This window comes from Dendrobates tinctorius, unplaced genomic scaffold (assembly GCF_039654945.1).
Source record: "Dendrobates tinctorius isolate UK_male_01 unplaced genomic scaffold, ASM3965494v1 ptg000495l, whole genome shotgun sequence".
Lineage (NCBI taxonomy): Eukaryota > Metazoa > Chordata > Amphibia > Anura > Dendrobatidae > Dendrobates > Dendrobates tinctorius.
Genome location: NW_027362155.1, coordinates 482,976 through 555,064, shown reverse-complemented (window position 1 = coordinate 555,064; position 72,089 = coordinate 482,976). Strand labels below are relative to the sequence as shown.

The window sequence follows — 72,089 nt, the reverse complement described above, 5'->3', positions numbered from 1 at the left end:
GCAACCGGGGAGGACGGAGTTAGCGGTTCATGAGGTGGACACCGGGAATCACGCCCCGTTACGGCGAACACCTTATCGGATCTCTGAAACGGTGCAACAAGTCATGCGCCAACAGATCGATGAGATGTTAAGGCTGGGGGTGATTCGACGGTCAAAAAGCGCGTGGGCTTCACCTGTAGTCCTCGTACCTAAAAAGGATCGAACCACCCGGTTCTGCGTGGACTACAGGGGGCTCAACGCCATCACAACCTCTGATGCCCACCCAATGCCGCGCATCGAGGATCTGCTCGAGCGGTTGACAAACGCCAACTACATATCCATCATGGATTTGAGTCGGGGATACTGGCAGATTCCCCTGAGCCCTGAGGCGCAGGAGAAATCCGCCTTTATCACCCCCTTTGGACTGTACGAGTCCACGGTCATGCCCTTCGGCATGAAGAATGCCCCTGCCACTTTCCAGCGGATGGTCAACCACCTGCTTCGGGGACTGGAGGAGTACGCGGTGGCGTACTTAGACGATATTGCCGTCTTCAGTTCCACCTGGGAGGAACACCTTCAGCACCTCCAGGAGGTGCTCAAGCGTCTTCACCAGGCAGGCCTGACCATCAAGCCGGGGAAGTGCCAGATAGGCATGCGCAAGGTCCACTACCTGGGGCACCGGGTAGGCGGGGGTTCCATGAGTCCGGAGCCAGAAAAAGTGGACGCAATCGTGTCCTGGCCCACCCCCAGGACCAAGAAACAGGTGAAGTCCTTCTTGGGCACTGCAGGGTACTATAGGCGGTTCGTACAGGACTATAGCGCCCTTGCCAAACCCTTGACTGACCTCACCAAGCAGAGGCTACCCCAAACAGTCAACTGGACAGATGACTGTGAGGCGGCTTTCCAAGCTTTGAAAGCAGCCCTGTGCAACTCTCCAGTGTTGAGAGCAGTCGACAGCAGTCGCCCGTTTCTGGTACAGACCGACGCCAGCGAGTTTGGCCTCGGTGCTGTGCTTAGCCAGGTCGACTCGGGGGACCAAGAACACCCCGTGTTATACCTGAGCCGGAAACTTTTGCCGAGGGAAGTGGCATACTCGACCATCGAGAAGGAGTGTCTGGCCATGGTGTGGGCACTGCAACGTTTGCAGCCCTACCTGTACGGGCGCGCCTTCACGGTGGTAACTGACCACAACCCTCTGAGCTGGTTGCACACAGTGTCCGGAACCAATGGAAGGTTGCTCCGCTGGAGCCTTGCCCTTCAACAGTACGACTTCACTGTAAAACACAGGAAGGGCAGTGAAAACGGCAATGCCGATGGGTTGTCCCGCCGGGGCGAACCCGCTGAGGTGCGCATGGCCGATTACCGAGAGGTAATGCCTCCTTAGCGCCCTCTTAAGGGGGGAGGTGTGATGTACAATGTCTGTGAGGTATGGGGTTTTGTCCACAAAATATGATGTTTTCTGTTGTAACTTTCCAGAAAGATCCGGCAGATATGACAATCCAGGCTGCTAGCTCTGCAGCTTCATCCCTCCTCCCTTCACACACACACAGAGCAGTGCCACCCCCCCTCCTCTACAGCCTGTGTTCGCACTAGTAATAGGAGACCCCCCTGCTGTTACAACCATTTGTTTCCTTCTCTCCTCTTCAGAGCGGGAAAAACTTCTTTGTTTGAAATGAATAAAACTATGAGAGACTATACCATAAGAACCAAATACCCTAGAGATATGAAAATCACATTTTTGTAATCCGGGCGGTCACAGCGTCGCTGCCGTGGTTCTGGCGAAGCGTAATCCTTTCAGAACCTGAGATATGTGTTCCAGCTAAACGGTGTATCAGAACTACTGCATATTTGGTCTTGAATTATTGTACTCAACAAATCCCAACCAATGATGCCCTATATATGTCTGTGTGGGATGCCCCCACGGAGTTATGATTAGTATAAGTTTTCTAGTGTAATTCTAAATCCAAAAGGGAGAGGTGGTATTAACCCAGCATGCATCTCTCCGTGATGTCACATAGCAAGTCTATAAAGCATTTCCTGGACAAAACCAGGGCAGAACAGCTCAAGTCGTCGTGCTAGAAAGACCCAGATGAGCGGAGAAGTGCAGCTCCGCCTCCACCCACCTTAGCCGCATGGTCTGCCTAAGGAACAATATGGAACTGTGAGTGTACTCTCTTTGTTTTCTCCACTTTTATTTTATACCTGTACTGTACATATTTTATGTCTCAATTTTATAGAAACTTTTATCTGTAATCACTGTCCTCTTTCGGAAAATAAATGAAATAATTATTTAGATCTGTCTCTATGCTCTAAGACTCGAACTATACGCCTTTGATAGATAATCGCTACTAATTCAAGGGGTTTGCCACGGACCCTCTTAATTTAACACTGTGAATTAAGTAACCGTGGCTGGTGGCAGCACGTTGTGCACGGCTATTGCGGCTTGCTGGCAGTCTAGAAGGGTCTTATATAGCTGAATGAGGGGCTGCGACCACAGCTGATAATTCCCTTACTGCAGAAGCCTAATTGCCGGTTCACAACAGGCAGCCCGTCCGGCGACTAATTATCCTAGGTGCAGTTCCCTGACTGACCTGAGGGTAAGGGGGACGCCGGAGAGCTGCGAGTTCCAAAGTGGAACTGAGAAAGTGGGATATACATAAATCCCCGCAGTACTTGGAAGATTGATAGCAGTGGTGGGGCATCCAAATTAAACTCCCCCTGCGGCAAATTGTAGAGCGAGATTAGCTTGCTGGATATTTTTGTCACATGGTGCCAGTGGTGGGATAACTAAGATAAGCCCCACTGCGCCTGTGATAGCCGGCATTGTGTCTCGTCCCTCCGTCCGCTGATACACCCGTGTCAGTGGTGGGACTGTGACATAGTGGTGACACAGGGTCCGCTGTCCGTCGCGTTTTGGTGGCAGCGGGACCCCCGTTAGTCGCCTCCGTAAGTGGACGAACGGCCGTGGGCTGTTCGTCACACTGTGCAGTGTATATATATACACAGTAGGAGTGGTACTGTGCAGTGTATATATACAGGAGGAGTGGTACTGTGCAGTGTATATATACAGGAGTGGTACTGTGCAGTGTATATATACAGGAGGAGTGGTACTGTGCAGTGTATATAAACAGGAGGAGTGGTACTGTGCAGTGTATATATACAGGAGGAGTGGTACTGTGCAGTGTATATATACAGGAGGATTGGTACTGTGCAGTGTATATATATACAGGAGGAGTGGTACTGTGCAGTGTATATATACAGGAGGAGTGGTACTGTGCAGTGTATATATACAGGAGGAGTGGTACTGTGCAGTGTATATATACAGGAGTGGTACTGTGCAGTGTACATATACAGGAGGAGCGGTACTGTGCAGTGTATATATACAGGAGGAGTGGTACTGTACAGTGTATATATACAGGAGGAGTGGTACTGTGCAGTGTATATATACAGGAGTGGTACTGTGCCGTGTATATATACAGGAGCAGTGGTACTGTGCAGTGTATATATACACAGGAGGAGTTGTACTGTGCAGTATATATATACAGGAGGAGCGGTACTGTGCAGTGTATATATACAGGAGGAGCGGTACTGTGCAGTGTGTATATGCAGGAGGAGTGGTACTGTGCAGTGTATATATACAGGAGGAGTGGTGCTGTGCAGTGTATGTATACAGGAGGGGTGGTACTGTGCAGTGTATATACAGGAGGAGCAGTACTGTGCAGTGTATATATACAGGAGGAGCGGTACTGTGCAGTGTATATTTACAGGAGGAGCGGTACTGTGCAGTGTATACATACAGGAGGAGTTGTCCTGTGCAGTGTATATATAGAGGTGTGTTACTGTGCAGTGTATATATACAGGAGGAGTGGTACTGTGCAGTGTATATATAGAGTAGGAGTAGTACTGTGCAGTGTATATATACAGGCGTGGTACTGTGCAGTGTATATATACATGAGGAGTTGTACTGTGCAGTGTATATATACAGGAGGGGCGGTACTGTGCAGTGTATACACTCACTGGCCACTTTATTAGGTACACCATGCTAGTAAGGGGTTGGACCCCCTTTTGCCTTCAGAACTGCCTCAATTCTTCGTGGCAGAGATTCAACAAGGTGCTGGAAGCATTCCTCAGAGATTTTGGACCATATTGACATGATGGCATCACACAGTTGGCGCAGATTTGTCTGCTGCACATCCCTGATGCGAATCTCCCGTTCCACCACATCCCAAAGATGCTCTATTGGATTGAGATCTGGTGACTGAGGAGGCCATTTGAGTACAGTAAACTCATTGTCATGTTCAAGAAACCAATCTGAGATGATTCGAGCTTTATGACATGGCGCATTATCCTGCTGAAAGTAGCCATCAGATGTTGGGTACATTGTGGTCATAAAGGGATGGACATGGTCAGCAACAATACTCAGGTCGGCTGTGGCGTTGCAACGATGCTCAATTGGTACCAAGGGGCCCAAAGAGTGCCCAGAAAAAATTCCCCACACCATGACACCACCACCACCAGCCTGAACCGTTGATACAAGGCAGGATGGATCCATGCTTTCATGTTGTTTACGCCAAATTCTGACCCTACCATCCGAATGTCGCAGCAGAAATCGAGACTCATCAGACCAGGCAACGTTTTTCCAATCTTCTACTGTCCAATTTCGATGAGCTTGTGCAAATTGTAGCCTCAGTTTCCTGTTCTTAGCTGAGAGGAGTGGTACCCAGTGTGGTCTTCTGCTGCTGTAGCCCATCTGCCTCAAAGTTCGACGCACTGTGCGTTCAGAGATGCTCTTCTGCCTACCTTGGTTGTAACGGGTGGCAATTTGAGTCACTGTTGCCTTTCTATCAGCTCGAACCAGTCTGCCCATTCTCCTCTGACCTCTGGCATCAACATGGCATTTCCGGCCACAGAACTGCCGCTCACTGGATTTTTTTTCTTTTTCGGACCATTCTCTGTAAACCCTAGAGATGGTTGTGCGTGAAAATCCCAGTAGATCAGCAGTTTCTGAAATTCTCAGACCAGCCCTTCTGGCACCAACAATCATGCCACGTTCAAAGGCACTCAAATCACCTTTCTTCCCCATACTGATGCTCGGTTTGAACTGCAGGAGATTGTCTTGACCATGTCTACATGCCTAAATGCACTGAGTTGCCGCCATGTGATTGGCTGATTAGAAATTAAGTCTTAACACACAGTTGGACAGGTGTACCTAATAAAGTGGCCAGTGAGTGTATATACATGAGGAGTGGTACTGTGCAGTGTATATATACAGGAGGGGCGGTACTGTGCAGTGTATATATACATGAGGAGTGGTACTGTGCAGTGTATATATACAGGAGGGGCGGTACTGTGCAGTGTATATATACAGGAGGAGCGGTACTGTGCAGTGTATATATACAGGAGGAGTGGTACTGTGCTGTGTATATATACAGGAGGGGCGGTACTGTGCAGTGTATATAGACAGGACGACTGGTACTGTGCAGTGTATATATACAGGAGGGGCGGTACTGTGCAGTGTATATATACAGGAGGAGCAGTACTGTGCAGTGTATATAGACAGGAGTGGTACTGTGCAGTGTATATATACAGGAGGAGTGGTACTGTGCAATGTATATATACAGGAGGAGTGGTACTGTGCAGTGTATATATAGAGGAGGAGTGGTACTGTGCAGTGTGACTGCAGAGACCTGTGTGTCGTAAGCAGTGCCTTCCCATCTCCCACCAATCCCATAATAACATAACACCGACAAGCATGGATGGGTTGAACAGGTCGGTCACAGTTTATTAATAAGCAGAGAGAGGTGTTACGTGTTACAGAACCACTCAGCACCCAGAATATGTTGTGCAGATATATGTATGTATAATAGGTTCTATGTGAGATGCATGTCCCTAATGCATCAGCCCACAGGCTACGCCCCTGGGCAGAGGGGTACGATATTCTCCTTTTGTCCACCCTCCCCCCACCTTTTTAACTCCCACAGTAAACATCGGCTTTTGTAATGCATGTCTGGCCTGCCGCTTTTCTATTGGCCTGCCCTCTGTATCTGTGTGATATATTCTGTGTCCTGTGAGTAAAGTGTTGTCAGACTGGAAATACGTGGAGAAGCAGTGATCTTTTATATGCGCCCATGTAACCAAGGAATTTCAGCCAGCGTCATTCATTCAGACTCCAGCCAACGCAGAGCGGACCTCCGAAAACACGGGGTGGTACTGAAAGAGGTACCCCAGCTTGGTAGACCCCGTTACACTGGTGGCAGACAGCGGGATATGATACTCCTTCTACAGGAGGAAAGGAATGAATGGAAAATAACTACCAGAAGTTAAAGAGGACTACATTAAAAGATCTGGTGGAAGCCCAAGGGTTGATCGCCAGCAACAAAACAAAAGCGGATTTGATAGCAGCCATCATGGAAAACGACAGTGCAGCGCCCCCCAATGTGAACGTGGAGGAGACCGAATTCCAGAGGGAGGTAAAGAACAGATTGGCGTTCTATGGCCCAAACCCTGCGGTAGAGATCATACGAGAGGTGATGGCTGATGTGCGTTTTGATCTGAAGGAAAAGATGGCCGAGCGGACCAGGATAGAGCTAGCCAAAATGGAGATGGCAGAGCGGACCAAAGTGGAGCTGGCCAAGATGGAGATGGCAGAGCAGAGAGAGGAGAGTCAGCGAGCAAGGGGAGCTCTGGCCTTCGACCAGGTACCTTCAACAGTAAGCCACAAAAAGATCCAGTATAATGCCTTCCGACAGTTGGGGGAGGCAGAGGAAGACATTGATGGCTTTCTCCAGGACTTTGAGCGGCAGTGTGCCCTTCATGAAGTGAAGCCGGAGGAATGGGTTCAGATTCTGGCCAGCAAGCTGACAGGCCGGGCAGCGGACGCCTATCGCACGGTACCTGATGAGGACTGTATGGACTATGAGCAGATCAAAGAAGTGATCTTGGCCCGGTATGCACTGACACCAGAGGCCTACCGCCAAAAGTTCCGCGGACTTATGAAACGCGTAACCGATACCCACGCTGAATGGGCCTGTAAATTACGGCGGTCACTGCTACAGTGGGTACAAGGGAGCCAAGCAACCACTAAGGAGGACGTCTTCCAGCTCTTCTTGTTAGAACGATTCTTTAATGGACTAACCCCCGAGACACAGGAATGGCTTCGGGACAGGCGGCCAACGACTCTTGAGGAAGCCGCTCGTCTGGCCGATGAACATCATGATGCCAGGAGGCCGCAGTTGTCCGGATCAAAGATGGTCACTAGGGGCCCGCCCATGGACCTGGAGGGCCCCAAACCACCGAAGATTGTAGGGGGACCAGCTAGAAACCCGGCCTACCACAGTCCCCCTGGAGCGCGATGCCACACCTGCCGTCAGCTGCGCCACCTGCAAAGACAATGCCCCAACCGGACTCAGCATACCCAGTGTCCAAAGGCGTGAACAGCTACCTTCAGCCAGGCTGCTGTACACTGCTACCAAGGCGAAGCTGACCCGGCATTGGGGGCTACGACTAACCAAGGGGTGGAAGAGATGGAGGAAGTGCTGCATGAAGTAGACCCCGTGCAGGCAGCCCGGGCAGATAATCGACAACTGCATCGACAGGTCGTGTGGGTTAATGGGAAACATATGCAGGGATTAAGAGATTCCGGAGCAACTTTGACCCTTGTGAAGCCTCATCTTGTCCGGGACCAAGAGAAGACGGACCGGACAGTGGCAGTCCGTGTAGCTGGGGGAGCCCACTGCCAGGATTCACCTGAACTGGGGAGTCGGGGATGGCCTTGTTGAGGTCGGCTTGATGGAGGATTTGCCTGCAGACATCTTGCTGGGAAATGACTTGGGGCCCATGTTGTCTGCATTCTCGGTGGCCCCTCTGGCTGAGACATATCCTGTGACCACCCGGAGACAAGCTCGAGCTGCGGAGGCGGAATCACACTCAGAGGAGGCCCAGGTAAGACATCCCAGCCCTACAAGTATTCCCATAGCCAGACACATTTCTTGGGCCACCCCAGATGAATTTAAGAGGGAGTTACTTGAGGATACTTCATTAGAGGGATATCGTGGGAAGACACAGGAGGGGAGAGGGGTACTGGAAGGGGAACAGTTTGTATGGAAGCAGGGACTCCTCTACCGGATCACAGAGCAGCACCACACAGGGACGAGCCCCACTATAAAACAACAGCTGGCAGTTTGAAAAGAAGTATAGGCAGGAGTTACTGCGAATCTCTCATGATATACCCTTAGCCGGGCACTTCTGCGTCAGTCGCACCAGGCATCGTCTGACACAAAACTTCTTTTGGCCGGGGGTAACCTATGATGTTCGTCAGTACTGCCAGACCTGTGACAGTTGCCAGCACCTTGGCAAGAGGGGGGATCGATGCAAGGCCAAATTACGCCCCCTCCCCATTGTGGAGGAACCATTTAGCCGAGTAGCGGTCGATCTGATAGCGCCGTTAGCCAAACCCAGTCCGTCCGGGAAAAGGTATATATTGACAGTGGTAGATTATGCCACACGGTATCCAGAGCCGGTTGCGTTACCTAACATACTGGCAGAGACGGTGGCGGCCGCCCTGCTCCAGGTGTTCTCACGGGTTGGATTTCCCTGGGAGATTATCTCGGACCAGGGTACCCAGTTTACAGCAGAGGTGACCAACCAACTGTGGAAGCTGTGCAGCGTAAAGTCCGTTAGAAGCTCCCGTACCACCCGCAAACCAATGGGTTGTGTGAATGCTTTAACGGGACATTAAAACAGCTCATTGGGACTTTTACCAGGACATACAGGGACTGGGAGAAATTCTTGCCACACCTCCTGTTTGCCTATCGGGAGGTGCCCCAAGAATCCACGTTGTTCTCCCCGTTCGAGCTGGTATACGGGAAACGGGTAAGGGGACCCCTAGACTTAGTGCTGGAACACTGGGAAGGGGAGGGCCTCATAGAAGGGGTTCCTCTTGTACCCTATGTGCTGGAATTCCGGGACCGCCTACAGGAGCTGACTTAGGCTGTACGTGAGAACATGCAGGCGACCCAGCGGCGCCAGCGCATATGGTACGATCGGAGGGCCAGAGAGCGCACTTTGGAAATAGGACAGAAGGTCCTGGTGTTAGAGCCCACTAAGCAGAACAAGTTTCAAGCTGCATGGCAGGGGCCCTACCAGGTAGTGGGGAAAATAGCCGACACAACCTATAATGTCGCCGATTGTGACGACCCCAGGGTTATCCGCATGTTCCACGTGAAGATGCTGAAGCCCTACTGGGAGCGCCCTGAAGAGGTAGTGGCCATCTGTGCACCTGAAGCAGAGGATTTAGCCGGACTTCCCTTGCCGGATGTCTTAGGGGAAAGGACTCGGTCTAAAACATGGGACCAGGTACACTTGGGTGAAGACCTAGGCCCCCGGGAGAGACAGCAGGCGGAGGAGTTGTTGAGGCAGCGACAGAGGATGTTTTCGGGGAGACCAGGGTACACTCACCAGGCACAACACAAGGTTGAGACCCAGTATCAGACCCCCCTGCGACAAAACCCCTTCCGCGTCCCTGAGTCTGTACGAGAGGGGATGCGACAAGAGATACAAGAGATGCTGCGTTTAGGGGTCATTGAAGAGTCAGATAGTCCCTGGGCATCGCCCGTAGTGTTAGTGCCCAAGAAGGATGGGATTACACGGTTTTGTGTAGACTATCGTAAGCTCAATGAGAAAACAGTGACGGATGCATACCCCATGCCGCGTGTGGATGAGTTGTTAGACCGGCTGGCGGGGGCAAAGTATTTGACCACCATCGATCTATGCAAAGGCTACTGGCAGATTCCCCTTAGTCCTGACGCTATTCCCAAGTCGGCATTTGTCACCCCGTTCGGCTTATTCCAGTTTCGAGTTATGCCATTTGGGAAGAAGAATGCTCCGGCGACGTTCCAAAGGCTGGCTGACCGGCTTCTGGATGGTCTCCAGGACTATGCTTGTGCCTACCTGGACGACATTGCCATCTACAGTGCGACATGGGAAGAGCATCTAAATCACCTAGAGACAGTATTGGACAGGATCCACCAGGCCAGAATCACCCTGCACCCAAACAAGTGTCACGTGGGCAAAGCAGAGGTTCAGTATTTAGGGCATTGGGTGGGAAGTGGGAAACAGCGACCAGAACCAGCCAAGATTGAGGCCATAGCCAAATGGCCCATCCCACGCACTAAAACCCAGGTCATGGCGTTTCTAGGGACAGCGGGGTATTACAGGAAATTCGTTCCCAATTACAGCAGCATAACCAAGCCCCTCACTGATTTGACCCGTAAGAACCAACCCCGCCAGGTAACCTGGACCTTAGAGTGTGAGGAAGCCTTCCGCCAACTAAAGGACGCCCTCACCAATACCCCTGTATTGGACGCACCCGATCCAACTAAACGTTTCCTTGTTCACACAGACGCTTCTATGTTTGGATTGGGGGCAGTACTGAGCCAAGTCGGGCCGGACGGCCAAGAACACCCGGTAGCTTACCTCAGTCAAAACTACTGCCACGTGAAGCTATGCGGCCATCGAGAAGGAGTGCCTGGCTGTAGTATGGGCACTCAAGAAGTTGCAACCATATTTGTATGGACGACAGTTTTCCCTCCGAACGGACCATAATCCCCTAGTCTGGCTTAATCGAATCTCCGGAGACAACGCCAGATTGCTGCGGTGGAGTTTAGCCCTACAACCTCTGGACTTCACCATCCACCACAGACCCGGCAAACAAAACGGTAACGCCGATGGACTAAGTCGACAAGCGGAACTTGTACCAACCCAATAAACTTCGGTCATCCCCAAACCGATCCGTTGAGGATCAGACTGTGTATGCCGATCGTGTCGCTTAAAAGGGGAGCCGTGTTACAGAACCACTCAGCACCCAGAATATGTTGTGCAGTTATATGTATGTATAATAGGTTCCATGTGAGATGCATGTCCCTAATGCATCAGTTCACAGGCTGCGCCCCTGCGCAGATGGGACACGATATTCTCCTTTTGTCCACCCTCCCCCCACCTTTGTAATTCCCACAGTAAACATCGGCAGGCTCCGGCCACCTGCAACTTTTGTAATGCATGTCTGGCCTGCCGCTTTTCTATTGGCCTGCCCTCTGTATCTGTGTGATATATTCTGTGTCCTGTGAGTAAAGTGTTGTCAGACTGGAAATACATGGAGAAGCAGTGATCTTTTATATGCGCCCATGTAACCAAGGAATTCCAGCCAGCGTCATTCATTCAGACTCCAGCCAACGCAGAGCGGACCTCCGAAAACACGGGGTGGTACTGAAAAAGGTACCCCAGCTTGGTAGACCCCATTACAAGAGGCAAGTACAATTCGCAACGGACTCACAGCTGTAAGCCCGCGACCGCTGGGCACGTCGGCTGATGAGAGGTTAAGAACCTTGCCCCCCTCTACACTACCGCCACGGAGGATCATGTGTATGACCTACACAGGACTCCGACCCCCACACATCATTAAGGCCTGTTCAACCCCGTCCTGCAGGTTAGTTAAAAACATATTTAGCCCGATATCTGTTAGATGAACGCCATCGGGTCTCAGGAGGGATGAGATGTCTTCTTCCAGGTTGTGGTGGTGAACCACGATGCCGTAGTTCTCTTTGACAAACATTGGCATTTTCACGTTTATCCCTCTCCTTGACTTGTCGATGGCTTTAGGGTCTTTAGCTCCGTGCCAGAGCGTTCATGATATAATATCAGACCACACCACCACCATATCTGGTATCAAGCAAACAGCCCGCTTGATGTCAGTTTTCATTGTCGTGAAGAGCTCCGCACCTGTTGTCTTGCACAAATCATTACCACCAGCAAGTAACACCAATATCAGCGGCCCTTTTGCCATTTTAGAAATTTTTACCGCCTCTGGGAATATCTGGTCCCACTGGAGCCCTCTGATGCCTCTCCAGTTGACCTCAAGTTGTGGGAAGTAAAAATTCTTTCCACCAGGGCGAATCTCGGCTCTTTTGCACGCCCAATAAATAAAAGAATGTCCCAATACCCAAACTGTGGGCTTATGACCTCCTGTAAGAAACAAGATGTGTTATAGCAGGTCTGGTCTTATGTATCTTGCAAAGCATGCGGATTTCCAAGGGCCCAATCTCTGCACTTCGGCTTCTGCTACACCGGCCCTAGCTGCTTCTGTGGCCGCTCCGATTCTAAAAGAATGTGTTCCGTATTCTTTGGGGTCTACACCGACAGCTTGTAGACATTTCTTAAAGATTGTGTGAAATTGATATTTAGTAAGTGGGGACCCGTCGGTGTGTGAGAGGAAAAATCTACTTTCGTGCTTAATAGCTGCGTAGTGTCTATTTTGACCGGGCATATGGGGCCGTCTAGGGCCTTGACCAGGACCCACGACCCTCTACCGGTGGGGTCACATTTTGATTTCCGTACTCTAATGCGCAGAGCGTCGCTGCATATTGCAAGATCCTCATTAATTAACCCGTCTATTGATGCTGTTTTAGAATGCGGCACTAGTTCACTAATTTGCAGCACTCCGAAGAATGCGATTACAAACGCTGCAGATATTAGGGCTGACTCGAATTGTGACTTGCACACCATTTTAGATATTATCATCATATCATGCAACAGACTTAAAGAAACCGGGAGACGACATTCCTGACTAGGCTGGAGCCTTTTCCAGTCTTTAACGGCTTGCTTTATGAAAAATTATTTAGTTACATCGGCCCATCCCACTAGCTAAAAGATAAATGACGCTGCGCTAATGTGCCCGACGCGCCTCTTCTCTTGAGCTGATTCAGGAGTTCTACCACCATGTCGCATCTCGCCCGATCACACGCATCAACTGGCCTCCCTTTAATTAGCGAGCGCCACTCTTCCCATGCCTTACCATAGACCTGCCAGGTAGCCGGTGTCACTGAGGCGCGGATCAAGGGCATCAGTGATTGGCCACTGTGTCCCAGAGGGAGGGAGGACACAGTAGGCCCAATGGTTCTGCGCTGGGAAGGAAGACTTTGAAGGCCTGCCAATCAGAAGACAAAAGAGAGTTAACCATCTCATCGTCCACAGTAAACGTCACTCTGGCTCGGCACCAGATGTTGTGTCTAAGGCATAATAGTGCATGGCAGCGCAACAATCGGTGGTGATGAGGAAGACATGCTGTTTAAACATTTTGCACTTCCTGGGTTTTTGATTAGAAATCTGATATTAGCATTTTTTAGTTTGTCACCCCATAGTTCGACTGATGTAACTATGGCAAATATCTCCCACAAAACTGGGTTGCCGCCCCAGTTGTCAGAGGTCCATAGGACCGGCCATCTGCTTTTACACCATTGGTTCTTGTAGATTGCGACAAAACCATTTTTGAGATCCGCACCCAACAGTAGACCAAGGGCGCTGTTTAGCGTTTCCTGAGACATGACACATGTATGGCCATTGTAGGATTCCAAGAATGTTCTCCAGACGGACAAATCTGCTCTCATTGAGCGATTAATTCTGATTCGGTGGCCCGGCTGGGCGATGCCCTTTGTAGCTAATGATAACCTGCGTGAGAAAGCCCTGCCAACTGGCATAACGCGACAGGCAAAGTTGAGTAGACCTAGTAAGGACTGCATCTGCTGGAGGGTGACTTTCTTTACAACGAGGAAACTTTTAACCATTTGGAGTGTTTTTTCCAATTTATCCGCCGGTAAATGAAAAATCATCTCATTTGTGTCTATTTCAATACTGAGGAAAGGGAGAACGTTACACGGACCGAGTGTTTTCTCCGGCGATAGTGGGACACCGAAACGCCTAGAAATAAATTTAAACTTTTGAAGAAGAAAAGAACAGAGTTTAGATTCCCTAGGTCCGACAAACAAAAAATCATCGAGGTAATGGATTGTTGAATTGCTGCCTGTTTCATGACGTATTACCCAGTCTAAGAAGGTGCTGAAAAGCTCGAAATAGTGACAGGAAATGGAGCAGCCCATTGGCAGGCACATGTCGAAATAAAAAAGCTGGTCCACCTTACAACCCAACAAATGGAAGCATTCAGGGTGCACGGGTAAAAGACGGAAAGCTGACTCTGTCGGTTTTTGCCAGCAGGGCCCCGGGCTCCGCCACGCGCACAAGCTCAACGGCTCTGTCAAACGAAGCGTAGGTTACCGACGAGTCTTCCGGGGGTATTGCGTCATTGACCGAATCGCCTTTTGGGTAGGAAAGGTGATGTATTAGCCGATATTTACCGGGTTCTTTTTTTGGTACAATACCTAATGGCGAGATTCTGAAATTTTTAAATGGTAATTATTGAAATGGGCCCGCCATCCTGCCAAGTTCGACCTCTTTTATGATTTTTTGCTTTAAAATCTCCGGAAATTCCCGAGCTGATTTTAGATTTTTTGCTGATGTTGGTGTTCGGTTAACTTTAAAGGGGATGAGGAAACCGTACTTAAAACCGTCGTATAATTGCTGAGCAGCTTCTTTATTGGGATAAAGGCTTAGCCAGGGGCCCATTGCGGCTACGCTCACCGGGGTTTTGCCTCGTAGCCGTTCCGCTTGCAAGACGTGGACAGCTGGATGCAGGGTGTCCGCCTCCGCAGGCTGAGCAGTTGTGTCTATATCTGCATGCCGCCTGGAAGCGACAGTTTCCATTATCGTATAACAAGCAGGCCCTGGTCTCCGTACGACCACTGAGTTCTGGCCTGTGGCTGCTGAGAAACTAGTGGCCGTTGATGAAAAGGGGGGTTTTTTGTGTAAGCAATAGTCGTATCCAAACATCTGTGGTTTTTACTCCCCATCCTAGACCTGGTTGCAGGGCCAGCCACCTGCGGAACTCCTCGTCATAGCGCCTCCAAGCAACACCGCCATGAGACTTATAGGAGTTATATATTAAATCCTGGTATATGAATAACTCAGAGCAGCGTTCTGGATGTATTTGGCCCATTATACACCCTAGGACAGCGAAGGCCTGCAGCCAGTTGTTCATTGTATGCGCTACTTTACCTCTATTTCTATCATATGACCACTCGCCAGACCTCCTTTCCTTATCCACTGACTGTTGGTCCGCTGATAAGAGTGACCATATGTCTACATAGTCATTATTCCAGATCTTCTCTTTCTTCTCTAGGTCTATGTGCATACCTAGCGGACTAATTCCACAGAAAAAGGCATCTTTGTGTAGACTAGCTGATTGAGGTATGCTCCCTGTGACGGGTTGACCTCCGGGCTGATTCAAGTGGTTGACTAGCGCCCTGATGGCAGATGCCAGGTCACTCTCTTCTGTGTTGTGTATTTTGTTATGCGTGTTGTTTATACATGACTGACCGCTGTCTGTCTCCAGTTGAAGGAGGTACCCTGGCGATATCCTGCTTCCGGCCCGATATTGCTCGGTGATAGAACTTTGATGATGTGGGGCCATGGTGGATACAGATGGATCTTCTCGGATTGATGACAACGATGGAGCACGTCGCAGCCGATGGCTGTCGTGAGCTCGTGGCAGCTCTCCCTCCTGAAATACAGATGGATCTCCTCAGATTGATGACGACGATGGAGCACGTCGCAGCCGATGGCTGTCGTGAGCTTGTGGCAGCGCTCCCTCCTGAATGACGGTCTGGCTGGAGGTCGCAAGATGTTCATCGATGCACCTCTGGCTACTGGTGTGGGGTGGAGATTTTGTGCGACGTCTTCTGCTGGTTGTCCAAGAACGCCTGCTGCGGTGCCCCTCGGACGCATCGACCGTCCAGATGTGGAAGGTGACCTCCATCTGTAGGAGCGTGACCTGTGGCGGCTCCTGTTGGAGCAACGCCTTCGCCTGTAATGGAAACAGCAACAAACAGAGGGACAGCGAGAATGGTGGTGGAGGGAATCCACTGAGGAGGGTGTGGAGGATCTGTGACGTATGTGACTACGTCCGTGACGGTTGGATGTATGCAGGTTGCTGGGAGGTTCGCGAATAAGTGGTGTGGAGTTATTATTGCTATCACTATAGGCATTCACTGGCTGTGATGTGCGTCTTGAGGGGGATGGCGTTCTGACCGCCAATGGAATAGTGCGCGACGAAGGTGTTTGTGACATTGGGGGAGTTGGTGGTGTGTAGTGTCCTGTGTTTGTGTTTTGTGCTACACATAGGTTTTGCTGCAGAGCGTCCTGAACGGTCGGGTTGGACCGGACAGCACGCTCGGCAGCACCATGGCTATTTCCACCTGAACTCCCGACGTTCCGCACGGGCGGCAAAGCTGTGCCTGTAGGAGAGATGTGGGAGACCAGGCTTGGTAGTGGGACGTTGCTGCTACTGGAAAGGGTTAATCTGTGCTCAGTGCTTCGCTGCCTGCCCTCGGCATTGTAGTGGTGGGGGCTGTGCTGGGCCGGCCACTGGAGCAGTGGTGACGCTGGGTGGGAGGAGCCTGCAGCCGGCTCTGATGACTGGCACCTATTGAAATAGTAGAAGTGGGCGTATTGCTGGTAGGGCCTTTGTGGCGACGCTGGGCGGAAATGGGCGGAGCTTCGGACCAACTCCGCCCACCGCTATGCACTAGACAAGGGGTGGGTGGTGAGACGGGTGGACCGTTAGTGGATAAAGTGGGCGTGGCAACGGACCTGGATACACGCCCGGAGCCTAACAATGGAGTCTGAGCCTGCGGCCTACTTGAGGCAGAGTGGCCCGAACAGGGCCCAGAGCAGCAGCAGCCCGGGGACTTCGGTGACCAGGGGCGGCTCCACCATCGACATGGAGACGCTCTGGTGGGCGCGATGTGCGTTCAGAGCGCCTGCCAGGTCTCACCGAGACTGTTGTGGAGGAGGCCAGAGCAGCTGTAGTGGAGGCCGGAGCAGCTGTAGTGGAGGCAGGGGCAGCCCCAGATAAGCCGGGTGGCTGCTGAGAAGAGGACGCTGCAGGGGGAAGAAGGCCAGCGGAGGAGACAGGAGAGGTCGGGGCATGGAGGGATGAGGAGGCTGTGTGCTGCGAGGGCAGCGCTGGAGCTGGATGAGAGGGTGACAGAGAAGCTAGCGGTTCAGGGGGGGATTGGGACCCGGGAGACAAAGGGGAGGCCTGCGTCAATAGGGGATCAGGAGAGGGCACAGGGGGGTGCGCATCCAGTTTAGATAAAAGGGCTATAATACATGGATCACCCACCTGTGCTGCTCTCTGCCGCAGGGCCGCCATCAATTCCTCAGACATGGCTTCAGGGGATTCCTAGGACAAAAGCTCCTAGATATCAGCCGGAGAGGAAATAGAAAGACCCCCACCCCAGCACCTGAATTTAACCCCTGAGGGTGTGGCCGTTGGTCAGTGGGGTGTCCTAAATATGGCATCACCTGGGGGGAGTAGTGGGAGGGGGAGGCACTGCACGGAGTTCATCAAATCCATGGGGGCTCTACAGTCAGAAGCACGATCCTTATTCAGTACAGTGCCTGCCAATATATATTCAGGTGGAGTGGTGCTGTGCAGTGTATATATATAGGAGGAGCGGTGCTGTGCAGTGTATATATACAGGAGGCATGGTACTGTGCAGTGTATATATACAGGAGGAGTGGTACTGTGCAGTGTATATATACAGAAGGAGTGGTGCTGTGCAGTGTATATATATAGGAGGAGCGGTGCTGTGCAGTGTATATATACAGAAGGAGTGGTGCTGTGCAGTGTATATATATAGGAGGAGCGGTGCTGTGCAGTGTATATATACAGGAGGAGTGGTACTGTGCAGTGTACATATACAGGAGTGGTACTGTGCAGTGTATATATACAGGAGGAGTGGTACTGTGCAATGTATACATACCGGAGGAGTGGTACTGTGCAGTGTATATATACCGGAGGAGTGGTACTGTGCAGTGTACATATACAGGAGTGGTACTGTGCAGTGTATATATACAGGAGGAGTGGTACTGTGCAATGTATACATACAGGAGGAGTGGTACTGTGCAGTGTATACATACCGGAGGAGTGGTACTGTGCAGTGTATATACCGGAGGAGTGGTACTGTGCAGTGTACATATACAGGAGGAGTGGTACTGTGCAATGTATATATAAAGGAGGAGTAGTACTGTGCAGTGTATATACAGGAGGAGCGGTACTGTGCAGTGTATATATACAGGAGGCGTGGTACTGTGCAGTGTGTGTATATATATACAGGAGTGGTACTTTGCACTGTATATATACAGGAGTGCTACTGTGCAGTATATACATACAGGAGGAGTGGTACTGTGCAATGTATACATACAGGAGGAGTGGTACTGTGCAATGTATATAAACAGGAGGAGTGGTACTGTGCAGTGTATATACAGGAGGAGCGGTACTGTGCAGTGTATATATACAGGAGTGGTACTGTGCAGTGTGTATATGCAGGAGTGGTACTGTGCAATGTATATATACAGTAGGAGTGGTACTGTGCAGTGTATATATACAGGAGGAGTGGTACTGTGCAGTGTGTATATATACAGGAGGAGAGGTACTGTACAGTATATATACACAGGAGGAGCTGTACTGTGCAGTGTATATATACAGGAGTGGTACTGTGCAGTGTATATATACAGGAGTGGTACTGTGCAGTGTATATATACAGGAGGAGTGGTACTGTGCAGTGTGTATATATACAGGAGGAGTGGTACTGTGCAGTATATATGTATATATACAGGAGGAGTGGTACTGTGCAGTATATATATATATATATATATATATGCACAGGATGAGTGGTAATGTGCAGTATATATACAGGAGGAGCGGTACTGTGCAGTATATATACAGGAGGAGCTGTACTGTGCAGTGTATATGCAGGACTCTCTGGCAGGAGGACTCCAGCTTAACTGACTGGGATATGGTCGGGAGTACCTTTATAGCCTAGGGTCTGTGACCTCACGAAATGGGCGGTCTGGAGAGGTCCAACCTCCCTCTCTCCAAGTTATGATTTGGCTACAAAACTTAGAATAACTATATCTAAATGAGAAAAGCCTGTACCAATACACATAGGGCATCATTGTTTGTGATTTACCGAATAGAATCCAAAAACACCAAGCATGCCATAATTAAGTCCCTCCATTTGGGAGCAATCCATATCTCAGTTTCTGGAGAGATTAGGATTTTGCAAGAGCCACCGTAGGGAAGCCGGGTCCGCGCAGATCACAGAAATGTCCGTTTTGTTTTTCTGTCGCGATCGGAGCCCATGCTAGCCTATTTTAATATCTCTCACAGTTTTATTTCAGACACATGTCCCAGAGGACAAAGGATTTCCTTTAGCTGTGCAGGGAGGGGGGAGGAGAAGAATTCTACACTGAGACTTCAGGTTTCACAGAGCTGCACGCAGGAAGACGCTGGTGTGTGTGTTGTGGGGGAAGAGAGGGGGGTTGCAGCTACATGACAGAGGGATTTTCTAGAATGATCCAGAAACATATCTACAGTAATTACAGTTGGCCATGAAATTGGCATTTGAAGAGTGGAGACATTGGTTGGAGGGAGCTAGACATCAAGTTGTGGTCCTCACCGACCACAAGAATTTGATTTATCTTGAATCAGCTAAACGCTTGAATCCTAGACAGGCTAGGTGGGCCTTGTTTTTCACGCGTTTTAATTTTGTGGTCTCTTTTCTTCCGGGCACTAAGAATGTTAAGGCGGACGTCCTTTCTATAATAATAATAATAAATTTTATTTTTATAGCGCCGACATATTCCGCAGCACTTTACATTTCAGAGGGGATTTGTACAGACAATAGACATTACAGCATAACAATAATCACATACAGTAGATTATAACAAATACCAAGAGGAAAGAGGGCCCTGCTCGCAAGCTTACAGTCTATGAGGAAAGAGGGAGACACGAAAGGTGGGTTTCTAGGAGTTTCTTTGCGGATTCTCTTGATGTGACCGAGCCTACTACCATTCTAAATGAGGGTGTAGTTCTTTCCGCCATCTCACCCAATTTGAGACGTGCCCTGGAGGAATTTCAGGAAGACAAACCTGATCGTTGCCTTATGGGAAAATTGTATATCTCTGACCAGTGGAGGAAAAGAGTAATGTCTGAAATTCATTGCTCCACGTTGGCTGGTCATCCAGGTATTTTTGGTACCAGAGATTTGGTGAGTCGGGCTTTTTGGTGGCCTGCCTTATCTCGTGACGTCAGGAATTTTGTGCAGTCCTGTGGGACTTGTTCTCGGTCCAAGCCCTGTTCTCGTTCTAGTGGTTTGTTGATGCCCCTGCCGGTGCCCAGGAGGCCATGGACCCATATCTCAATGGATTTAATTTCTGATCTTCCTGTCTCAGAGTATGACTTATCTGGGTGATCTGTGATAGATTTTCTAAGATGGTCCATCTTGTACCACTCCCAAAGTTGCCATCTTCTTCTGAGTTGGTGCCCTTGTTTTTACAACAGGTGGTTTGTTTGCACAGGATTCCTGAGAACATTGTGTCAGACAGAGGAGTCCAGTTTGTTTCCAGATTTTGGAGAGCTTTTTGTTCCAAACTGGGAATTCAGTTATCCTTCTCCTCTGCATTTCGTCCTCAGACCAATGGGCAAACTGAGAGAACAAACCATGCTTTGGAATCCTATTTGAGATGTTTCATATCTGCTGATCAGGATGACTGGGTCTCATTTTTGCCTGTGGCCGAATTCGCACTTAACAATAAGGCTAGTTCTGCCACTTTGATGTTGCCGGTTTTCTGTAACTTTGGGTTTCATCCTCGATTTTCTTCAGAGCAGGTGGAATCTTCGGCCTGCCCAAGTGTGGATTCTGTGGTAGAGAGTATGCAGCAGATTTGGGACCACATAGTGGATAAGTTGTCCCATTCTCAGGAAAAGGCCCAGTGGTTTTTCATCCGGCATAGGACCATTGGTCCCCAGTTTAAAGTGGGTGATATGGTTTGGTTGTCTTCAAAAAATATTCCTATGAAGGTTGCGTCTCCAAAATTCAAGCCAAGATTCATTGGACCTTATAAGATTTTGGAAATCCTTAACCTCGTTTCTTTCCGTTTGGCTCTTCCAGTTACGTTTAAGATTCATAACGTTTATCATAAATCTTTCTTGAAGAGGTTTGTGGAGCCAGTAGTTCCCATGGTGGCGCCTCCTGACCCTGTATTGGTTAAAGGTAATTTGGAGTATAAGGTAGAGAAGATATTGGATTCTCGTTTGGCTAGATGGAGACTCCAGTACTTGGTCAAGTGGAAGGGTTATGGCCAGGAGGATAATTCTTGGGTCTCTGCTTCTGACATTCATGCCGAAAGATTGGTTCATTCTTTTCATCGTGCCCATCCTGACCGGCCTGGTGGCGTGGATGAGGGTTCGGTGACCACTCCTCAAGGGGGGGGGTACTGTTGTGAATTCTCTTTCTGGGATCCCTCTGGAGGTTACTGAAGGTAGTGGAGCTGGTCAGATTGATAGAGGTGCTGCGAGTTCTCTTTCTGGGATCCCTCTGGTGGTTACTGGAGGTAGTGGAGCTGGTCATATTGACAGAGGCTTGCCACCTGATGATGATTGGAGATCTGGGGTTTCTGACTGGTGTATTTAAGACAGCTGACTTCCTTCAATCCCTGCTGGTGATTTTCTTCCTGTGCCTTCTGAGGTCTGATGTCTCCTGCTCTGTTCCTGCATGGTTCTGCTAAGTGGCTCATTTGCTAATCTTTTTGCATTTGATCTGGTTTTGTCTATCTCTGCTTTGTGCGGGTCAGCTTGCTCCTGCTGGGGCTGTGCTGGATCACTGCCCATATGTTACTGCTTGTGTTGGTTTGTTTTGTCCCCTGTTATATTGGTCTCTTTTTGCTTTGCTTTCAGCATATACCAGAGTGCTGATATAGTGAGGGTGAAGTCGTGTGACTTGTGTTTTTGTGCATCAGACGTGTTGGATTTTTCAGGGTTTTTTGCGTGATTGCAGATAGTGTCTTTCCTTTCCTGTCCAGTCAGTTTGGGCCCCATCATTTGCTCAGTCTATTTTTCTGCCTGTGTATGTGTTTTGATCTTGTCTCACCAACAATATATGTTTGGGGGCTGTCTATTCCTTTGGGGTCTGCTCCGGGGCAGTTTAGATTTCACCTTTCTTGCTTTAGGCTGAGTTAGCATCTAGGGCATGGTAGGTACGCTCCACGGCTACTGCTAGTTGTGTGGATAGGATCAGGGGTCTGCAATCCGCTTAGTTTCCAAACTCTCTGGTTTTCTGTGGCTTAGCCTGGTTCTGTTATCCTCCGCGGTGACCCATTCATAACAGAGAACACAAAGCTGCAATGTGTGACAAGGGGGAAGGGGGGGGTCACTTGTCTCTGCAGCTATGAATCGTTCTAGAAAAGTGTAATGACAAGGAACATCATACATGATAGGTACATTATCGTTACACCTCCCCCTTTTAGAGTGCGCTAAGGTGGGAGGACCTGTCCGTATGCCACTATGCGCACCTCAGCAGGTTCGCCCTGGCGGGACAACCCATCGGCATTTCCGTGCTCGCTACCTTTGTGTTGTACGGTAAAGTCGTACTGATGGAGGGCAAGGTTCCAGCGTAGCAACCTTCCGTTGGTTCCGGACACTGTTTGCAGCCAGTTCAGAGAGTTGTGCCTGGTTACCACCGTGACGGTGCACCCATACAGGTAGGACTGCAACCGTGGTAGTGCTCAGACCATGGCCAGGCACACCTTCTTGATGGTGGAGTATGCCACTTCCTTTGGCAGAAGTTTCCGGATCAGGTACAACACGGGGCTCGACCTGGCTGAGCACAGCACCGAGGCCAAACTCGCTGGCATCGGTCTGTACCAGGAATGGGCGACTGCTGTCGACTGCTTTCAATACTGGAGAGTTGCACAGGGCTGTTTTCAAGCTTGGAAGGCCGCCTCACAGCCGTCTGTCCAGTCGACTGTTTGGGGTAGCTTCTGCTTGGTGAGGTCTGTCAAGGGCCTTGCAAGGGCGCTATAGTCCTGTACAAACCGCCTATAGTACCCTGCAGTGCCCAAGAAGGACATCACCTGTTTCTTGGTCCTGGGGGTGGGCCAGGACACGATTGCGTCCACTTTCTCCAGCTCTGGACTCATGGAACCCCCGCCTACCGGGTGTCCCAGGTAGTGGACCTTGCTCATGCCCACTTGGCACTTTCCGGCTTGATGGTCAGACCTGCCTGGTGAATATGCTTGAGCACCTCCTGGAGATGCTGAAGGTGTTCCTCCCAGGTGGAACTGAATACGGAAATGTCGTCCAGGTACGCCATGGCGTACTTCTCTAGTCCCCGAAGCAGGTGGTTTACCATCCGCTGGAAAGTGGCAGGGGCACTTTTCATGCCGAAGGGCATGACCGTGGACTCGTACAGTCCAAAGGGGGTGATAAAGGCGGATCTCTCCTGCGCCTCAAGGCTCAGGGGAATCTGCCAGTATCCCCGAATCAAATCCATGATGGATATGTATTTTGCATTCGCCAACCGCTAAAGCAGATCCTAGTTGCACGGCACGGCGTTTAACCTGCTGCACCTCCTCAGAGACCCGATAAGGTCTTCGCCATAGTGGGGCATGATTCCCGGTGTTCACCTCATGGACCGCTAACTCAGTCCGTCCGGGTCAGTTGGAGAACACTGCCCGGAAGAGTTCTAGGGTGTTCAACAACTGCCACCGCTGGGGTACGGTTAACAAGTCGCTTACCTCCATGTCCTCGATGGACCCATTGGCCTTGGCTTGGGCCAGCATGTCCAGGAGGTGGCCTTCTTCCCCATCCTCGGGCAGGTTGCAGACCGATAGGATGCAGGCTTCACACTCACGATGAGCCTTCATCATGTTGGCGTGAAAGACCTTGCGTCTACCCCGGGAGTGATCAAGCATGCCCACGTAGGTGACCGGGTTGAGCTGTTGGTGGATGACGTACGGGCCTTCCCAGGCTGCCTGAAACTTATCCTTTGGTACGGGAACTAGCACCCACACCTTTTCACCCACCTGGTAGGTATGCTCCCGGGCATTCGTCGTACCAGTGCTGCTGGTTAGCCTGAGCCTGCACCATGTTGTCATGTACCAACTGCGTCAAGGTCTGCATCTTGTCATGGAAGCGCATGACATAATCCACGATGTATATATAGCAAATACTGGGCACACTTGTGAATTGCGGATGTGAAAAATAAATTTTAATACATACAGTAGCCACTAGATACAAACGTTTCGGTCATTATAGACCTTCGTCAGTGTACTAGGGTAAGTATAAGAGAATATGTGAGAATCTCACATCTTACCGCAGGTAATGGCCAAAACAAGGCAGCTGTGCTGCTCTGTGTCCAATGATCACCGCGTCTTAGGACGCAGAGCAGCACAGCTGCCTTGTTTTGGCCATTACCTGCGGTCACTGACCACCCAGGCCTTTCACAGCCTATTTAATGAGATTTATCCACTGGCAATACCTTTGTGAGATTCTCGCATATTCTCTTATGCTTACCCTAGTACACTGACAGTCTATAATGACCAAAACGTTTGTATCTAGTGGCTACTGTATGTATTAAAATTTATTTTTCACATCCGCAATTCACGAGTGTGCCCAGTATTTGCTATATATACTAAAGGTTTGGTAACCTACTGTACAGCACCTCCTCCACCGGCTGTGCTAACATTTAGTCATACATAATCCACAATGGACACTTCAGAGGGGTTTGGCTCATCTTCCCAAGATTCTCTTATCAACCCAACGGGTCCCCGGACTCGCCTGCCATACAGGAGCTCGAAGGGGGAGAACTCGGTCAAGGCCTGCGGAACTTCTCTATGCGAATAGCAGGTGTGGGAGTTACCGCTCCCAGTCGCGCCCTTGGGTCTCAACCAGCATGCGGAGCATCTGTTTGAGGGTACCGTTGAAGCATTCACACAAGGCATTGGTCTGTGGGTGATACGCACTCGATACCAGCTGCATCACCTGTATTTTCTTACAGAGAGCCTCCATTAGGTGAGACATGAATTGAGTCCCTTGATCGGTGCGCATCTCTCTGGGAAATCCTACCCTTGTAAAGATGGTCACCATTGCATCCGCCACCTTATCCGCTCTGGCTGAGGACAGAGCTACTGCCTCTGGGTACCGGGTAGCGTAGTCTACCACGGTGAGAATGTATCGCTTTTCAGAGCTGCTGGGGATGGCCAGCAGGCCTACAATGTCCACTGCGATTCTCTGGAAAGGCTCCACTATCACTGGCAAAGGGATCAGGGGAGCCTTAAGAGCAGGCCCCACCTTACCCACTTTTTGACAGGTGGTACAGGAGCTGCAGTATTGGGTCATGTCTGCCCCTATCTTGGGCCAATAGAAGTGTTGAGACAGCCGGGCCTTAGTTTTGCTGATCCCCAAGTGTCCAGCGAGTGGAATCTCATGGGCAATCCGTAACAACTGAGCCCTAAACGGATAGGGGACGACCAGCTGTCTTTCCCTCAACCACTCCTTTTGGGAATCTCCGGGTACTGTCTCCCGGTACAACCTTCCTCGTTCCCAGAACACCCTCTCCTTATCAGTCGCGGAGGTGGGCGTCTCGGCGAGGTGTCTCAATTTCTCCAGGCTCACATCTGAGTGCTGAGCGGCCTGGAACTCCTAGCTGGAGGCAGCCAGAAGTGATGTCAAGGTCCCCTCCTCACTAGGACCTGCTCTGGGTCCACCTCTGGTTCAGTCCCTCCTGTGGCGACGGAGTGTCCAGAAGGAAGGGCGCTACCTGCGTTCCGGACACTGACTGCGGGTGACAGCGGCTACGTAGGCTGTCTCCCCGGGGATTTCTACAGACCCATCAGCCGGCGCTGCTATGGGCGTTACCTCCCCATCCACCCCCAAAACTTCAGGAGCAGTGCTACTTATGGGCCAGTTACCTTCCTCGGTGGCACGGGTCAGTGGCATGGCATCACCTTCCTCACGGTTTCCATGCACCTCCCCATTCCCTTGAGCACCGTCACTTGTTCATGCTAGGGGTTCCTCAGCCGTCTCACTCCGCAGAGCGATGGGGCTGAGCACTCCTGTACCTGTGGACACATCAACCTTTTCAGAAAAATGGTTAACAGGTTCAGTTGGCACATTTACATCACTATCGGCATCATTCCTAGGGAAAAAATGGTTATCAGCTGCATTATTACTCAATAAAGCATTGTTAAGTAACACATTCAGTTTCCCATCATCATCATCATCATCATCAGGGTTAACGTTACCCTTATTACCAGATTGGGGAGGGGTGTCAGGGACGTAGGATGCAACCATCCTCCCCGAATCAGTCCCCAATAAAACATCAGTGGGCAGGTTTTCGGACACACCCACTTCCTTCACCCCGCTCCCAGCTCCCCAATCAAGAAAAACCCGGGCCATTGGCAAGGGACAGCGGATGCCCCCAATCCCGGTGACAGTTAGGGTTTTCCCCAGAATAAACTCTTCAGGGGCTGCCAATTTGGGTCGGATGAGGGTTCGTTCAGCCCTGGTGTCCTTGAGGCCTCTAGCGAAACGGGCCCCCACTCGGACGTGCTGCATGTTGTCATCAATCCTCCCAACCACCCCACCAAAAGAACAGAGGTGTTGGGCCCAGAGGCCTTGGTTGGGGGGTTCTTCTGCTTCTTCGAACAGGTGGCGCTGATATGACCAGTCCGATTGCAGACAAAACACCTGCGAGTGTCTGAAGTAGGCCTGGTGTTGGCAAAAGAGACAGGGCCTTTGGAGGGACGGCTGGCAGGGGCACTGGGGTTAGTTGCCGGTTTACCCCCTCTCCATCTTGTGGTGACTGGCTTCTGTGTCTCCGGCTTCCGGTTGGCATCATAGGTGTCGGTGATCTGCGCTGCTTTGTCTGCATCTCTTTGCTCTCGGTCCAGTATGAACTGTTGGACCTCAGCTGGGCAAAGATGTAAGAACTGGTCTTTGCTCATCAGGTCTTTCAGTAGCTCAAAGGTGTTCACTGACAGTCCGTGAATCCACTGGTCAAATTGGGTCCGGAGTCCATGCACCACATCACTGTAAATGTCATGTGGGCCATGTTGGAGGTTCCGGAACTTCTTTCGGTATACCTCAGGTGTCAGCCGGTATTTGGTGATCAGGGCCTGCTTGATGGCAATATAGTTGTCATCTTCTTCTGGCGGGAGAGAAGCAAACGCCTCCAGAGCTTTGCCTTTTAGCCCTAGGGTCAAGTACCTGGTCCATTGTTCCCTAGGCAGCCGGTACTGTCTGCAGGCTTTCTCAAAGGCCCACAGAAAAGTGTCCAAGTCCCCGTCCTTTTCCATCACGGGAAACCGCTCTGGCCATGGTTTTGGACTCTGAGCGCTGATGGGCTCACGGCTCTGGGCTGTGGAGGGTATCCCTCCTGCCGGAGCACCTACAGTTCGTGGTCTCTCTGAGCTTGGGCCTCCCGTTGGTCGGCCTCTCGCTGGGCTGGGCACTTGGCTCTCTCAGCCTCCCGCTGCTCTTCCATTGCCTGCATGATCAGTTTCAGATGTCTTTCTGGATCTTCGGCAGAGAGGTGATCCAAGGCCGCTTGCAGGTAGGGGTCCAACCTGCCCTGGGTGCAAATGGGGTCAGCATTCAGGGGTCAAGCCTCTGCTGGAGCACCACTGTCGCTGAGGCCAGCTTCTTCGCCCGCTGGGCTCTAGGCGTTTTCCCGTTGGTCTTTGTTTTTGTTTTGTTTTTTTCCATAAATGTGTTTATTAAACTTTTCAAAATAAGGTACAACAATCCAGAAAGATGATATACATATGAATACATCAGAATATACAGACAGGTAAGATACAACATTGTGGGGGACAAAACAAGCTTGTAATCCTAGATATCTCAAATCAGACACGTCATGTCCATTCACATTTTAGTAACCTTTGGACTAATCATTCTGAGATTGTGTAGGAAAAAGGAGATATAGAGAAATAAAGTCAAGAAGAGGGAAAGAGAATAGAGAAAGTGGGTAAGAAATGGGGGAAGGGGAGTGGGAAATAAACCAACCTCGGTCCCAGCTACCCTACAAAAACTATGGGAACTCAGTTAACCAGCCCGGAAACTCCGAACTCTCCTTGAATGTCTCCCAGAGGAACCACATTTGTCCCCGCTCGGTCACAGATTCATCATCTTGAGCCATCAGCGACTCCATTCGGTTCACTCTATCCATCTCGGACACCCACTCCACCGCAGACGGAACCCTTGTCGCTCTCCAGTACCGGGGAATAATTGTTCTGGCCGCTATTAAGCAGAAACTCATAATTTCTTTCTTTATGGTCGTTATAGACCCAGGAATCAATGAAAGGAGAGCTATTTGAGGGGATGGCTCACAGCGAACGCCCGTCATCAAGTGAAAGGCTCCAAAAACAGCTTCCCAAAATGGACGTAGAAGACTGCAAGACCACCATATGTGAAGCATAGACCCCTCCTCATTGTCACATCTCCAGCATAAGTTTGAAATTGCAGGATTTATATTATGAAGGAGCACAGGACACCTATACCAACGCGTTAATATTTTATAATTTTTCTCTTGTGATCTGCAAGATATAGAGGTCTTGTGGGTAAGGGTAAAGCTCTTCAGACGGTCTGCCTCAGAGAGGGTGATCCGCAGATCTCTCGCCCAAGCTGTAATAAACTGGGGGTGTCAATAGATAACATTTCCAGGATCAAACTGTAAAGCAAGGAGACTGTGTGGGTAGGACCCTCAGCGGCCAGCATCAAGGACTCAAATCGGGTCGATGTGTTAAAGGAAATACCCAAAAGGAAGTCCTTCAACTGAGCGAATTCAAGCCAAGATAGCGATTTGCTATGGCAGGTGTCCCGCAACCCCCCCCACAGTGGAGAGCCCAGAGAGTCTGTCCGCCACTTGGCCCAGTCCCACCCGATCGGCAGATCTCCAGCATAGAAACACAGTCCTGTCCACTGCTGGAGGGAAAGCAATGTTGTCAAAGAGGGGGCCCAGTCTACTCGGAATGGTACAAAGTCTCAGTCTCCCCCGATTTCTATCCCAAAATCTCAACACTATCTGCGTAAGAGATGGAAAGTCCGAGATCGGGAGCCTAAAATTGGCACCACACCATGGTATCCAGTATAGAGAGCAAGAAGAGGAGTTTTTCTAAAATCACCCACTGTTTATGTAAGTCGCTGTATCTCCAGTCAACTATTCTAGTCAGGAGAATGGCATGATAATATCTTTTGAAGCTAGGAAGACGTGTGCCCCCCTGTGTCTTGGGTCTGGTCAAAACCGAGAGGCTAATTCGGGGGTCTACGAGCTCCCCAGACAAAACTATTAATAGCAGATTGTAACCGATTAAAGAAATAGTCAGGAATTGCTATTGGGACTGTTTGAAAAAGATAAAGAAAGCGGGGGAGAATGTCCATTTTGATGACGTCTATACGACCAAACCATGAGAGCTGAGATCTATTTTGTTTTTTAAGATCCAATAGAGTTTTGTGTAAAAGTGGGACATAGTTTAGGGAAAAAAGATACACTTCGTTTCTGGGGATCCAAACTCCCAAGTATTTTATAGCTCTATCTTTCCATTTAAAAGGGAATGAAGCCTGGAGTCTCTGGACCAGGTCATCAGGGAGAGATATATTAAGGGCCTCTGTCTTTGAATAATTAACTTTAAAGTTAGATACTTCTTCAAACCGTTGGAACTCTCTCATTAGCACTGGGAAGGCAATGGTCGGGTTAGTGATATAGATCAATAGGTCATCTGCATAGATAGACAATTTAACATGATTCCGGCCAACCTGAAGGCCCTTAATATCAGGAGCATTCCTCATTGCGATTGCAAGATGCTCCATTGCAATAATATAAAGTAAGGGCGAAAGAGGGCACCCCTGACGTGTGCCATTAGCTATTTGTAAGGGGGATGACAAAGTACCATTAACTCCAAGTCGGGCTGTGGGGCCTTGATATAGTACCAAAATCCTACCCTGCATGTCAGGTCTCAAACCAAGCTGTGTCAAGGCAGATCTCATAAAGGTCCATCCTAGACGATCAAACGCCTTTTCCACATCAATGGACAATAGACATGCGGTTTTTTTATGTTTACGCATATGAGAGGCAAGGAGCAATGTTTTCACAGTATTATCTCTAGCATCCCTGCGATGTACAATACCAGCCTGATCCGTGTGAATGGAGCCAGGGAGTAGGGGGCTTAGTCTTTTTGCAATTGCTTTGGCGAATACTTTTACATCAACATTAATTAGGGATATAGGCCGATAATTAGCGCATAATAAGGGGTCCTTTCCTGGCTTGGGAATAACGACAATCGTGGCAGCTAAAGTTTGGGGGGCAAAAGGGCAATTCTCAGAGATAGAGTTGAAGAGTTTCGTCATAAATGGAATTAAATTTGATGTAAATATCTTATAAAAGTTAGCCGGGAATCCATCCGGACCGGGGCTTTTGCCATTTGCCAGAGACCTGACTGTATCCAGTATCTCCTGTTCCGAGAATGGGGTCTCAAGGGCCATTACGTCCTCAGATGGAAGAGGAGGAATCGGAGTGCTATTTACATAGTTATCCACTCTTTCCTGGAAGTCGGACACAGCCATGTCTGCCAAAGGTCCTCTAAGGTTGTAAAGGGAGTTGTAATAACCCCTAAATGAGTCTGCAATCTCCAAGGGGGAGTGGAGGGATTTACCTGACCCAGACTTAATGGTAGGTATATAGGTAGTAAGAAATCGTGGGTGTAAAAATCGTGCTAAGGCCCTACCAGGCTTGTCAGAGTATTCGTATAGGTATCTGCGGAAGCGGCTCTCTGTCTTGCTGTTACTGTATCTAGCAATAAGCTTAAGTTGGTTCTAGCTTTCAACAGGTCAGTCATGACTTTTAATTTTGTGACCTTTTGTGTTCCAACTCTAAAGCTTGGATGTGCGTCAACAAATTAGGAATGGCAGAAGCCCTTTCTCTCTTTAATCGTGCCCCCTGTTGGATGAATACTCCCCTCATAACTCCTTTTAAGGCCTCCCACTGATATGATAAAGCTGTGGCGTCATCTTTGTGAATATTGAAAAAAATCTGTGATTGCCATCCTGATTGCCTCCTGACAAGAGGGATTTTTGAGAAGCCCCGGGTGTAAGGACCAAGTCCATTCGTTCGATGTGAGTTCTGGAACTGTCAAGGATAGTAAGACTGGGGCATGGTCCGACCAAATCATCGTGTCAATTTGTGTCGTCGGGTGAAACGAGAGCAGCCCGTGACTAATTAAAAAATAATCTATCCTACTATACGAATCATGTACCGCAGAATAGAAAGTATAGTCACGTGTTGTTGGGTGGATCAGTCTCCAAACGTCAACCAGTCTATATTCCGCTTAGATTTCAGACTCTCCAACTGGGAGGGGGAGACGGATGACCTACCCGAAGAGGAGTCCAGGACTCGATCCAATGTAAAATTGAAGTCTCCTCTGACAATTACCGCACCCTCTGCGAATGCCGAGAGGTCGCGTAGGTAAGCTTTACAAGTTCTGATCTGATCCTGGTTAGGGAGATAAAAATTAGCAATGGTAAATACATCTCTGATAATTTTAATCTTTAAAAACAAATATCTTCCATCTTCCTTGCGTATCAGATTTAGAGGCAATTACTTGAGCCTGTAGCGACTTGTGTAAGGCAATACTAACTCCTTTGGATTTTGAGTCTGGGTTGCCGCTATGGTACCAGTGTGAGTAAAATTTATGATTAAGTGAAGGTATCCGATCTGATCTAAAGTGGGTCTCCTGCAGAAGCAGCACATGAACCCGTTTCTTGTGCATGTGATAAAGAACCTGCGAGCACTTTTCAGGAGTATTAAACCCTCTGATGTTCAAGGAACAAAGGTTCAAGGTGGCCATCGTAAACTAGTACAAGTATCGGTAGTGGGACTAGGTGGTGGTAGGGGGGGGAGAGGTGTTGGGTAAAGAAGAGAAAGCACTTAAGAAAAAGGATATAGAAGGAAGTTCTGAGGGAAGAATAGAAGAGAGCAGAATATAATGTATGAAGAAATATAAACAAAAATTTCAGACAGAGCAGAATATTCCGTCTGATTAGACCACAGGTAGCTACTCCTTTGGGCTAAGAATTAAGCAGAGAAATTCTCTGAAGAAAGTGTCAAAGACACACCCTAACTTGGGAGGTAACTGGACTCTAAAACAGAACGAACCGCCAGGCCCCGACAGCAAGTTACAGTAATTATACATGTTAAACAACCAAACAGATTCAGTGCCCCAGGCCTCAAGGCTATACTGACTATGTATTGGATCCAAACAAATACCCCACAAACACAACATAATACCAGAGGCAACTCGGAGGTGATGAGGATCCCTGCAGACTATTTTTCTAGTTATAGTAAACCACTATAATGCATAATAAGACTCCACCCCGGGGACACAAGGCCCCCCGTTAGAAAACCACCAATATTCCCCGACCCAAGGAAAAGGACAGTGGAGAGAGCAAGTGATTAATATAGGACAAACTCCTCAGTGCTCAGGCGTCACCCGAGGGACCACCGGAATCACGGCGCAGATTTCTTCTCCTCTTCTTCCCACGTTCCGATGGTACTCTCCCACCTCCTCGAACTCCCACGAACACAAAAGAGAAAAAACGGGGCCACTCCCCCAGGGTGACCGGTGGCAACCCGAGCCGATGAGAAATCCAGGAGATCCGACGGGGATCTCGGGATCACCGTGCCACTGTCCCCCCCGAGCTTGTAGCTGAAAAGGGTATCCCCACGTGTAGGCAATGTTTTTCAAGCGCAGAGGCTCCAGGAGAGGTCGCAGGGCCCTTCTCTTAGCCAGAGTTATAGGGGGAGAGGTCCGCTAGAAGTTGAATATTTATGCCATGAAAGTCTATAGCGTCTTTCTCCCTAGCTTTACGCATAATATCCTCCTTAATTTGGAAAAAATGGATCCTGCAAATTACATCTCTCAATCTAGATGGGTCAGGGTGCCTTGGGCCCAGGGATCGATGAGCTCTGTCCAATTCAATACGTTCATCCGTGGATCTACTCAGCAATGAATTAAAAACATGCTGTAGGGCTGAATTCAGGTCCCGTGGGGCCACCGACTCTGGGAGACCACGCAGTCTGTTGTTTCTCCTATTTCTGTTTTCAGAGTCTTCTAGCATGTCCATAACTAGATCAAAATTCTGTGAATGCTGATCTAAAAAGTTGCTGCTGAGTATGAAGCTGGGAAGATAGCTCATCTACTTTAGCCTCTAACACAGTGATGGCAGAATTTATGTTGGAAATGTCCTCTTTGAGGGAGCCAATTTCCCCCTTGCAGACTGCCTCCAAACGCTGGATGTAGCCTTCCATGTCAGTCTTGGTGGGGATGGCACTTAAATGGGCATGTAGTTCCCCTACATTCATAGTCAGGGACGAGGAATCCCCAGAACCTGTAAGGGTCTCAGGACCGTCCTGTGTAGCCTCACCGCTGATCCCCACTATGCCAGTGTCAAATGTAAAGGATCCATTAAGTGTGCTGTCTGCAGTCCCTGCTCTCCTCAGATTCGTCTGGAGCAGAGGAATGAGTTAATTGTTTAGCAGCAGGAGCTGGCCTGGAGGGGAGGGACAGGGAGTCTTCCACTCTCTGGATGCCTGTAATGCTACCTCCAGTTTTGTTCTGTCCAGCTACGCACTTTCTGTGGGTTTGCTTTCCCTGTGTGCGTCCTCCATGTGATGATCCTGCTGCAGCAGCAGCAGACAAGCGTGCACCCTTCAGGCCTCGCACATCAGATCTCTCTTCAGCGGCTGCCATAGCTGCACGTGTGGTCTGTTTTCCCGCGCTGCTTGGGGCTGTAAGGCCTGTTTCACACTTCCGTTTTTGTGTCCGCCAAACGGATCCGTTTCCGTTTTTTTTGACGGAAACGGATGCCAACGGATCCGTTTTTAAAAAAACGGATCCGTTTTTTTGACGGATCCGTGGTAACCGTAATGGAAGTCTATGGGACAAAAAAACGGATCCTGCAAAAAATGGCGAATCCGTTTTTTTACGGAAAACAACGGATTTTGACGGATTTGAAAAAAACGGAAGTGTGAAACAGGCCTTAGATACCGAGTAATTCCAGGGTCAGCAGGTCTGGAGGAAGGCTCCCGTGGTGCCTGAGAGCGAAGACCGGCTTTATCTCTCATGTAGAGGCCGGGGGACTGCCTGTGCTTGCTAAATCTTTACTGTAAGGGCTCTGGGAAGCAAGAGCTATATGTTGTGTCTGCCCTGCTCCATGACCAGGCCACGCCCCCTTTGTTTTTGGTGTCGATCTGCCACAACCCGCAAATGGCAATGAGAGTCCTTCTTATACCACTCTGCTCCCATCGTAGCCAAATAAAAGATAGGATAGAAAAACAAAGAGAAGGGAGGGGGTAATCACAAGTACACACAATTGTCTCAGGACTAGTAAACACGGAGTTCGTTCTCCAAAACTTTTGCTGCAGGTTCCTCAGAAGAACCGTGCAAGTCTTTAGTGAGAGGAATGATTGCTCAAACCAGATCACTAATGCTCTAGGCTTATCCCACCGCTCTGCCACCAATATGTGACGATCAGGGGTGTGACCTTTGGCGGGACACGGCTGTCACACGTACAGGAGGGCTTATAGTTATCCCACTGCTGCCACAATGTGATGAAAACAGCAAGCTAGTCTTGACCTAACAATTTACCGCCGGGGGGCTAATTTTAGTTATCCCACCGCTGCCACAATGTGTTACAAACTGCCGGGATTTATGTATATCCCACTTTCCAGTTCTGCTTTGGAACTTGCAGCTTTCTGGCGCCCCCTTACCCTCAGGTCAGTCAGGGAACTGCACCTAGGATTAGTCGACGGACGGGCTACTTGTTGTGCACTGGCTACTTGTTGTGCACTGGCTATTCGGCCCGCTGCAGCGAGGGAATTATAAATGCTTTGAACGCAGCCACACAATCCGCTTATAAAACCCGCTCTGTCACTGCCAGCGCTACCTCACTCCTCCCCATCATTCATCCTCATCATTCAGCCCCTTCACTGCCCCCATCATTCAGCCCCTTCACTGCCCCCATCATTCAGCCCCTTCACTCCCCCATCATTCAACTCCTCCCCCCATCATTCAGCCCCTTCACGCCTCCCCCCCATCATTCAGCCCCTTCACTTTCCCCCATATCTTCCAGCCCCTTCACTTCCCCCATCTCATTCAGCCCCTTCACTCCCCCCATCATTCATCCTCATCATTCAGCCCCTTCACTGCCCCCATCATTCAGCCCCTTCACTCTCCCCCCATCATTCATCTTCATCATCCAGCCCCTTCACTCCTCCCCCATCATTCATCTTCATCATTCAGCCCCATCACTCAGCCCCTCCATTCCCCCATCATTCATCCCCTTCACTCCCCCATCATTCAACCCCTTCGCTCCTCCCCCAATCATTCAGCCCTTTCACTGCCACCATCATTCAGCCCCTTCACCCCCCATCATTCAGCTCCTTCACTCCTCCCCACCATCATTCAGCCCCTTCACTCCCCATCATTCAGCTCCTTCACTCCCCATCATTCAGCTCCTTCACTCCTCCCCACATCATTCAGCCCCTTCACTCCTCCCCACATCATTCAGCCCCTTCACTCCACCCCATATCATACTGCCCCCCCCCCCCCCCCCATCGTTCAGCCCCTTCACTGCGCCCCCCCCCCCCCCCCCCCCATCACCATGCCCACATTCTATAGGGGCGGATGCTGCGGGACCCTCCGCTCAATGTGCTGTTACCATGGCGATTACAGAGTAATAACCTTTATTATCAGTATATATATATATATAATATAATAGAAAATACGGCAGCTCGTCCAGAGAAGTGTAAACGGAGTACATGAGTGGGGGAGGGGACAGGGTGTAAACTGCGGAGACAAGGATGGCGGCAGCATCGGCGGCGTTAGCTGATCACCGTGTGGCGCTCCTTCTTACTTCTTGACCTCTCAAAGAACACGTAATCCTGAAGAGAGAACAGAAACATAGGCGTCAAAGGCCAATCACCGTAGGTCACACAACGCGACAGCCGTGTGCCACAGACACGGCAGACACCACGGATCTAGACACCACAAACACGGCAGACACCACAGGTCTAGACACCACAGACACGGCAGACACCACGGGTCTAGACACCACAGACACGGCAGACACCACGTGTCTAGACACCACAGACACGGCAGACACCACGGGTCTAGACACCACAGACACGGCAGACACCACGGGTCTAGACACCACAGACACGGCAGACACCACGGGTCTAGACACCACAGACACTACTAGTCACATGACAAATGATATGGAGTGATGGATACGTGGCATATTACACAACTGCTGATAATGATATATACAGATCTGGCAAAAATTAAGAGACCGCTGCACAATGTTCCGTTTGTTGGATTTTTCTCTTTATATTTTTGAGTATAATGTAAATTGCTCTTTTATTCTATAAACTCCTGACCACATGTCTCCGAATCTCCAAGCACTAAATTTTGTATTTATTGTCAGAAAATGAGAAATGGTCAAAAGAGCAAAAAAATGCAGTGCTTGTAGACCTCAAATAATGCTAAGGAAACAAGTCCATAATCATTTAGAAACAACAATACTAATGTTTTACCTCAGGAAGAGTTCAGAGATCAGTATTCTGTGGAATCCCCATGATTGTTAACCCCAGCTTTCCTGCGTCTTGGCTGCTTTCCACCAGTCTCTCAGGGCAGTTTCACACGTCAGTGGCTCCGATACGTATAGTGAGTTTTCTCACGTACCGGAGACACTGACACACGTAGACACATTCTAATGAATGTGTCTATGCAGATGTCAGTGTGTTTTCACGGACTGCGTGTCCGTGGGCAAAACACGCTGACAGGTCCGTTTTTGTGCAACAGCACGGATCACACGGACCCATACAAGTCAATGGGTCCGTGTAAACACGTACCGCACACGGATGCTGTCAATGTGCGATCCATGTGCATTTTTAAAAGTCAAAGGGTTAACATTGAAACTAATTTTTCAAACACACGGACAGCACACGGACATACGGATGTCACACGGATGGCCTCCGTAATACGGACACGGATAGCTCCGGTACCGGAATTATCTTGACGTGTGAAACTGCCCTCACACGGCTTTTGGGTGACCTTATGCCACTCCTGGGACACATATGTCAGCAGTTCTTCTTTGTCTGATGGCTTCTGACTCTCCATCTTCCTCCTGATTACATTCCAGAAGTTTTCAGTGGGGTTCAGGTCTGGAGATTGGGCGGCCATGACAGGGATTGGATGTGGTGGTCCTTCATCCACACATTGATTGACCTAGCTGTGTGGCATGGCACATTGTCCTCAGAGTTGGAGAACATTGTCTGAGCAGGAGTCAGCTGTTTTTCCAGAATAACCTTGTACAGTGGGGCAAAAAAGTATTTAGTCAGTCAGCAATAGTGCAAGTTCCACCACTTAAAAAGATGAGAGGCGTCTGTAATTTACATCATAGGTAGACCTCAACTATGGGAGACAAACTGAGAAATAAAAATCCAGAAAATCACATTGTCTGTTTTTTTTTCATTTTATTTGCATATTATGGTGGAAAATAAGTATTTGGTCAGAAACAAGCAATCAAGATTTCTGGCTCTCACAGACCTGTAACAACTTCTTTAAGAGTCTCCTCTTTCCTCCACTCATTACCTGTAGTAATGGCACCTGTTTAAACTTGTTATCAGTATAAAAAGACACCTGTGCACACCCTCAAACAGTCTGACTCCAAACTCCACTATGGTGAAGACCAAAGAGCTGTCAAAGGACACCAGAAACAAAATTGTAGCCCTGCACCAGGCTGGGAAGACTGAATCTGCAATAGCCAACCAGCTTGGAGTGAAGAAATCAACTGTGGGAGCAATAATTAGAAAATGGAAGACATACAAGACCACTGATAATCTCCCTCGATCTGGTGCTCCACGCAAAATCCCACCCCGTGGGGTCAGAATGATCACAAGAACGGTGAGCAAAAATCCCAGAACCATGCGGGGGGACCTAGTGAATGACCTGCAGAGAGCTGGGACCAATGTAACAAGGCCTACCATAAGTAACACACTACGCCACCATGGACTCAGATCCTGCAGTGCCAGACGTGTCCCACTGCTTAGGCCTGTACATGTCCGGGCCCGTCTGAAGTTTGCTAGAGAGCATTTGGATGATCCAGAGGAGTTTTGGGAGAATGTCCTATGGTCTGATGAAACCAAACTGGAACTGTTTGGTAGAAACACAACTTGTCGTGTTTGGAGGAAAAAGAATACTGAGTTGCATCCATCAAACACCATACCTACTGTAAAGCATGGTGGTGGAAACATCATGCTTTGGGGCTGTTTCTCTGCAAAGGGGCCAGGACGACTGATCCGGGTACATGAAAGAATGAATGGGGCCATGTATCGTGAGATTTTGAGTGCAAACCTCCTTCCATCAGCAAGGGCATTGAAGATGAAACGTGGCTGGGTCTTTCAACATGACAATGATTCAAAGCACACCGCCAGGGCAACGAAGGAGTGGCTTCGTAAGAAGCATTTCAAGGTCCTGGAGTGGCCTAGCCAGTCTCCAGATCTCAACCCTATAGAAAACCTTTGGAGGGAGTTGAAAGTCCGTGTTGCCAAGCGAAAAGCCAAAAACATCACGGCTCTAGAGGAGATCTGCATGGAGGAATGGGCCAACATACCAACAACAGTGTGTGGCAACCTTGTGAAGACTTACAGAAAACATTTGACCTCTGTCATTGCCAACAAAGGATATATCACAAAGTATTGAGATGAAATTTTGTTTCTGACCAAATACTTATTTTCCACCATAATATGCAAATAAAATGAAAAAAAACACAGACAATGTGATTTTCTGGATTTTTTTTTCTCAGTTTGTCTCCCATAGTTGAGGTCTACCTATGATGTAAATTACAGACGCCTCTCATCTTTTTAAGTGGTGGAACTTGCACTATTGCTGACTGACTAAATACTTTTTTGCCCCACTGTATGTGGCTTGATTCATACGTCCTTCACAAAGATTAACCTGCCCAATTCCAGCCTTGCTGAAGCCTCCCCAGATCATCACCGATCCTCCACCAAATTCCACAGTGGGTGCAAGACACTGTGGCTCTCCAGGTCTCCGTCTAACCATTAGACGGCCAGGTGTTGGGCAAAGCTGAAAATTAGACTCATCAGAGATGATTACCTTACTCCAGTCCTCTATGGTCCAATCCTTATGGTCTCTGGTAAACTTCAGCCTGGCTCTCCTTTGCTTTTCATTGATGAAAGGCTTTTTTCTAGCTTTACATGACTTGAGCCCTGCCTCTAGGAGCCGGTTACAAACTGTTCTTGCCGTGCACTTCACCCCAGCTGCCATTTGCCATTCCTTTTGTAGGTCACTTGATGTCATCCTGCGGTTGCTGAGTGACATTCGAATAAGATGACGGTCATCCCGGTCAGTGGAGAGTCGTTTTCGCCCTCTGCCGGCCTGTAGCTTTGTTGTCCCCAATGTCTGCTGCTTGACCTTGTAATGAACTGCCGTATTAGAAATTTTAAGGATGGAGGCAACATGGCGCTCACTGTATCCCTCTGCTAGTAAAGCCAGAATTGAGCCCTACTTTTCCTCACTCAAGACTTTTCTTTTCAGCTCCTTTGGCATGGTTATAAGTTATTTTTTCATTCCTATTACTTTTGGGATATTACTAGCACTTGTTTTGCTATCCAGCTTGTCCTACTGCAGGAGGATTGTGAACCCCACAGCAGGGTTTCTATACTTTCCTTCATTAGATAAGATTTGGTTCAGGTGATCACCTAATCAGAAGCACAATAAGTAGAATGAGGTGGACTCTGGATGGAATTCAACTGACACTGGAATGGCTGTCAGACATGGAGAGAAGCGGATTTTTATAAAACTGTGCAGTGGTCTCTAAATTTTTGCCAGAGCTGTGTATATATAGTATGGAGTGATGATATGTGGTGCATTACACAACTGCTGATAATGATATATACAGTAATTCACAAAGGCTGATAATGATACATAAGCAATAAAATGGCTTAGAACATTCTCCCTCTCATTATTCTGGCATTTGGCAAATAATAATGATGGTAATCCTAATTGACCTAAACCAGTAAAGGTTTATTCTGATTTCATGTCAGATATTGAGATAAACCTGCAGATGTGTCTTTATATACAGTGGATGGAAACTTCTGGCTTCATCTGTAGGTAATTGTAGATCTGTTCCTTTAGGAATGAAGGGTATAGTTATTTTTCGGAGTCTGAACACTGCTGCCTCGCATAAGATATATGCCACTGATGGTATAGGAGGCCTCCTCAAATTATGTATCACAGTAGGCCTCATTGCATGAGGAGGTCTCGCAGTAGGCCTCATTGCATGAGGAGGTCTCGCAGTAGGCCTCATTGCATGAGGAGGTCTCGCAGTAGGCCTCATTGCATGAGGTGGTCTCGCAGTAGGCCTCATTGCGTTAGCATTTCTCTTCATTCTCTCGGCAGCCAGGCCAACTATGTAGTGAACCCCATGCACCGATCCCTCTGGTGAACATGCCCCATACAGAATGTCTTACCAGTAAAAAGCAGGCTCCAATGAGCACGGCCTTCATCTTCACATCCAGATCTTTGGGGAACTGGATTCCAAAGTTATCGGCATCTGTGAATATTTCCTTAGGTAGGCCACTCCACTGCTTACTGATCCGACCCAAGCTGCGAGACTCATTTAGTGGTTTAACCTAGAGAAAGAGTGGGGGATGAAATGGCATCAATGGATGAGACGACATGTGGGAGGCAAGATGGACAGTGAGGGTGAGAAGTAGGATGGCCATGATGAGCTGGACACACCAGCTGGGGATGAAAGGTATGGTGAGGAGAGGAGAAGGCTACAACCTTCAAGGAACAGTAAAGATGAAGACATGGAGAGCATGGCACTACATGGAGGAAGAAAAGGATGGAGAAGACGAGATGGAGATCCTTCCCTGCCTCTTCCATGATCTGCAGAAGAGCATGGAGGAGTAGGAATAAGAGACTGAGACGAGCACTGAAGAGCATGGAGAATGAAGACTCTGAAAGAAGAGTGGTTGGACACTGATGGACATGGAGGAAGAAGGGTAAAGAAGACGTGCAGGACATGGACAAAATGTAGAAGGAAGTGGAAGATCGGGTGAGAATTAATTGTTATAATCTAAAGATCGTGGAGGAGCACAGAGAAGGTGGAGGAGATGCCTGACACCCTGATCCTCACCTGGAAATTCACATCTCCACAACAACTGGACATCAGACATGGTCCGACCACCTTCAGCACTGGCTGCCGGCTCTCATTGAGGAGACAATACTTAGGGATGAACGGATGCCAGCTCTGCACAATGTACCCAATAGTGCGCCCTGGGGGGCTCTGAACCTCGAGCTGCGGACAGATACACAATGCATTCAGAGGGGTGGAGAGGAGAGCGGTGGAGGTAGGAATAGCAGAGTGCTACCGGATGGCATTGGAGTGCGGAGTTTACCTCCTGTAAACAGCAGGGGAAGCAGCAGCTGGTGCATTTCAGGGGGCGGATGAAGTGGATGACCTCCCGTCCAGTGTAGTCGCACACTTGCAGGGTCAGCGGGCGAAGTAACCCGCAACACCATCGGGCACACATTGTGCTCCTCTCCTGTGCAGTGAATATCCGCTGACCCATAATATTTCGTAGCTCATACTGGTTGCACGTCTCAAAACCCGTGACAGCTGTGAGAGAAGAGGGAAGACGTCACTGCAGGATAGAGTGGGTATCAGGATTAGGGGACGAGCACATGCACTATATGGAGGAAAGTGTGTGCCCCTCCAGACCCCAGCGTTGGGGAGAGGCCGGCTCACAATCTCTGGATATTACAAACTGGTGGATGGGGGGGCAACGAGGCCGGACGCCGTATACCGAGGGGGTGGGGCAACGAGGCCGGACGTCGTATACCTGGGGGGTGGGGCAACGAGGCCGGACGTCGTATACCTGGGGGGATGGGGCAACCAGGACGGACGTCGTATACCTGGGGGGATGGGGCAACCAGGACGGACGTCGTATACCTGGGGGGATGGGGCAACCAGGACGGACGTCGTATACCTGGGGGGTGGGGCAACCAGGACGGACGTCGTATACCTGGGGAGTGGGGCAACGAGGCTGGACGTCGTATACCTGGGGAGTGGGGCAACGAGGCTGGACGTCGTATACCTGGGGGGTGGGGCAACGAGGCCCGACGCTATACACAGAGGGTGGGGCAACGAGGCCGGACGCAATACACCGGGGGGTGAAGCAACGAGGTCGGACGCTATACACCGGGGGGGTGGCGATATATTATACATTGTGCCATGGAGAACAGTAGGGGGAAATCACACAGATCTCACCGCTGCCCCCACTTTGTCAAGGCACTTACGCAATTGACTGACAACTGATCCCAACGCATGGAATAATAAATATAATATATATCTATCTCTATCTACTAATAGTTTACACAGGCAGATTGGAAACCTGTTACAGGCAGCGTATGGCTTCAGGGGTGCGGTTTACAGAGCAAGAGGAGCAGAGCCAGTACAGTTTATATATTTAATAGTAAAAGTAGGTGTGTTTATAAAACATATACAAAGATCTTAGAAAAGGGCAATAATACAATATGATATATACAATTACATGCAAGAAAAAGGAATAACTACAGAGAAGTACTAAACCTGATGTTGCAGGAATGGTTATCTTTATGGAGGGAAGCGATCAGATTTGGAAAATGGACACTCACAGAGAACTGTGTCTTCCAAATGTGAACAATGACAGAAACCCAGGCTATTAGTTCAAGGTTACGCCCGTGAACCTCCCCTTGGTGAGCTCATGTGGGGAGCTGGTAAAGGGAGGTGCTAGGTTTCTAAGAATATTATGAGATTCCCAACTTTAAGGGTATTTTCGCCCCTGGAGGTCTACGGCACTAGATATTGTTGACATGTTTCCGGTCACGATTTTACCTTTCTATAAACATCAATTCCAGTTGGCACTCAGTCCGTGGTACTCGCGTCTCAGGTTGGGATCCCATTGCAAATAACCTAAGACCTGCACTCGTAAGGTTGCAGAATTTGTAGCACTTCTATAAATTCTGAAATCTTACAAATGAGTACCTGTCTTCGTATGTTGTTTACCTTTCTATAAAGAAACATGGCCTGGATAGAATCATCCATGGGACCGATATTAAGTTGGACGCGTTAGAATGGCCTTATGGTGATTGGAGTGAATGCATTATGCTCATCCCTCGGCTAGGATGCCGAATATATATCCACAAATATCGGATTGATGCAAACCCCAATATTCTTCAGTGGCCCCATAGAGTCTGCGACCAGTTCTTTAAACAGAGGAAGCTCTTGCCTCAGAAGTGTACATCTCTCCCTCTGAATATACAAATCCTAGCCTTGGCGTCTGGTTCTCAGAGCAGATCTTGTGCAATTACCTGGTCACTGCAAGACGTCAATGGAGGTTGAAGTGTCAGCTCTCACTTCCCCGGTTATAACTAATCTGATATGTTGGGAGGGTGATGTGTCCCCTCTCTGGAGATGTCTTTATGGATTTTAATATTTTTCTCTATGACACGCTGAAGGTGGGGCCATGGGACCAGATTTTATACACTAGGGGTTGAGCGTTGGGGGCCGGATATTATACACTAGGGGTGGAGCGTTGGGCCCGGATATCTTACACTAGTGGCGGGGTGGTAATGTGGCTCGATGTTAAACACTAGGGTTTGGGTGATGGGGCAGGATATTATACACTGGGGGTGTGGTTGAATATTATAAACTGGGAGTGGGGTCATGAAGGAGAAGCCAAAATTTGGTGCTGAATACATGTCGCACAAGACTTTTCTCCATATAGTGCCCTAGATATGAGGATTGAGGTGTATGCTCCCTTCCTCTGCTCCACTTTTTTCCCCACCTCTGCTCTTCTTTCTCCCTGCACCCCATCCCGTCCTTTTTTCCCCACTCCTCTCTTTCTCCTGGCAACCCTCTCCTTTCTCCATTCACGCTCTCCTCTTCCTTGCTGCCCCTGCTTCTCTCTAATTCCCCCCCAGCTCTCCTCTTTCTCCTTGCAATCAGTGCCGCTCTCCTTTCTCCCCACCACCACTCTTTCGCCCAGCTTTATCCCACCTCTACTCTCACTCCCTCTCCGTCCCCGCTCTCCTTTCTCCCTGCTTATCACTTTCCCCCAAATTATGCCCCCCAGATCCTCTCCCCCCTCCGCTCCACAGCTCCTCTCCCCTCCTCACCTCCTCTCCCCACTCCTCTCCCCACTCCCCTCCTCAGCTCCTCTCCCCACTCCTCTCCTCAGCTCCTCTCCCCACTCCCGTCCAGTCACGTACCTTCCAGCAGTTCTGTCTTCTGGTGGATTAGTATTTGGTCTATCTGCAGACAGAGAAGTTTGGAGGATGATCAGCAGATAATAAATATACACAACACAGTCAGTGACTAGAACGTGTCCTCAGCGGCCGCCGGTGAGTCCCTATGACAACTCTCATTGGTACACTATAGAACAGTTCTCACTATCAGTTTTCAATATGGCAGGCACACTTTACTTGTTCTCTGCTTATCACAACTCTCATCATCCAGAATGGCCTGTAGGATGAGAAGTGATTGTTCCATCCACCACAGACACTCCCAGCCCTCAGAGTGCAGCGATCCCCTCCCCCGCAGCATAACAAGCAGAGAAACAGTGAAATCTGAGAGCAAAAAGGAGGAAGAGAAAACTGCAAACATCACGGGATGAAAACACGCTGCACAGCAGAGAGCGACACCACGCGGCAGAGAGCGACAGAGTGCGGCGGCGGACACGGCAGAGAGCGACAGAGTGAGGCGGAGAACGATGCGGCAGAGCGCGACACAGAGCGACGCGAGAGCGCGACACGCCAGAGAACAGAGCGCGACACGGCAGAGCGCGACACAGAGCGACGCGAGAGCGCGACACGCCAGAGAGGAGCGCGACACGGCAGAGCGCGGCAGAGCGCGACACGGCAGAGCGCGGCAGAGCGCGGTGGAGAATGACACGGCAGAGAGCAACAGAGCGCGGCAGAGAGCGACACGGCAGAGCGCGGCAGAGCGACACGGCAGAGCGCGACAGAGCGACACGGCAGAGCGCGACAGAGCGACACGGCAGAGCGCGACAGAGCGACACGGCAGAGCGCGACAGAGCGACACGGCAGAGCGCGACAGAGCGACACGGCAGAGCGCGACAGAGCGACACGGCAGAGCGCGACACGGCAGAGAGCGACACGGCAGAGAGCGACACGGCAGAGAGCGACACGGCAGAGAGCGACACGGCAGAGAGCGACACGGCAGAGAGCAGAGCGACGCGAGAGCGCGACACGCCAGAGAGGAGCGCGACACGGCAGAGCGCGACACGGCAGAGCGCGACACGGCAGAGCGCGACACGGCAGAGCGCGGTGGAGAATGACACGGCAGAGAGCAACAGAGCGCGGCAGAGAGCGACACGGCAGAGCGCGACAGAGAGACACGGCAGAGCGACACGGCAGAGCGCGACAGAGCGACACGGCAGAGCGCGACAGAGCGACACGGCAGAGCGCGACAGAGCGACACGGCAGAGCGCGACAGAGCGACACGGCAGAGCGCGACAGAGCGACACGGCAGAGCGCGACAGAGCGACACGGCAGAGCGCGACAGAGCGACACGGCAGAGCGCGACAGCGCGCGGTGGAGAACGACACGGCAGAGAGCGACACGGCAGAGAGCGACACGGCAGAGAGCGACACGGCAGAGAGCGACACGGCAGAGAGCGACACGGCGCATATCCACAGTGCTCCCCATAACAGCGATATCCACAGTGCCCCCATAATAACAGCGATATCCACAGTGCCCCCATAATAACAGCGATATCCACAGTGCCCCCATAATAACAGATATCCACAGTGCCCCCATAATAACAGATATCCACAGTGCTCCCATAATAACAGATATCCACAGTGCTCCCATAATAACAGATATCCACAGTGCCCCCATAATAACAGATATCCACAGTGCCCCCATAATAACAGATATCCACAGTGCCCCCATAATAACAGCGATATCCACAGTGCCCCCATAATAACAGCGATATCCACAGTGCCCCCATAATAACCGCGATATCCACAGTGCCCCCATAATAACCGCGATATCCACAGTGCTCCCATAATAACAGCGATATCCACAGTGCCCCCATAATAACAGCGATATCCACAGTGCCCCCATAATAACAGCGATATCCACAGTGCCCCCATAATAACAGATATCCACAGTGCCCCCATAATAACAGATATCCACAGTGCCCCCATAATAACAGATATCCACAGTGCCCCCATAACAGATATCCACAGTGCCCCCATAACAGATATCCACAGTGCCTCCATAATAACAGCGATATCCACAGTGCCCCCATAATAACAGTGATATCCACAGTGTCCCCATAATAACAGTGATATCCACAGTGCCCCCATAATAACAGTGATATCCACAGTGTCCCCATAATAACAGTGATATCCACAGTGCCCCCATAATAACAGCGATATCCACAGTGCCCCCATAATAACAGCGATATCCACAGTGCCCCCATAATAACAGCGATATCCACAGTGCCCCCATAATAACAGCGATATCCACAGTGTCCCCATAATAACAGCGATATCCACAGTGTCCCCATAACAGCGATATCCACAGTGCCCCCATAATAACAGCGATATCCACAGTGCCCCCATAATAACAGCGATATCCACAGTGCCCCCATAATAACCGCGATATCCACAGTGCTCCCATAATAACAGTGATATCCACAGTGCCCCCATAATAACAGTGATATCCACAGTGTCCCCATAATAACAGTGATATCCACAGTGCCCCCATAATAACAGTGATATCCACAGTGTCCCCATAATAACAGTGATATCCACAGTGTCCCCATAATAACAGTGATATCCACAGTGCCCCCCATAATAACAGTGATATCCACAGTGCCCCCATAATAACAGTGATATCCACAGTGTCCTCATAATAACAGTGATATCCACAGTGTCCCCATAATAACAGTGATATCCACAGTGTCCCCATAATAACAGTGATATCCACAGTGCCCCCCATAATAACAGTGATATCCACAGTGTCCTCATAATAACAGCGATATCCACAGTGCCCCCATAATAACCGCGATATCCACAGTGCTCCCATAATAACAGTGATATCCACAGTGCCCCCATAATAACAGTGATATCCACAGTGCCCCCATAATAACAGTGATATCCACAGTGCCCCCATAATAACAGTGATATCCACAGTGTCCCCATAATAACAGTGATATCCACAGTGCTCCCATAATAACAGTGATATCCACAGTGCCCCCATAATAACAGTGATATCCACAGTGCCCCCATAATAACAGTGATATCCACAGTGCCCCCATAATAACAGTGATATCCACAGTGCCCCCATAATAACAGTGATATCCAGTGTCCCCATAATAACAGCGATATCCACAGTGCCCCCATAATAACAGTGATATCCACAGTGCTCCCCATAATAACAGCGATATCCACAGTGCCCCCATAATAACAGCGATATCCACAGTGCCCCCATAATAACAGCGATATCCACAGTGCCCCCATAATAACAGTGATATCCACAGTGCCCCTATAATAACAGTGATATCCACAGTGCCCCCATAATAACAGTGATATCCACAGTGTCCCCATAATAACAGTGATATCCACAGTGTCCCCATAATAACAGTGATATCCACAGTGCCCCCATAATAACAGTGATCTCCACAGTGCCCCCATAATAATAGCGCAGGGCTCTCCATACAGGAGGAAGGCTGCGGTGGTCTCGCATAGTAAATGACCAGAGTAGGAGGTGGGTGATGTGTACCTGGCTGAGGTACTCCAGTGCATCGGGGGTGCTGCCGGTGCTCACTGGCATATAGGGTGCGCCCCCCGGGGGAGGGTCCGGCTGCGGGTGTGGAGCTGGGTGCATGTGGTGCTGAGGGGGGATACTGCAGCCCGGTCCGGGGTAGTCATGGAAACCAGGAGTTGGAGGTGGCGGTGGAGCTGAGGGGCTGGTGGGATATGGAGCGGGTGGATATGGAGGGCTCGGGTATCCGGCAGCGGGTGAAGGGTAACCTGGGGGAGAAGAGACAAACCGAGTCACTGACCTCCTGATGAAGAGACCCTCGGTCAGCAACGGTGAGTTACCTGGAGCCGCCATGGTTAGTCCTGGTGTCTGCGATGCATCCGGTGACCTGCAAGATGAAGAGAAAAGAGGTGATGACCCCGGGGCGAGAGGCGGCAATGATTACAGGTAACACCAGGCCTGGACAACGTCCTGGACAGAAATAATCTGTGAGCAGACTGGACCCCACATAACCCACCGCTGCCCCAGGCAGGAGCAACAGGGGCCATGTCCTGTCCCTACAGCCGTGGGATCGCCCATCATCCGCTCTCCTAAGCTCATCCCCAGCCAGTTCAGCGAGGTTCAGTCAGCCGCTCGCCTGGCCTAGCGCTTCATTACATGAGATGATCAGCGGCCTGACACCGCCGATCTCCAGGAGCACTGGGTCCACCGCCGCCATGAGACTGTACGGTGTGGGCTGTCATCCCACTCAGGTTTGGTTCATTACAGGTAAAGAGCAAAATGATGTGAGTGGGAGGAGAATGTGGCGCCACACGAAGGAGACGCCGAGACCGGCCACACGAAGGAGACGCCGAGACCGGCCCCAGAAGTTCTGAAATGTGAGGAAAAAGAGCGGGAGCCAGCACAGACAGCACGAGGGGTAGCGAGAGCCATCGACGATATTAAGGGAGCGAGCAGACTGCGACATTGAGAGCGTTAACAATAGCCGTCAACAACATCGCGAGGGTGAGCGGCAGCCATCTGATGACGAGATGAGTTTATCAGGAACAATAATAAGAGATGACGGGAGGAGACACCCAATGACTGAGGAGCAGTGGGGTCACTGGGGCGAGTGAGAGAACAATGACGACTCAGTAGGGGAAGAGCATTGGGCAGGGTAAATCAGGAGACAAATGGGTCCCAAGGGGAGCGTAGATAAAATCAGGGGCAAAACGAGGTCAGCATACAATAGACGAGCAGTCAAACGGGCCACAAAGAGTAGATGGGGAGTAACACGGGGGCCGAATACGGCAGACGGAGGGTGTGGAGGACAGGACCAGTTCCTCCCATGTCACCAATGTGACGTAACTACACAGGCACAGCTCTCCGGCGCCCCCTTTGTCTCAGGTCAGTAAGGGAACTGCACCTAGAGCAAATGGCCGCCGGGGAGGATGTCCTGTTACCCGCTGGGTATTCTAAGATTTGTAATCAGAGTAAAAGCATCAGCCCAAGATTAATTTTATGGTTTAATTGCCTTAAGGGCGCAATAGATAATTACAGAAATATACAGTAAGCTATGCAACGGAATTACAGTGGATTTGCAGTCAGTAAAATATAACAATAAGGGTATTAGAGATATTAAGCTGGAGGTCAATTTACCAGATTGTAGGTTGCATGTGGGTGCCCTATAGTACCCGGCAGTCCCCAAGAAGGACATCACCTGCTTCTTGGTCCTGGGGGTGGGCCAGGATGCGATGGCATCCACCTTCCCGGGCTCCGGCTTCAGTGCTCCCCCACCTACCCGATATCCCAGGTAGTGGACCTCACTCATACCTAGCTGGCATTTTTCTGGCTTCATGGTTAAGCCTGCTCGCGGGATCCGCCCGAGCACCTGCGCCAGGTGCTCTAGGTCATCCTCCCAGGTGGGACTGAAGATGGCAATGTCATCTAGGTACGCGGTCACACACCCTTCCAGTCCCTCGAGCAGCGTGTTGACCATCCTCTGAAAAGTGGCAGGGGCATTCTTCAAGCCGAATGGCATCACCGTGGACTCGTACAGTCCGAAAGGGGTGATAAAGGCAGAGCGTTCCCGTTCCTGGTCAGGTACTTGGCCCCGGCCAGCTGATCAAGCAGGTCATCGATGCGCGGCATTGGGTACGCATCGGTGACCGTCACAGCGTTGAGCCCCCGGTAGTCCACGCAGAACCACGTAGTTCGGTCCTTTTTAGGGACGAGGACTACAGGCGAAGCCCACGCGCTGTTGGACAATTGGATCACCCCCAGCTTCAGCATCTCGTCTATCTCTTGGCGCATGTGCTGCTGCACCTCAAGAGAGGCCCGATACGCTGAATGCTGTATCGGGGGGTGATTGCCGGTCTCCACGTCATGGACGGCTGTCTCAGTCCTTCCAGGCAGGCTGCTGAACAGCTCCCGAAAGGGGAGTAGGGTGACCCCCAGCTGGGAACGTTGGCCCTCTGAGAGCTGGTGGCCAACCCCCACATCCTCGATGGATCCACCCGCCTTGGCTTGGGTGAGCAGATCCAGGAGGGTTTCTACCTCTCCTTCCTCGGGAAGGTTGCACACTGGGTGGGCACAAGCCTCCCGCTCATGATGGGCCTTCATCATGTTCACGTGGAAGGCCTTCCTCCTTCCACGGGCATGGTCTAGGGTGACCAGATAGGTGAGCCGCTGGTGCACGAGGTATGGACCCTCCCAGGCCGCCTGAAGCTTGTTTTGAGGTACGGGGACCAGTACCCACACCTTTTGACCCACCTGGTAGGTCCGCTCACAAGCATTCTGGTCGTACCACAGCTTCTGGTCAGCCTGGGCTTGGGCCATATTGTCATGCACCAGCCATGCCAAGGCCATCATTCTGTCCCGGAAGCGCACAACGTACTCAATGACCGACACTCCAGGGGTGGCCAAATCCCCTTCCCATGCATCCTTCACCAGAGCAAGGGGCCCTCCATACAGGAGGCAAACAGCAGGTGTGGGAGATACCGCTCCCAGTCTCTCCCGTGGGAGTCGACCAACATCTTCAGCATCTGGTTTAAGTTGCTATTGAACCGCTCACACAGGCCATTGGTCTGTGGGTGGTATGGGCTGGCTACCAGATGTTGCACCTGTATCTGCTTACAGAAAGACTCCATCAGCTGCGACATGAACTGGGTCCCTCGGTCGGTGAGCATTTCCTGGGGGAACCCCACTCTGGAGAAAATCTCCAGTAAGGCAGTGGCCACTTTGTCGACCCGAATGGACGACAAAGCTACCACCTCCGGGTACCGGGTGGCATAGTCCACTACCGTTAGTATGAAGCACTTCCCGGAGCGGCTGGGAGTGGACAGAGGTCCAATGAGATCCACAGCCACCCACGAGAAAGGCTCTTCGATGATGGGCAGAGTTACCAGTGGGGCTTTGGGACGCAGCCCTGCCTTCCCCACCATCTGACAGGTGTCACACGAACGGCAGTAGGCAATCACCTCGGTCCTCATTCCCGGCCAGTAGAAATGCTGAGCTAGCCTGGCCCTGGTTTTAGTGATCCCTAGGTGTCCAGCCATGGTAATCTCGTGCGCGATGTGCAACAAATCTGCCTTGAACGGATAAGGTACCACTAACTGTCGGTCCCTAGGCCACGCCTCCGTTGAACCCTGCTAGACCGTTACCCGGGACAGCCGTCCCTGGTCCCAGACCACTTGCTCGCGGTCGGACTCCAGGGGAGACACTGCCGCCTGCTCCTTGAGAGCTTTCAGGCTAGCGTCAACTTCCAACGCTGCCTGAAATCCCTGACTCGATGTGGCAAGAATTGACGAAACTGCCACCGCCTCTGTCAGCTCCCCGGGATCTGTCTCCTGGCCGCTGTCTGACTCGGAAGCCACTTGGTCGGAGGGGGGGACCGTCGGACCTCCACGAGGCCCCTTGGGCTCCGGCGCTCCTACTCCTGGTAACAGCGGCCACGACCGCTGAGACCACAGGTAGTGCCTGCTTCCCCTCGGCCCCTGACCAAGTCACCGGGTCAGGCAGACTTACCTGGCCTCCTGATATCCCGGATGCGGGGAACTCCTGCCCTGGGGTCTTACCTGGTGGCTCTCCCGGCACGCCCCCTCCCCCCATGGCCTGTTCCTCTTTCTGCAGAGGCCCTAGACTCAGCAGGCTGGATTCACTTAGGGACCCTACACTGCCCATAGCATCCCCTCCCTCCACCTCTGAGCTCTCCCCTGCAATCTTATCACCTGTCCTCACAGTGAGCCCTGTGTGTGTTGTGTCAGTGCATGGTTACCATCAGGTTTCACGCCCTCCTCCACTGTTGGAGACACATTCAACACAAACATTCACAGTAGAGTCATGACTAGTGTTGAGCGATACCATCCAATATTCAGAAATACATTCAACACATTAGCCGGATGATGGGACTACTACTGTCCCATCATTGGCTAATGTGTCAATCACTGTCATTGTAGCAGGCATCGCCCGATGGAACTTGTAGTCCCATCGGACGATGCCCACACACACACACACACACACACACACACACACACACACAAACGACTCCCGGCAGGCCCGCACAGACCACCGGCAGCCGGCACAGGCCCCCGGCACAGACTATCGACAGCCGGCACAGACCACAGAGAGGTCCGTACAGACCACCGGCAGCCGACACAGGCCCCCCCCCCGAGAGGCCCGTACAGACCACCGGCAGCCGGCACAGGCCCCCCCGAGAGGCCTGTACAGACCCCAGTCGGCACAGACCCCCCCCCCCCCCCCCCCCCCGACAGTCGGCACAGACCCCCCCCCCCCCCCCCCCCGACAGTCGGCACAGACCGTGCATCATGATGCGCACAGACCGCGCATGATGACATCATTTCAGCAGCCAATCACAGCCACAACTGTGGCTCATGGCATTGTGGGGACTTCTGATTCCGGTATCAGATATTGAAAAAATATCGGTACTCGGTATTGGAATTCCGAAACAGCGAATATCGTCCGATACCCGATATTTGCAGTATCGGAATGCTCAACACTAGTCATGACATTCTTGGGGAGCCGGACTTGGGGGTTCAGTGGCCACATACTGAGGCACTAGCCGCCCCAAATCGGCCCCAAGCAACACAATGGCAGGAATATTTGGCGATACTCCCACCTCCCGCATTCCCCTCCCGGCGCCTGTAATGTAAAATGTCTGTAAGATCTGTATGTTAAAGTATGATGTTTCTAGAACCTACTAGAAATCCCCCATTGCTACACACTGAGGAGACAAGCCTGTCATGTAGCTGCAACCCCCCCTCCTTATCAGCTCTGTGCTTGCTGGTAACATGAAACCGTCCATTTCCTCTCACAGCCTTCCCCCCCCTTGCAAGGGAAAGCATTGCTTTGTTTTGAAATCATGAAGCTTGAATACAGGTTTAGGAAATATTAAAGGAAGCCTAGCGCGCACTTCGCTTGTGACAGAGATATGAAACTCACATTTCTGCAAAGGGCACAAAGCCAGCTTTCTAAAACCCTAAGTTTCAAGATTCTCGGACGTCCAGAAATTGAGATATGGATTGCTCCCAAACGGAGTGTCCTATCTAGTGCATTCTTGATGTTTTCTTGCTGGGTTCGATACACTGGGAAACATGATACCCTTGGTGAGTTCATACGAGCTTTCCCCATTAAGATATGGTTATCATAACTTTTTAGTTAAGTTATAACTGAGAGAAGGGGGTTGGACCTCACCAGACCGCCCATTTCGTGAGGTCACAGACCCTAGGCTATAGGTATTCCCTACCAAATGCCAGTCAGTTGGAGCTACAGAGTCCGTGCAGATGAGTGGAGACGTGTGGCTCCACCTTCTCCCCCCACATGGTCTGCCTGATACCGACTGAACACATGTGAGTATTACTTTGTCTTTTAATCCCTTTGTTTTATATTTGTACATATTTAATGTCTCAATTTTGCAACAATTCTTTATCTAAGTAATCACTGCCTGTTACGTGTTACAGAACCACTCAGCACCCAGAATATGTTGTGCAGTTATATGTATGGATAATAGGTTCTATGTGAGATGCATGTCCCTAATGCATCAGAATTCCCCTTTTGTCCGCCCTCCCCCCACCTTTGTAATTTCCACAGTAAACATCGGCAGGCTCCGGCCACCTGCGGCTTTTGTAATGCATGTCTGGCCTGCCGCTTTTCTATTGGCCTGCCCTCGGTATCTGTGTGATATATTCTGTGTCCTGTGAGTAAAGTGTTGTCAGACTGGAAATACGTGGAGAAGCAGTGATCTTTTATATGCGCCCATGCAACCCAGGGATTCCAGCCAGCGTCATTCATTCAGACGTCAGCCAACGCAGAGCGAACCTCCGAAAACACGGGGTGGTACCGAAAGAGGTACCCCAGCTTGGTAGACCCCGTTACACTGGTGGCAGACAGCGGGATTTGATACCCCTTCTACAGGAGGAAAGGAATGAATGGAAAATAACTACCAGAAGTTAAAGAGGACTACATTAAAAGATCTGGTGTAAGCCCTAGTGTTGATCGCCAGCAACAAAACAAAAGCAGATTTGATAGCAGCCATCATGGAACACGACAGTGCAGCGCCCCCCAATGTGAACGTGGAGGAGACCGAATTCCAGAGGGAGGTAAAGAACAGACTGGCGTTCTATGGCCCAAACCCTGCGGTAGACATCATATGAGAGGTGATGGCTGATGTGCGTACTGATCTGAAGGAAAAGATGGCCGAGCAGACCAGGATAGAGCTAGCCAAGATGGAGATGGCAGAGCGGACCAAAGTGGAGCAGGCCAAGATGGAGATGGCAGAGCGGAGAGAGGACAGCCAGCGAGCAGGGGGAGCTCTGGCCTTCAACCATGTACCTTCAACAGTAAACCACAAAAAGATCCAGTATAATGCCTTCCGACAGTTGGGGGAGGCAGAGGAAGACATTGATGGCTTTCTGCAGGACTTTGAGCGGCAGTGTGCCCTTCATTAAGTGAAGCCGGAGGAACGGGTTCAGATTCTGGCCAGCAAGCTGACAGGCCGGGCAGCGGACGCCTATCGCACGGTACCTGATGAGTACTGTATGGACTATGAGCGGATCAAAGAAGTGATTTGGCCCGGTATGCGCTGACACCAGAGGCCTATCGCCAAAAGTTCCGCGGACTTATAAAACGCTTAACCGATACCCATGCTGAATGGGCCTGTAAATTACGGCGGTCACTGCTACAGTGGGTACAAGGGAGCCAAGCAACCACTTAGGACGACGTCCTCCAGCTCTTCCTGTTAGAACGATTCTTTAATGGACTAAACCTCGAGACACAGAATTGGCTTCGGGACAGGTGGCCAACGACTCTTGAGGAAGCTGCTCGTCTGGCCGATGAACATCATGATGCCAGGAGGCCGCAGTTCTCTGGATCAAAGGTGGTCACTAGGGGCCCGCCCATGGACCTGGAGGGCCCCAAACCACCAAAGATTGTAGGGGGACCAGCTAGAAACCCAGCCTACCACAGTCCCCCTGGGGCGCGATGCCACACCTGCCATCAGCTGGGCCACCTGCAAAGACAATGCCCCAACTGGACTCAGCATACCCAGTGGCCAAAGGCGGAAACAGCTACCTTCAGCCGGGCTGCTGTACACTGCTACCAAGGTGAAGCTGACCCGGCATTGGGGGCTACGACTAACCAAGGGGTGGAAGAGATGGAGGAAGTGCTGCATGAAGTAGAGCCCGGGCAGATAATCGACAACAGCATCGACAGGTTGTGTGGGTTAATGGGAAACTTATGCAGGGACTAAGATTCCGGGGCAACTTTGACCCTTGTGAAGCCTCATCTCGTCCGGGACCAAGAGAAGACGGACCGGACAGTGGCAGTCCGTGTAGCAGGGGGGAGCTATACATCGACTACCCACTGCCAGGATTCACCTGAACTGGGGAGTCGGGGATGGCCTTGTTGAGGTCGGCTTGATGGAGGATTTGCCTGCAGATGTCTTGCTGGGAAATGACTTGGGGCCCATGTTGTCTGCATTCTCGGTGGCCCCTCTGGCTGAGACCTATCCTGTGACCACCCGGAGACAAGCTCGAACTGCGGCGGCGGAATCACACTCAGAGGAGGCCCAGGTAAGACATCCCAGCCCTGCACATATTCCCATAGCCAGACACATTTCTTGGGCCACCCCAGATGAATTTAAGAGGGAGTTACTTGAGGATCCTTCATTAGAGGGATATCGTGGGAGGGGAGAGGAGTACTGGAAGGGGAACAGTTTGTATGGAAGCAGGGACTCCTCTACTGGATCACAGAGCAGCACCACACAGGGATGAGCCCCACTATAAAACAACAGCTGGTAGTTCCCAAGAAGTATAGGCAGGAGCTACTGCGAATCTCTCATGATATACCCTTGGCCGGGCACTTCGGCGTCAGTCGCACCAGGCATCGTCTGACACAAAACTTCTTTTGGCCGGGGGTAACCTATGATGTTCGTCAGTACGGCCAGTCCTGTGACAGTTGTCAGCGCATTGGCAAGAGGGGGGGATCGATGCAAGGCCAAATTACTCCCCCTCCCCATTGTGGATGAACTATTTAGCCGAGTAGCGGTCGATCTGATAGGGCCGTTAACCAAACCCAGTCCGTCCGGGAAAAGGTATATATTGACAGTGGTAGACTATGCCACACGGTATCCAGAGGCGGTTGTGTTACCTAACATACTGGCAGAGACGGTGGCGGCCGCCCTGCTCCAGGTTTTCTCACGGGTTGGATTTCCCCGGGAGATTCTCGGACCAGGGTACCCATTTTACAGCAGAGTTGACCAACCAACTGTGGAAGCTGTGTGGTGTAAAGTCCATTAGAAGCGCCCCGTACCACCCGCAAACCAATGGGTTGTGTGAACGCTTTAACGGGACATTAAAACAGCTCATTGGGACTTTTACCAGGACCTACAGGGACTGGGAGAAATTCTTGCCACACCTCCTGTTTGCCTATCGGGAGGTGCCCCAAGAATCCACGGGGTTCTCCCCATTCGAACTGGTATACGGGAGACAGGTAAGGGGACCCCTAGACTTAGTGCTGGAACACTGGGAAGGGGAGGGCCTCATAGAAGGGGTACCTATTGTACCCTATGTGCTGGAATTCCAGGACTGCCTACAGGAGCTGACTCAGGCTGTAAGTGAGAACATGCAGGCGACCCAGCGGCGCCAGCACATATGGTACGATCGGAGGGCCACAGAGCGCACCTTGGAAATAGGACAGAAGGTCCTGGTGTTAGAGCCCAGTAAGCATAACAAGTTCCAAGCTGCATGGCAGGGGCCCTACCAGGTAGTGGGGAAAATAACCGACACAACCTATAATGTCGCCGATTGTGACGATCCCAGGGTTATCCGCATGTTCCACGTGAATATGCTGAAGCCCTACCGGGAGCGCCCTGAAGAGCTAGTGGCCATCTGTGCACCTGAAGCAGAGGATTTAGTTGGACTTCCCTTGCCGGATGTCTTAGGGGAAAGGACTCAGTCTAAAACATGGGACCAGGTACACTTGGTGAAGACCTAGGCCCCCGGGAGAGACAGCGCAGGCGGAGGCGTTGTTGAGGCTGCGACAGAGGATGTTTTCAGAGAGTCCAGGGTACACTCGCCTGGCACAACACAAGGTTGAGACCCAGGATCAGACCCCCCTGCGACAAAACCCCTTCCGCGTCCCTGAGTCTGTACAAGAGGGAATGTGACAAGAGATACAAGAGATGTTGCATTTAGGGGTCATTGAAGAGTCAGATAGTCCCTGGGCATCCCCCGTAGTGTTAGTGTCCAAGAAGGATGGGACTACACGGTTTTGTGTAGACTATCGTAAGCTCAATGATTAAACAGTGACGGATGCATACCCCATGCCGCGTGTGGATGAGTTGTTAGACCGGCTGGCGGGGCAAAGTATTTGACCACCATCGATCTATGCAAAGGCTACTGGCAGATTCCCCTTAGTCCTGCTATTCCCAAGTCGGCATTTGTCACCCCGTTCGGCTTATTCCAGTTTCGAGTTATGCCATTCGGGATGAAGAATGCCCCGGCGACCTTCCAAAGGCTGACTGACCGGCTTCTGGATGGTCTCCAGGACTATGCTTGTGCCTACCTGGACAACATCGCCATCTACAGTGCGACATGGGAAGAGCATCTAAATCACCTAGAGACAGTATTGGACAGGATCCACCAGGCCGCAATCACCCTGAAGCCAAACAAGTGTCACGTGGGCAAAGCAGAGGTTCAGTATTTAGGGCATTGGGTGGGAAGTGGGAAACAGCGACCAGAACCAGCCAAGATTGAGGCCATAGCCAAATGGCCCATCCCACGCACTAAAACCCAGGTCATGGCGTTTCTAGGGACAGCGGAGTATTACATGAAATTCGTTCCCAATTACAGCAGCGTAGCCAAGCCCCTCACTGATTTGACCCGTAAGAAACAACCCCGCCAGGTAACCTGGACCTCAGAGTGTGAGGAAGCCTTCCGCCAACTAAGGGACGCCCTCACCAATACCCCTGTATTGGCCGCACCCGATCCCACTAAACGATTCCTTGTTCATACAGACGCTTCTATGTTTGGATTGGGGGCAGTACTGAGCCAAGTCGGGCCGGACGGCCAAGAACACCCAGTAGCTTACCCGAGTCGGAAACTACTGCCCCGTGAAGTAAGCTATGCGGCCATCGAGAAGGAGTGCTTGCAACCATATTTGTATGGACGACAGTTTTCCCTCCTAACGGACCATAATCCCCTAGTCTGGCTTAATCGGGTCTCCGGAGACAACGCCAGATTGCTGCGGTGGAGTTTAGCCCTACAACCTCTGGACTTCGCAATCCACCACAGACCCGGCAAACAAAATGGTAACGCCGATGGACTAAGTCGACAAACGGAACTTGTACCAACCCCATAAACTTCGGTCATCCCCAAACCGATCCGTTGAGGATCAGACTGTGTATGCCGATCACGTCGCTGAAAAGGGGAAGCCTTGTTACAGAACCACTCAGCACCCAGAGTATGTTGTGCAGTTATATGTAAGGATAATGGGTTCCATGTGAGATGCATGTCCCTAATGCATCAGCATTCCCCTTTTGTCCGCCTTCCCCCCACCTTTGTAATTCCCACAGTAAACATCGGCAGGCTCCGGCCACCTGCAGCTTTTGTAATGCATGTCTGGCCTGTCGCTTTTCTATTGGCCGGCCCTCTGTATCTGTGTGATATATTCTGTGTCCTGTGAGTAAAGTGTTGTCAGACTGGAAATACATGGAGAAGCAGTGATCTTTTATATGCGCCCATGTAACCCAGGGATTCCAGCCAGCGTCATTCATTCAGACTCCAGCCAACGCAGAGCGGACCTCCGAAAACACGGGGTGGTACTGAAAGAGGTACCCCAGCTTGGTAGACCCCGTTAGGCTAGTTTCACACTTGCTTTTTTTTGCAGCGCGTTTTTCCCGCAAAAAAACGCATTGAAAAAACGCATACAAAAGCATACAACTGCTGCGTTTTTTTCAAGCATTTTTATGAGCATGCATGAAAAAAACGCAGCGTTTTTATGCTTTTTTACCGCGTTTGCGTTTTTTTCCAACATTAGGTGGCCCCTCACTAACCCAAACCATGACTTTACTAACCCTAACCCTGACCCTAACCCTGACCCTTAACAAAACCATACTTAACCCTAACCCTGACCCTAACCCTAACCCTGACCCTAACCCTTAACCAAACCATACTTAACCCTAATCCTGACCCTAACCCTGACCCTAACCCTTAACAAAACCATCCCTAACCCTGACCCTAACCCTAACCCTGACCCTAACCCTTAACCAAACCATACTTAACCCTAATCCTGACCCTAAACCTGACCCTAACCCTTAACAAAACCATACTTAACCCTAACCCTGACCCTAACCCTAACCCTGACCCTAACCCTTAACAAAACCATACTTAACCCTAACCCTAATGGCCATTTTTAGCGCAAAACGTGCGCATATGTGCGCATGCGCTTTTTTGCAGGGCCAAAAAATGCAACATGCTGCGTCTGGAAAATACAAACCCACACCCCAAAAAAACGCAGCGCATGAAAATCGCATACATGCGCTTACAAGCGCGCAGGTATGCGCACCCATGTTAAATATAGGGGAAAAAACGCATGCGCACATATGCGTTTTTTTCCAGCGCTAAAAAACGCAAATGTGAAACCAGCCTTACACTGCCCTTTTGGGAATAAATGATAATCTATTAGTTTGCCTCCATGCTCTAAGAAACGAACTATGCACCTTTAATAGATAATCGCAACTAATTTGGGGTTTGTCACGGACCCTCTTAATTAACTCTTTGATTAAGTAAAGCGTGGCTGGTGGCAGCGTGGTGTGCACGGCTGGCTAGGCTAGCTGGCAGTACAGACGGGTCTTATATTGCTGAATGAGGGCCTGCGGCCACAGCATTGATAATTCCCTTACTGCAGTAGTCTAGCGGCCCGTGCACAACAAGCGACGACTAATTATCCTAGGTGCAGTTCCCTGACTGACCTGAGGGTAAGGGGGGGCGCCGGAGAGCTGCGAGTTCCAAAGTGGACCTGAGAAAGTGGGATATACATAAATCCCCGCAGTTCTTGGAAGGTTGTTAGCAGCCCCTGCGGTAAATTGTTAGAGCAAGATTAGCTTGCTGTATTTTGTCACGTGGCGCCGGTGGTGGGATAACTAAGATAAGCCCCCACAGTGCCTGTGAGAGCCGTGTGCCGGCAGTGCGTCGCGTCCCTCCGTCCGCTGACAAACCTGTGTTGGTGGTGACATCGTGACGTATTGGTGGCACAGGGTCCACTGTCCGTCACAATTTGGCAGCAGCTGTCCGCCCGTTCATCACATATTGGTGGCAGTGGTGGGATGTTCCTCACAGCGCCCCAGTCCAAAAACACCTTGGCGACGGGCAGCGCCGGTTCAACGCCTCCAATTCCGGAGACGGAAAGGGTTTTCCCAGGCACCAAGTCTTGAGGGGACACCACCTCAGAAAGTACCAGGGTTCCTTCAGCACCTGTGTCCCACAGTCCCATGACCGCTGAGCAGCTGATGGTGACAGGTTGGTAATTGTCCAGGGACCTCCCACCACCCCCTCCCACACACAAAACAGTAGATGGTTTCTGGGACAGGGATGGGGCCTTCTGGCGCTGGGGACACGCAGCCTTAAAGTGTCCCGGCTGGTTGCAATGATGACAACATCTGGGTTCTGCTCCTGGCCAGGAGAAGGCAGCAAGGGGGTACACCCCTTGCACTCTGGGGGGACAGGGGCAGGATTGGGCTTACCCCCTCTCCAGGGGCTGCTGGCAGGCTTCTTTGGCTCAGACGCCCTGTTGTTGGCATACTCGTCTGCCAGGGCGGCTGTAGCAGAAGCCCCCTTTGGTTTCCGGTCACGGAGGAACTGCTGGAGGTCCACTGGGCAGTTCCACAAGAACTGCTCCATGACAAACAGTTCCTGGACCTCCTGGCGGGTGTTGAGCTCTAGACCTGTGGTCCAGTGCTCCGCAGCTCTCAGCAGTGCCCGCATGTGGTCGGTCCAGGTGTCCTTTGAGCCCCGCTGCAGGCTCCGGAACTTCCTGCGGTACGACTCCGGGGTGAGGTTGTAGTGCTGGATCAGGGCCCGCTTGATGCTGTTGTAGTCCTGCTCCTCCCTGGCAGGTAAGTCCCCCAAAACTTCCAGGGACTTACTCCTCAAACGGGGGGTCAGTTACCTTGCCCACTGATCCAGGGCCAGATGGTGTTGGAGGCAGGTTCTCTCAAAGGCCAGCAGAAAGGAATCCAGGTCTCCATCCTTTTCTTGCAGGGAAAAGTCCTCCGCCCGGTCCTTGTAAGCCTTGGTCCCCGGTGGGGCTGGAGCGTCAAGCGGGAGCCCGTGCTGAGCCATCTCCAGTCGGTGTCAGCGTTCTGCAGCCTGCAGCACATGTTTGGCATGCTCACGCTCTGTCGCTTTCTCTGCCGCCACCAGGAGTCTGTCATGGGTGGCGTTGTTACCAGCCTCAAGCTGTGCCATAGCCGCTTGGAAAAGGGCCTCCGGTCTGGACAGGCTGGGGCGGGCAGGTGGTGGACAGTCCACTGCAGGACTGAGCACGGGGGTCTGGCTCCTTGGGGAGCCCTGGCTGAGCTCCCCCTCGCCTTCATTGGTATTGACCTCCTCATAGACCAAAGCATTGGCCTCCCCCTTTGCCTTACTCCTGGTGCCTTCCGCCATCTTGGGAACCTCTGGTTACTGACACAGCTGCAACTCTGGCCTCGCACACAACTTATTATATTTGCACTCTGACCGTCTAGTGCTGGGCTGACCTTAAGACCCCAGCAGTGAAAGTTACCACTGGTAGTCTCTAGTGTCTGGGAGTAGGGGTCCCACGCACACTATTACTCTGATCCCCACCGCTGCCACCAATGTGGAGGACAGGACCAGTTCCTCCCACGTCACCACTGTGATGTAACTACACAGGCACAGCTCTCTGGCGCCCCCTTTGTCTCTCAGGTCAGTAAGGGAACTGCACCTATAACAAATGGCCGCCGGGGAGGAAGTCCTGTTACCCGCTGGGTATTCTAAGATTTGTAATCAGAGTAAAAGCATCAGCCCAAGATTAATTTTATGGTTTAATTGCCTTAAGGGCGCACTAATTACAGAAATATACAGTAAGCTATACAATGGAATTACAGTGGATTTGCAGTCAGAGTAAAATATAACAATAAGGGTATTAGAGATATTAAGCTGGAGGTCAATTTACCAGATTGTAGGTTGCATGTGGGTGTCGGGAGCTCTGCAGTCCCACAGGTACAAGAATCTTAGTTGCCGGATAGACCCCAAAGTGCGGGCCGCTGCTCCCCTTGGCAGATCTGTCCCCAGTTCCTTCTTAGGCTGGTTTCACACTTGCATTTTTTGCGCTGCTTTTTAGCGCAAGAAAAACGCATGCGTTTTCTCCCCTATACTTTAACATGGGTGCGCACGTACGCTTTTGTATGCGCATGCGTTTTGTATTGTGCGCTCGGGCGCAATATGCATCCTGTTGCATTTTTTGTGCATCCGACTTGCCCCAAAAAAACGCATGCGCCCGCAATGCTTTTTTTACAGCAAAACACCCATTAAAGTCTATGGATGCGCATACGCTGGCATTGTAATGCGCATGTATGCACAAAAAAACATGCGTTTTTTTAAAAAATGCACCAAAAGCCGCAAAACGCACACAAACACATTTTGCGTTTTTTTCATGCTCTTGTGTGCGCAAAAAACGCGCAGAAAAAAAACGCAAGTGTGAAAGTAGCCTTAGATCATCATCTGGTTCTTCTGTGAGAGTGTGTGTCTCTGCCATGTGCTGCTAGCTCTTAAGCATTCCTCCCCCTGTGTCAGAGGGTGGGCTAATAATCTCCACCCTTTAGCTCCCTGCAGAACTTATTCCCAATATCTACGAAAGGGGGTAACTTTCTACAGCATGATCGATCAGGACACGAGAGGTACCAGTGAATGCGGTTTGTTTTGCCTGTCGTGTAGAGAGCAAACATGGCCCCATTGGGTCGCTGTGGAGGGCCAATCTCTATATCTCAGGTCCCAGAGCCCTCACCGACTCAGGAGTCGCACTGCCAGATGCGCGATTTCCTCAGGGTCACACGGATATTTTTTATGAGTCTATAACTCGAAAGGTGCGCTCATAATCCATGATCCTAGGATGGAGCCGGAGAGACAATGGATGTGTATTTCTGTGTCCAGCTGACAGGTATATTCTAATTGAAGCCCCCAGGCCCCTTCCTGCCCCATGCGGATGCGGCTCCTACTCAAGCTTTGAAGTTCTGCTTTCGCTTTATCTCATTATCATACTAAAAGGCCTCAGCATTGGAGCACTAATGCCTGCTGTCTTCAATATGCTTACAGGCCCTGGGGGGGTAGGAGCAGTTAACTCCTTCATCACAGAGGGTAATGCAGGGGCCGAGCGCGACAGGCGGAGGGGGGCAACGCGGGGGCCGAGCGCGACAGGCGGAGGGGGGCAACGCGGGGGCCGAGCGCGACAGGCGGAGGGGGGCAACGCGGGGGCCGAGCGCGACAGGCGGAGGGGGGCGACGCGGGGGCCGAGCGCGACAGGCGGAGGGGGGCGACGCGGGGGCCGAGCGCGACAGGCGGAGGGGGGCGACGCGGGGGCCGAGCGCGACAGGCGGAGGGGGGGCGACGCGGGGGCCGAGCGCGACAGGCGGGGGGGGGGGCGACGCGGGGGCCGAGCGCGACAGGCGGGGGGGGGCGACGCGGGGGCCGAGCGCGACAGGCGGGGGGGGGCGACGCGGGGGCCGAGCGCGACAGGCGGGGGGGGGGCGACGCGGGGGCCGAGCGCGACAGGCGGGGGGGGGGGCGACGCGGGGGCCGAGCGCGGCAGGCGGAGGGGGGCAACGCGGGGGCCGAGCGCGACAGGCGGGGGGGGGCGACGCGGGGGCCGAGCGCGACAGGCGGAGGGGGGCAACGCGGGGGCCGAGCGCGACAGGCGGAGGGGGGCAACGCGGGGGCCGAGCGCGACAGGCGGAGGGGGGCAACGCGGGGGGCCGAGCGCGACAGGCGGAGGGGGGCAACGCGGGGGCCGAGCGCGACAGGCGGAGGGGGGCGACGCGGGGGCCGAGCGCGACAGGCGGAGGGGGGCGACGCGGGGGCCGAGCGCGACAGGCGGAGGGGGGCGACGCGGGGGCCGAGCGCGACAGGCGGAGGGGGGCGACGCGGGGGCCGAGCGCGACAGGCGGAGGGGGGCGACGCGGGGGCCGAGCGCGACAGGCGGAGGGGGGCGACGCGGGGGCCGAGCGCGACAGGCGGAGGGGGGCGACGCGGGGGGCCGAGCGCGACAGGCGGAGGGGGGCGACGCGGGGGCCGAGCGCGACAGGCGGAGGGGGGCGACGCGGGGGCCGAGCGCGACAGGCGGAGGGGGGCGACGCGGGGGCCGAGCGCGACAGGCGGAGGGGGGGCGACGCGGGGGCCGAGCGCGACAGGCGGGGGGGGGCGACGCGGGGGCCGAGCGCGACAGGCGGGGGGGGGGCGACGCGGGGGCCGAGCGCGACAGGCGGGGGGGGGGCGACGCGGGGGCCGAGCGCGACAGGCGGGGGGGGGGCGACGCGGGGGCCGAGCGCGACAGGCGGGGGGGGGGGGCGACGCGGGGGCGGAGAGCGGCAGGCGGAGGGGGGCAACGCGGGGGCCGAGCGCGACAGGCGGGGGGGGGCGACGCGGGGGCCGAGCACATTACAGAATAGTTATGGGATAAAAGTTGAGTGAAGTTGGGGTGTAAGTGCAGAGTTGGAGTCTCTTACCTTGTGGCCCCCTACCCCCAGGCTGCAGCTGTTGGGGTCTCTCACTGACGGTCTCTCCCCCGCTGACCGTCTCTTCCTGCCGTCTCTCGGTGGCGTCGCTCTCTTTTCGCCTTGTTAGGTGTCGGAGGGAGGAGAGCGCAGGGCGAGGCCCCCTGAGGGAGCGGGACAGCAGGTAGGATGAGACAGCTGACACATGGAGGAAGGGGAGAGCCCGCTGTGAGGAGGCGGCGGCCGCGGAGACATAATGGAGGGAGGGGCGAGGCCGCAGCCAGGGTGTGGGGTCCGCGGGGAAGACGCTCTGGTCTCTTATACCAGCGCTCCCCCCAGTGGCCGCTGCCGGCTACTGCAGGATTCCGTCATTACCTCCTACACAGGGACTTCCCCTCCCCGGGTCCAGCGCGAGCTCTTCCCGCGGCGGCCTCCGGGAGGCGATCACGAGCGCTGCAGCCGATCACTGAGCTGCCAGCTCTGACACGAATGTAAGAGAAGACAAAAATCCTCCTCACCGACCTCTGGACAAAGGCAGAAGCTCCATGATGGTGACACCGTGCTGGAAAGGGTTAATGTAACAGAAGGGAAATTCCGAGAGTGACGAAAGGGGCGGGGGGAGAGCGAGGAGGAGAGTGACCCCAGATATATTCCCATCACTCAGCCCCCATCCTGTGCTGGAGAGTGTGGGCCGGAGAGTGACCCCTGATATACTCCCGTCACTCAGCCCCCCATCCGGTGCTGGAGAGTGTGGGCGGGAGAGTGACCCCAGATATACTCCCATCACTCAGCCCCCATCCGGTGCTGGAGAGTGTGGGCCGGAGAGTGACCCCTGATATACTCCCATCACTCAGCCCCCCATCCGGTGCTGGAGAGTGTGGGCCGGAGAGGGACCCCTGATATACTCCCATCACTCAGCCCCCCATCCTGTGCTGGAGAGTGTAGGCGGGAGAGGGACCCCAGATATACTCCCATCACTCAGCCCCCATCCTGTGCTGGAGAGTGTGGGCCGGAGAGTGACCCCTGATATACTCCCATCACTCAGCCCCCCATCCTGTGCTGGAGAGTGTAGGCGGGAGAGGGACCCCAGATATACTCCCGTCACTCAGCCCCCCATCCTGTGCTGGAGAGTGTAGGCGGGAGAGTGACCCCAGATATACTCCCATCACTCAGCCCCCATCCTGTGCTGGAGAGTGTGGGCCGGAGAGGGACCCCTGATATACTCCCATCACTCAGCCCCCCATCCGGTGCTGGAGAGTGTGGGCGGGAGAGTGACCCCAGATATATTCCCATCACTCAGCCCCCCATCCTGTGCTGGAGAGTGTGGGAGGGAGAGTGACCCCAGATATACTCCCATCACTCAGCCCCCCATCCTGTGCTGGAGAGTGTGGGCGGGAGAGTGACCCCTGATATACTCCCATCACTCAGCCCCCCATCCTGTGCTGGAGAGTGTGGGCGGGAGAGGGACCCCAGATATACTCCCATCACTCAGCCCCCCATCCTGTGCTGGAGAGTGTGGGCCGGAGAGTGACCCCAGATATATTCCCATCACTCAGCCCCCCATCCTGTGCTGGAGAGTGTGGGCGGGAGAGGGACCCCAGATATACTCCCATCACTCAGCCCCCCATCCTGTGCTGGAGAGTGTGGGCGGGAGAGGGACCCCAGATATACTCCCATCACTCAGCCCCCCATCCTGTGCTGGAGAGTGTGGGCGGGAGAGTGACCCCTGATATACTCCCATCACTCAGCCCCCCATCCGGTGCTGGAGAGTGTGGGCGGGAGAGTGACCCCAGATATATTCCCATCACTCAGCCCCCCATCCTGTGCTGGAGAGTGTGGGCGGGAGAGGGACCCCAGATATATTCCCATCACTCAGCCCCCCATCCTGTGCTGGAGAGTGTGGGCGGGAGAGGGACTCCAGATATATTCCCATCACTCAGCCCCCATCCTGTGCTGGAGAGTGTGGGCGGGAGAGTGACCCCTGATATACTCCCATCACTCAGCCCCCCATCCTGTGCTGGAGAGTGTGGGCGGGAGAGGGACCCCAGATATACTCCCATCACTCAGCCCCCCATCCTGTGCTGGAGAGTGTGGGCGGGAGAGTGACCCCAGATATATTCCCATCACTCAGCCCCCCATCCTGTGCTGGAGAGTGTGGGCGGGAGAGGGACCCCAGATATATTCCCATCACTCAGCCCCCCATCCTGTGCTGGAGAGTGTGGGCGGGAGAGTGACCCCTGATATACTCCCATCACTCAGCCCCCCATCCTGTGCTGGAGAGTGTGGGCGGGAGAGGGACCCCAGATATATTCCCATCACTCAGCCCCCCATCCTGTGCTGGAGAGTGTGGGCGGGAGAGGGACCCCAGATATACTCCCATCACTCAGCCCCCCATCCTGTGCTGGAGAGTGTGGGCGGGAGAGGGACCCCAGATATACTCCCATCACTCAGCCCCCCATCCTGTGCTGGAGAGTGTGGGCCGGAGAGTGACCCCAGATATATTCCCATCACTCAGCCCCCCATCCTGTGCTGGAGAGTGTGGGCGGGAGAGGGACCCCAGATATATTCCCATCACTCAGCCCCCCATCCTGTGCTGGAGAGTGTGGGCGGGAGAGTGACCCCTGATATACTCCCATCACTCAGCCCCCCATCCTGTGCTGGAGAGTGTGGGCGGGAGAGGGACCCCAGATATACTCCCATCACTCAGCCCCCCATCCTGTGCTGGAGAGTGTGGGCCGGAGAGGGACCCCAGATATACTCCCATCACTCAGCCCCCCATCCTGTGCTGGAGAGTGTGGGCCGGAGAGTGACCCCAGATATATTCCCATCACTCAGCCCCCCATCCTGTGCTGGAGAGTGTGGGCGGGAGAGGGACCCCAGATATACTCCCATCACTCAGCCCCCCATCCTGTGCTGGAGAGTGTGGGCGGGAGAGGGACCCCAGATATATTCCCATCACTCAGCCCCCCATCCTGTGCTGGAGAGTGTGGGCGGGAGAGTGACCCCTGATATACTCCCATCACTCAGCCCCCCATCCGGTGCTGGAGAGTGTGGGCGGGAGAGTGACCCCAGATATACTCCCATCACTCAGCCCCCCATCCTGTGCTGGAGAGTGTGGGCGGGAGAGGGACCCCAGATATATTCCCATCACTCAGCCCCCCATCCTGTGCTGGAGAGTGTGGGCGGGAGAGTGACCCCTGATATACTCCCATCACTCAGCCCCCCATCCTGTGCTGGAGAGTGTGGGCGGGAGAGGGACCCCAGATATACTCCCATCACTCAGCCCCCCATCCTGTGCTGGAGAGTGTGGGCGGGAGAGTGACCCCTGATATACTCCCATCACTCAGCCCCCCATCCGGTGCTGGAGAGTGTGGGCGGGAGAGTGACCCCAGATATATTCCCATCACTCAGCCCCCCATCCTGTGCTGGAGAGTGTGGGCGGGAGAGGGACCCCAGATATATTCCCATCACTCAGCCCCCCATCCTGTGCTGGAGAGTGTGGGCGGGAGAGTGACCCCAGATATACTCCCATCACTCAGCCCCCCATCCTATGCTGGAGAGTGTGGGCGGGAGAGTGACCCCTGATATACTCCCATCACTCAGCCCCCCATCCTGTGCTGGAGAGTGTGGGCGGGAGAGGGACCCCAGATATACTCCCATCACTCAGCCCCCCATCCTGTGCTGGAGAGTGTGGGCCGGAGAGTGACCCCAGATATATTCCCATCACTCAGCCCCCCATCCTGTGCTGGAGAGTGTGGGCGGGAGAGGGACCCCAGATATACTCCCATCACTCAGCCCCCCATCCTGTGCTGGAGAGTGTGGGCGGGAGAGGGACCCCAGATATACTCCCATCACTCAGCCCCCCATCCTGTGCTGGAGAGTGTGGGCGGGAGAGTGACCCCTGATATTCTCCCATCACTCAGCCCCCCATCCGGTGCTGGAGAGTGTGGGCGGGAGAGTGACCCCAGATATATTCCCATCACTCAGCCCCCCATCCTGTGCTGGAGAGTGTGGGCGGGAGAGGGACCCCAGATATATTCCCATCACTCAGCCCCCCATCCTGTGCTGGAGAGTGTGGGCGGGAGAGGGACCCCAGATATATTCCCATCACTCAGCCCCCATCCTGTGCTGGAGAGTGTGGGCGGGAGAGTGACCCCTGATATACTCCCATCACTCAGCCCCCCATCCTGTGCTGGAGAGTGTGGGCGGGAGAGGGACCCCAGATATACTCCCATCACTCAGCCCCCCATCCTGTGCTGGAGAGTGTGGGCGGGAGAGTGACCCCAGATATATTCCCATCACTCAGCCCCCCATCCTGTGCTGGAGAGTGTGGGCGGGAGAGGGACCCCAGATATATTCCCATCACTCAGCCCCCCATCCTGTGCTGGAGAGTGTGGGCGGGAGAGTGACCCCTGATATACTCCCATCACTCAGCCCCCCATCCTGTGCTGGAGAGTGTGGGCGGGAGAGGGACCCCAGATATACTCCCATCACTCAGCCCCCCATCCTGTGCTGGAGAGTGTGGACGGGAGAGTGACCCCAGATATATTCCCATCACTCAGCCCCCCATCCTGTGCTGGAGAGTGTGGGCGGGAGAGGGACCCCAGATATACTCCCATCACTCAGCCCCCCATCCTGTGCTGGAGAGTGTGGGCCGGAGAGTGACCCCAGATATACTCCCATCACTCAGCCCCCCATCCTGTGCTGGAGAGTGTGGGCGGGAGAGTGACCCCAGATATATTCCCATCACTCAGCCCCCATCCTGTGCTGGAGAGTGTGGGCGGGAGAGTGACCCCAGATATACTCCCATCACTCAGCCCCCCATCCTGTGCTGGAGAGTGTGGGCGGGAGAGGGACCCCAGATATACTCCCATCACTCAGCCCCCCATCCTGTGCTGGAGAGTGTGGGCCGGAGAGTGACTCCAGATATACTCCCATCACTCAGCCCCCCATCCTGTGCTGGAGAGTGTGGGCGGGAGAGTGACCCCAGATATACTCCCATCACTCAGCCCCCCATCCTGTGCTGGAGAGTGTGGGCGGGAGAGTGACCCCAGATATACTCCCGTCACTCAGCCCCCCATCCTGTGCTGGAGAGTGTGGGCCGGAGAGGGACCCCAGATATACTCCCATCACTCAGCCCCCCATCCTGTGCTGGAGAGTGTGGGCGGGAGAGGGACCCCAGATATACTCCCATCACTCAGCCCCCCATCCTGTGCTGGAGAGTGTGGGCCGGAGAGTGACCCCAGATATATTCCCATCACTCAGCCCCCCATCCTGTGCTGGAGAGTGTGGGCGGGAGAGGGACCCCAGATATACTCCCATCACTCAGCCCCCCATCCTGTGCTGGAGAGTGTGGGCGGGAGAGTAACCCCAGATATACTCCCATCACTCAGCCCCCCATCCTGTGCTGGAGAGTGTGGGCGGGAGAGGGACCCCAGATATATTCCCATCACTCAGCCCCCCATCCGGTGCTGGAGAGTGTGGGCGGGAGAGTGACCCCAGATATACTCCCATCACTCAGCCCCCCATCCTGTGCTGGAGAGTGTGGGCGGGAGAGGGACCCCAGATATATTCCCATCACTCAGCCCCCCATCCTGTGCTGGAGAGTGTGGGCGGGAGAGTGACCCCTGTTATACTCCCATCACTCAGCCCCCCATCCTGTGCTGGAGAGTGTGGGCGGGAGAGGGACCCCAGATATACTCCCATCACTCAGCCCCCCATCCTGTGCTGGAGAGTGTGGGCCGGAGAGTGACCCCAGATATATTCCCATCACTCAGCCCCCCATCCTGTGCTGGAGAGTGTGGGCGGGAGAGGGACCCCAGATATACTCCCATCACTCAGCCCCCCATCCTGTGCTGGAGAGTGTGGGCGGGAGAGGGACCCCAGATATACTCCCATCACTCAGCCCCCCATCCTGTGCTGGAGAGTGTGGGCGGGAGAGTGACCCCTGATATACTCCCATCACTCAGCCCCCCATCCGGTGCTGGAGAGTGTGGGCGGGAGAGTGACCCCAGATATATTCCCATCACTCAGCCCCCCATCCTGTGCTGGAGAGTGTGGGCGGGAAAGTGACCCCTGATATACTCCCATCACTCAGCCCCCCATCCGGTGCTGGAGAGTGTGGGCGGGAGAGTGACCCCAGATATACTCCCATCACTCAGCCCCCCATCCTGTGCTGGAGAGTGTGGGCGGGAGAGGGACCCCAGATATATTCCCATCACTCAGCCCCCCATCCTGTGCTGGAGAGTGTGGGCGGGAGAGTGACCCCTGATATACTCCCATCACTCAGCCCCCCATCCTGTGCTGGAGAGTGTGGGCGGGAGAGGGACCCCAGATATACTCCCATCACTCAGCCCCCCATCCTGTGCTGGAGAGTGTGGGCGGGAGAGGGACCCCAGATATATTCCCATCACTCAGCCCCCCATCCTGTGCTGGAGAGTGTGGGCGGGAGAGTGACCCCTGATATACTCCCATCACTCAGCCCCCCATCCGGTGCTGGAGAGTGTGGGCGGGAGAGTGACCCCAGATATACTCCCATCACTCAGCCCCCCATCCTGTGCTGGAGAGTGTGGGCGGGAGAGGGACCCCAGATATATTCCCATCACTCAGCCCCCCATCCTGTGCTGGAGAGTGTGGGCGGGAGAGTGACCCCTGATATACTCCCATCACTCAGCCCCCCATCCTGTGCTGGAGAGTGTGGGCGGGAGAGGGACCCCAGATATACTCCCATCACTCAGCCCCCCATCCTGTGCTGGAGAGTGTGGGCGGGAGAGTGACCCCTGATATACTCCCATCACTCAGCCCCCCATCCGGTGCTGGAGAGTGTGGGCGGGAGAGTGACCCCAGATATATTCCCATCACTCAGCCCCCCATCCGGTGCTGGAGAGTGTGGGCGGGAGAGGGACCCCAGATATACTCCCATCACTCAGCCCCCCATCCTGTGCTGGAGAGTGTGGGCGGGAGAGGGACCCCAGATATACTCCCATCACTCAGCCCCCCATCCTGTGCTGGAGAGTGTGGGCGGGAGAGTGACCCCTGATATACTCCCATCACTCAGCCCCCCATCCGGTGCTGGAGAGTGTGGGCGGGAGAGTGACCCCAGATATATTCCCATCACTCAGCCCCCCATCCTGTGCTGGAGAGTGTGGGCGGGAGAGGGACCCCAGATATATTCCCATCACTCAGCCCCCCATCCTGTGCTGGAGAGTGTGGGCGGGAGAGGGACCCCAGATATATT

General features: G+C 52.3%; 1 protein-coding gene across 1 annotated transcript; it reads right to left on the bottom strand.

The window, feature by feature from the left end:
• Positions 1–35,490: 35,490 nt before the first annotated feature.
• On the bottom strand, positions 35,491–65,152 carry LOC141078055 (phospholipid scramblase 1-like). The gene is made up of 8 exons (XM_073564862.1): positions 64,865–65,152; positions 47,973–48,019; positions 47,650–47,900; positions 44,107–44,149; positions 41,253–41,473; positions 40,991–41,152; positions 40,320–40,481; positions 35,491–35,705 (listed from the first exon to the last, which is right to left on the bottom strand). Exons 2-8 carry the CDS (start codon positions 47,983–47,985, stop codon positions 35,646–35,648), a joined length of 912 nt encoding a protein of 303 aa, XP_073420963.1. The 5' UTR covers positions 47,986–48,019; positions 64,865–65,152; the 3' UTR covers positions 35,491–35,645.
• Positions 65,153–72,089: the final 6,937 nt, after the last annotated feature.

Coding starts and splice junctions, on each gene's coding strand:
- LOC141078055 (XM_073564862.1), bottom strand. Junction 41,474..44,106: donor GAAGACAGAACTGCTGGAAG/GTACGTGACTGG, acceptor CTTCTCTCACAG/CTGTCACGGGTTTTGAGACG. Junction 40,482..40,990: donor GTGGAGATGTGAATTTCCAG/GTGAGGATCAGG, acceptor CTCTTTCTCTAG/GTTAAACCACTAAATGAGTC.